The sequence below is a fragment of the Lissotriton vulgaris genome, chromosome 8, assembly GCF_964263255.1.
Source record: "Lissotriton vulgaris chromosome 8, aLisVul1.2, whole genome shotgun sequence".
Taxonomy (NCBI): Eukaryota; Metazoa; Chordata; class Amphibia; order Caudata; family Salamandridae; genus Lissotriton; species Lissotriton vulgaris.
Window position 1 is genome coordinate 1254374774 of NC_141696.1, and position 72089 is coordinate 1254446862.

Sequence of the window (72089 nt, forward strand, 5' to 3'; positions counted from 1 at the left end):
TCAGACACTCTGCCATCTGCTGTTGTCCACAGCATGCATCAGGGGCCCAGGTGACACCAGCACACAACACAGGGCTCCACTCCATCCCGGCTCACAGGTTCAGGTGCCCGTTCGCCTTCTAGGCCGCACAGAGCGGCCGCCAATCGGTCGACACCAAGCACCTCCAGTACACGTGCCCACAGGCAGCTCTACCTCGGCCCACCACATTCTCTGCTGCTGTTACTGCATCTCAGGGCAAAGACTACCTGCCATCTTGGCAGTGTGGTCCGATGGCCGGCCTGCAATGCATGGAGCCAGCAATAACCCACCTCGACACTACAGCAGGGTATTGGTGTATGATAGCGCTGCCCCTGATGTCTGTGCTTTAGGCTGGGCACTTGTTGGCTGCAGGATTGTAAAAATATGGGCCGGATTACAGGCCCGGGAGCAGGAGCTCCTTGACTACATGTACGCCATGTTCGGGTGTAGGCCACACCCCCGCCTCTATGAAGGAAAGCTTTTACAAGTCATGTGTAGTGCAAATAATAATAACCACAACAACATTATCAGAAAACTCTGAAGATAAAGGCATAAACAGTGACATCTTTTCTTCAGGGACAGTGCTCCTGTGATGAACATGTTACATATGGATTGCAGTTCATAACCCATGGGCTCAAAAGACCACAGGTGATATTTTTTGGTACTTTTGCACCGTCGCTCACCATTGACTGCTTTGTGGCGTGTTCTGATATACCTTCCCTGAGAGAGTAGCCCCCTTCTAATAATTAACAGTGACACATGGGAATCTCATTGTAATGGCACAGTATTAGCCACAACATTTCCACTAAATTAGCAGAAAATGTGTATCCCTCCACAGACTGCCACCATCACCTGCCACCACCACCAGGCCACCATCCCTGTGAATGCTAGTCATTCCAAATGGGGTCACAAATTGCACTTGCCTCATGAATATTGATGAGGTATGCAATTTGCGACCCTATTGGGAATCGGATACAGTGCCTCAGACACTGTTGTACATTGCATTTTGCGAGTCACAAAATGCAAGGGTAGGACATCTGACCTGTGTCAGATAACGCAGTTAATCTGTACCTGGAAAGCAATTCACATCAGAGGTTCTATAAACTCCTAGGCTGGATCCCTCAGTGGGGGTTTCTATGCTCCCAGGACTTTGGCCTTAGTCCGTTCATAATCCAGGGCATATATGGAAGGTGGAGGATCACACAGATGGAGATATTTGCATCTCTTCAAAACTCCCAAACTTCCTCTATTCCTCTCCAGACATCACTAACAGCGGGCAGCAGGCAAAGACAATATAACCGGCCCCATACCACATAGACTGCTATAAGCTGCCTGTCCCCTATTCCTCTAAAACCTAAAGTCTTGGCAAGACTGCAGGTGGAGTCAGTGGAGATGCTCTTAGCCCTACCTTTTTCGATAAGGAGACCTTCCTTTATCCTCCTAAGACATCTACAGGTGAACAGGAGAGATTCGGCCATTATATCCTTCTTCCCTGGTGCATCCCTTTCTTCCCCTAGAAAACCTGGCTCAATTAAGGGACTGATTTAGATATTGGTGGTGACGGGTTGCTCCGTCACAACGGTGACCGATATCCCATCCACCAAAATATAAATCCCATTATATTCTATTGGATTTATATTTCGGTGGACGGAATATCCGTCATTATTGTGACAGAGTAACCCGTCTGCCAAGATCTAAATTAGGCCCACAAGACTGGAAATTGAAAGGGGGAGCTTCCTGAGTGACATATTTCTCTTTCTGTGTCAAGTTCCCAACAGGAATCTAGAAAGAAGTCTACTAATAAGGCCTGTGAACACTATTTGGGCTCATTTAAGGCATGGTGCAGGGATGGACGTTTTTCATCTATTGCAACTGCCGATCCAGGGTCGTGTACCGAAGGTCTTGGGAACAGGATAATCAGTCGGGCTAGTATGCTGGGGGCCCAGTGGAAGGTCCGACCACTGCTACGGCATCGAGGACCCAGCGGTTTCCCTTGACTATGTTGCAGCTTAAGAACTCACTGGGTCACTGCCATCGACTTTTCTACTTTTGTCCTGCCCGCCATTTTGCTGCTGTTCTCGGCCACTTTTCTCTGGACTCTGACCCGCCATCTTGTCCATTCCCTTGTCCTTTACCCTTTACCCTCTTTTCCCCCTTGATGATCCTCTGAATTACTTTTTCTTCATACCCATGTATCTCTCCCACCCTCCCTTGGTGCTGTGACTGGGTCCCCCTCTGACCCCCTTAATGAAACTCTGCTCTCCTGGGTTTTTTTGGGGGTTTTTTTTTGTTCTTGGCCTGAGAAATTCTACCATTTGTTTACACATGTATATAGAGAAAACTCTAACCACTAGTATATGTAGTAGACCTGTACTCTCTACAATTCCTATGTGACTCTTAGAGTATATCCATTCTTAGCCCTTTCCTTTGTATATAGAGATTACCCTAATCACTAGTATATGCAGTAGACCTTTGTAGTCTCTACCATTCCTATGTGACTCTTAGAGTATATCCATTCGTATCCCTTCCCTATGTATATGGAGATAACTCTAATCACTAGTATATGTAGTAAGCCTGTACTCTCTACCATTACTATGTGACTCTTAGAGTATATCCATTTGCAGCCCTTCCCTTTGTATATAGAGATAACTCTAATCACTAGTATGTGCAGTAGATCTTTGTACTCTCTACCAATACTATGTGACTCTTAGAGTTTATCCCTTTTCTGTATCTCTTCCTTGTGTGACTCTACAACTTGTACAATTGCAATGTTTTCAGCTGTATCCCTTCCTTCTGTGACTTTACTACTTGTACATTTGCAATTTTTTTCTGTTTGTATCTTTTATGTAACTCATGTAATCCTAAGTCCTTATGTATCGCAACTGGTTCTTATGTAAAGCGTAAACAAAGAATCAAAAAGGGGGAGTGAAGAGGTAGTGCTAAAAAGCACTTAGGTGGGCACACCCTCCTCCAGTTAATGGTATAAATAAAAACAAGGTCCACCTCATGTAAAGTGCTCTGACACCTTCGGGTAATGTTCGCGCTATATAAAATCGCATTAAATAAATAAATAAATAAAATAAACTTCAAATATTCCTCAATTCTTGGAGGAGGCTGTTGAGGTTACAGTGGTCTGACATCCGGGTATATTGTTTGCCCTGGAATTACCTTTCTGCTGTAGAACCTTTAATTAAAAAAATAATCAGAAGTTTTGAATTTTTGAGACCTAGAGTTTGTAACCCCTTTCTATCTTGAGATTTACCTCTTGGTTCTTCCCTTTGCATAGGACTCCATTTGAGCCTACATGTAGGACATTTCCTCTCAAGGTCTGTTTTTTAGTTGCCAGTACCACATCTAGACCGTTAGGTGAACTGGGTGCATCGTGCCATCATACTTGAAGGAGTTTGAGGATCTCATTGTTCTCCCCTAGACCCAAAATCCCTTCCTACGGTCTACACTGACTTTCATTGCAGTTAGGAGATCTTTTCCCTTTTGTATAGTCAGACAACAATTCACTGTTGTATGAAAGAAAATAGAAGGACAATAACAATATTTTCACCTATATACACTCTGACTGTGGTCTTTGAGCCTTCTTTCCTTTCGGCAGCCCCTGGCCACTCCTGGGTACAGCCAAGCATGCGCGTCCGGCGCTCCCAGATCCCCCCTCGATAAGACTCGGCAGTAATTGTGGGAGAGGAGGTTCCGGGTGGTTAGGAGAGTCCTCTTGACCCCTGGGGTCACCGCCTTCCAACATTGGTCTAAGTTCTGAGTTGTATCTTAGTTACACTCAACAGCATCCACAGGATAACAGTATTGCTTTTAAGTGAGAAAACGAATCAAAGGAAGGTAAAAAGGCAAAGCAGAGCAGGGGGTTTTTATATTTGAGAAAATCTTTACTGAAAACAGATATTGGGAGATAAATATACAAATTAATGATAGCAACAAATCATGAACAAAGAATGAGAACAACTTATCTGTAGTTCATGATTAAAAACATCAGCTCCAAATTGCTAAACAAAACATAACCCAAAATGATCAATTAAATGTGGTTACGAATGTGTGTTATGAAACAACATTAGTGGAGTTGATGAAATGTCGACGTTTCGGTCTCGGTTGCTGAAGTCAAGAAGACCATCATCAGGACAAGGATGATTCAATTGCTGAAGAACAGACTCCCTATTTAAAACAATGAATCAATATCAAATAAAATTATTTTTTGAATAACATATCTAAAAAGCTCTGCAGTTATTAAATTACATTAAATGTTTGCATGGACAAAACACCTTCCAAGTATGTCCCGCATGTTGTATTACTCAAGAAATAATTGTTTTTTTAAAAAGATCATAATTAGAAAAAACCGAATGACTTGAAAGAAAAATTGATTTGCTTAATAATTAAAATTCGGCGATTGTTTCTTTACCATTATCTCAGTGATAAATTCAAATCAGCCTCTGTATTAGAAAAACTTTTGGAAATTCTTTGTGATGATTCAAAAGATGCTTCTAGGAGAACATTCAAAGCGATACACTTTCCATTGGTATGATTGAATTGTCATCATGAATAACCTGTTAGACGTTCACAAGTACAGGACTGGTGGTCAATTTTAAGGTAAACCCACAATGGCATTATAATTATTAAGCAAATCAATTTTTCTTTCATAACTATAAAGCTGCTCTGAATGATGCATTTAAAGTGTATATAATTCAATTTTCCCATCTTTGGTTATGATGATGTTACTACATTTCCGAAAAGTCATTCGGTTTTTTCTAATTATGATCTGTGGATGCTGTTGAGTGTAACTAAGATACAACTCAGAACTTAGACTAAATGATCTAAAAACAAATCCCTTGTAGCACCTCTTCGTGTAGAATTGTACTTTGCCCAAGCCTACAAGGGTTTATTGGGTTTCCCCTGCTTTAAACTGTATTCCAACATTGGTGGCAGCGACGCGATACGAACCTACGTCTGAAAGATCGTACCACTGACACACTACCTGAACCTACACGCAGCAAACGCACAAGAAAAGAGCAACAATGACGACTAGAGAATCTGGTGTAAAGACAACCTTCGACAAGGACCTCCTGGAAGATTACACACATAGAGAGCTGAAGCAGTTCTGCAAAGAACTGAGTATCCCGAGTACCGGACTAAGTACTAAGGAAGATTTCCAGCAAGCGCTGACCGCTTGGGTAGAGTCCGGAGCATCCCCCGATCTCCCGATCAAAGACGAGGGAGGGAGGCCACCGACCGAACCCGGTACACCGACCGGTGAGAGAGTCCAGCAACCGTCCCGGAGCCCAGCAACCGGGAGAGAGCGGTCATCGGAGGAGATGGCCGATCGAGAACGTGACCAAAGCCATGAGCTCGAACTGGCACGCCTCAAATTAGAGGGTGAACTCAAACTCGCAGAAAAAAAGTTGGCGGTGGAACAGTTGCGGCTCCAGGGAGAGCTAGAGGAGAAGAAGCTCCAGAGGGAGCATGAAGAATGGAAACTTCAGCTCGAGCACGAGCGCAGCCTCAAATAACTCGAATTGAAAGCCAGAAAAGAAGCAACCGGATCACCGGGCCTTGGGGAGCAGGTGGTCCCCAAAGAAACGAAGGTACATATCCCCAATGACGTTGTAAAGGAATTTTACAAAGGAGATGACATCCAGCAATGGTTCAAAGCATACGAGGTGGCCATGTCCGCCCACCGGGTCCCGGAGAAGGACTGTGGGGCCGGCCTATGGAGCCGCTTCCTCAGCGAGGGGTGAGACACCCTGCAGGATCTACCGACGGCACACATGAACGCCTACCCACACATGAAAGATGCTCTCTTATTCCGCTACGGCCTAACGCCAGAAATGTATCGCCAGCGGTTTAGGGAGTGCAAGAAGATTCCTGGCACCACATGGGTGGACTATGTGAACTACTACACCCGGGTCTTAGATGGGTGGATCAAGGGCAGCAATGTGACCACCTTCGAGGGCCTAGTCGACCTAGTGGCTTACGAGCACCTGTCCGCAAATTGCTTTGTGGAACTAAGACAGCATCTCCTGGACAGCAAGCTCGCCAACCCACGGAAACTGGCTGTGGAAGTGGATCGATGGGTGGCCACCCGAGTCCAGAAGGGGCCCGGGGGAGACCCCCTACGGAACGACCAAGGATCTTCCCGCCAACGTGGTGGGGGAGGTCGGGCAAGCAGCAAAGTTCCCAGTCAGGGCCTCAGCGTAGTCCCCCCAGAAACCAGACCCCGCGCTCTCCTCCCGCGACGAGAGCCGCCCCGAGTGCAGGTCCCCCGGGGCTCCGCCCCAGCTCCACGTGCTTCAAGTGTCAGCAACCCGGGCACTATGCCGGTGACCCCCGATGTCCCCTGACCCCGAAATCCACTCCCACTGGGCCCGCCACTAGACAGATATCCTCAGTAGCCTTAGAAGAGGAAGAGATAGAAGAACAGGGGGAGTGGGAGCCCGCAGCCATGGTCCTAGCCTCCCTGGGGAATAGTGAGATGACCCCCGGAGATTATCTGCCCAACAACACCGAGAAGTACCGCCAAACAGTGAAGGTTAACAGGCGCAGCATAGGAGCCCTTCGGGATACAGGAGCCAGCATCACGTCTGTTAGGTACACGCTAGTTCCTGAGTCCATGATCATCCCCTACACCTCCTGTCGGGTGATAGCAGCCGATAATTCTGTCCGCACCTGCAGGATAGCCCAGGTCCCGTTTGAGTGGGAGGGGGTCTCGGGCGATCTGCGGGTCGCAGTTCGCACGGACATGCCTGTAGACTGCCTCCTGGGGAATGACTTAGAGAGTTCTCAGTGGAAAGAGGTAGAGAGAAGGACCCATTTAGCCATGTTAGGACTGCCCCAATGGGCCTGTGTGAGCACCCGGGCCATGACCGCCAGAAGGCCCAACCCCGAGAACGAAGAGCCTGAGTTCCCCAGTTCAGCCCCTGATGTCCCCAAGGGCGGCGAGCACCCTACGGTCCTCGATCAGCCCTCCTTCGAAGAGAACGCATCCGACGAAGGTCCCCTCGGACCAGCTGTCGAACCAGTCCCGACCCTAGCAGATCTCCCCGAGTTGGCCCAGTGGCGCCAAGAGGGAGGACCGTCCCGAGAGGAGTTCTGCCAAGAGCATACCTCCTGCCCTGCCCTGGAGGGGCTCCACCGACAGGCCGCAGCCCAGGCCGCTGGAGACCAGTCCGGCTCCCATTACCTTTACTGGGAAAACAGCCTACTGTACAGTGAACAGAAGACAGCGGAACTAGGATCAGCCCGTGTGCACGTGATACCCCTACGTTTCCGCAGACTCCTCCTCAACCTGGCCCACGATGTGCCCCTGGCAGGGCTTCTGGGCCAAGATAAGACCTTCCAACGACTAGTGACCCATTTCTACTGGCCCCACATGCGGGCTGATGTGGAACACCACTGCAAGTCCTGCCCCACGTGTCAGGCTAGCGGCAAAAGCGGAGGCAAGCGCAAGGCTCCCCTCCAGCCCTTTCCGGTTGTCAGTACCCCCTTTGAGAGGGTGGGGATCGACATCGTCGGACCCCTGGACCCCCGGACCTCCTTAGGCCACCGGTTCATCCTGGTTCTGGTCGATCACGCCACCTGATACCCCGAAGCCATCCCCCTCCGGACCGTGACGGCCCCAGTCATGGGCCGGGCCCTCATGGGGATCTTCTCCCAGGTGGGTTTTCCCCGAGAAGTGGTGAGCGACCGAGGCACGAACTTCATATCCAGGTACATGAAGTCCCTCTGGCAACAGTGTGGGGTGTCCTACCGGTTCACCACCCCCTACCATCCCCAGGGCAACGGCCTGGTTGAGCTGTTCAACCGCACCCTGAAGGGTATGATCATGGGTCTTGAGGAGCCCTTGCGACGCAAGTGGGACGTCCTCCTACCCTGCCTCCTGTTCGCCTACTGAGAGGTACCCCAGAAATCCTTGGGGTTTAGCCCTTTCGAGCTTCTCTATGGGCACCCCGTCCGGGGTCCACTCAGCCTGGTCAAGGAAGGCTGGGAGGCAGCCCCCCCGAGCACACCCCCGACGTATTCTCCTACGTCCTGGCCCTCCGGAACCAGACGCGGAAGTTTCGCGAACTGGCCGAGGCCAACCTGGAAGCCAGCCAAGAGGAGATGAAACGCTGGTACGACCAGAATGCCACTCTGGTCGAGTTTCAACCAGGCCAACAGGTTTGGGTCATGTCCCCAGTGGAACCTTGTGCCTTGCAGGACAAGTGGACTGGACCCTTTAAGGTGATAGAGCGCAAGAGCCAGGTCACCTACCTCGTTGATACAAAATCAGCCCGAAACGCCCTGAAAGTGTTACACGTAAACCGGCTCAAACCCCATTTTGTGCGGTCTGAGTTGGGGTTACTCCTTGCCACCGACGACGGAGAGGAAGAGGAAACGGACCCTCTACCCGATCTCCTGTGTACAAAGGATCAAGATGGCTTCGTAGAGGGAGTGAGTCTCTCCTCCTCCCTCACCCCCTTACAGCGAGAGGAATGTCGCCACCTGCTGGGAAAATTCTCAGACCTCTTCTCCCTCACGCCCGGCGTCACCAGTTGGTGCATCCACGACGTGGACACCGGGGACAGCCCTCCGGTACGGCACAGAGCCTACCGAGTCCGAGCCTGCATCAAGGCTGAGGTCGACAAAATGTTGGACCTAGGAGTGGTGGAAGCCTCCGACAGCCCATGGGCTAGCCCCGTGGTCATGGTTCCAAAGGCCGCCGCCCCCGGCACCGTTCCTGAGCTGAGGTTCTGCGTCGACTACCGCGGACTCAACGCAGTCACCCGAACCGACACACACCCCATCCCCCGAGCCGACGAACTGATTGACCGCCTCGGGTCGGCTCAGTACCTCAGTACCTTCGATGTCACCAGTGGCTACTGGCAGATCGGCCTCACGGAGAGGGCCCAAGAAAGGTCTGCTTTCTCCACTCCGGATGGCCATTTCCACTTCCGAGTCATGCCCTTCGGCATGAAAAACGCCCCCGCCACCTTCCAGCGACTGGTCAATCAGGTCCTGGCTGGGTTGGAAAGTTTCAGTGCAGCCTACCTAGACGACATTGCGGTGTTCAGTGCTCACTGGCCCGAGCACCTGCACCACCTCTGGGAGGTGTTGGAAGCCCTGCGTCGAGCCGGGCTCACCATTAAAGCTAGTAAATGCCAAATAGGGCAAAGCTCAGTGGTATACTTAGGGCACCAGGTCGGCAGCGGCCTCGTGGCCCCCCTCCAACCCAAGATAGATGCAATCAATGCCTGGGAGACCCCCACGACCCAGATCGAGGTGAGGGCTTTCCTAGGGCTCACAGGGTACTACCGCAGATTCATCAAGGGGTACGGGAGTATTGTAGGCCCCCTCACCGAGTTGACAGCCAAGGCCAACCCCAAGAAGGTTATCTGGACCCCCGCCTGTCAGAAGGCCTTCAAAGAATTGAAACAGGCCATGTGCACCGCTCCAGTCCTACAGGCCCCTGACTACTCCAGAGAGTTCGTGGTTCAGACCGACGCCTCCGAGCATGGCATCGGGGCCGTGCTCTCCCAAGTGGATGACAAGGGGATGGATCATCCGGTAGCCTTCATCAGCCGAAGGCTACTTCCCCGAGAGCAGAGATGGAGCACCATCGAGCGAGAGGCCTTCGCAGTAGTCTGGGCCTTGAAGAAACTGAGGCCCTACCTGTTCGGGACCCACTTCCAGGTACAGACCGACCACCGTCCTCTCCGGTGGCTCATGCAAATGAGAGGAGAGAACACTAAACTGCTACGCTGGTCCATCTCCCTCCAAGGGATGGATTTTACTGTGGAACACAAGCCTGGTGCCGACCACGCCAACGCCAACGGCCTGTCCCGTTTCTTCCGCCTCAGCGAAGAGAACCCCCAAGAGGATGGGTAGTTCTCCTCGTCTTTCAGCTGGAGAGGACGCATGTTGGACCCGGCCTCGTGGCGTGGTCCTCGCTGATCTCCACAGCTCCAGATCTATGGGTGGAACTGATTCCCGTCCACCCAGAACTGTACATGACACTCCTACCCCGGACCTGAGACGATCCCCAGACCGCGTGCCTGCACCCATGCACGCGGCCATCAGACTCCATGTTTTGCCACCCCGGCCGGCCGGCCGGCCGCCTTCTTTCCTTTCGGCAGCCTCTGGCCACTCCTGGCTACAGCCAAGCATGCGCGTCCGGCGCTCCCAGATCCGCCCGGGGGGTGAACGACTCCCCAAGTACCCGAAACCAAGACCTCCATCACACCTCCGGCCCCCTTCCGAGGAACTGGTTTCCCTCACACCTCTGAACTATCCCTGGGGGCTGGTTTCGATCGCACCTTGGGCCTCCTAGCGAGCTGGCTCGAGGCCTTGATGGGCGTCTGGGATTCCCGGGACGCATGGTCCAAAGCACCAAAGAACCAACCGCCCAGACAATCGGGCGCCTGGCCCTCGTACCTCCGGCCCCCTGCCTCTGAGGGTCCGGACATCAAAGAGCTCCAGTACTATAAGACAGCCTGCCTTCCATCTAGTCGGCAGTTGTATCTTGGACAAGAAAGCCCTGCTGATCTGATCGCGGCTGACTTTGAGGAGAACAGACTCTGACCCGCTGAGCCCTGCTGACGTCGTCGCGGCTCATCCTCGAACCTACGGAACGGAACCTTCGGGGCCCTGCTGATGCTGTTGCGGCTCCCTCTCGAAGAGTAAGACTTGAACCATCGGAGCCCTGCTGACGCTGTCGCGGCCCCCTCTCGGAACACGAGACCTGAACCATCGGAGCCCTGCTGACACTGTCGCGGCTCCATCTGCTTACGAGTACGATGGAGTACTCCTGACCAAGCACTGCTAACCTCGTTGCGGCTTGAAGAACACTCTGGTCCGGCTGGGCCATCGACGCTACCCTCACTATCATCCTGAACCAGAAGTGAGTAGGACAGCAAGTCCCATCGCCAGCCCCCGTACCCTCCAGTTCAAGGATTGAGAACTGTGCGCAGGGTGCGTTGCGTGGCCGCTGGCCCCCTAAGACTGTCCCGCTTCCCCGATCCCTCGTTACGAGACTTTCGCGATCTCTCGATCGCTGTGTATTGCTCCTTACTTTTAATCTTGATAAAGTCTTTCTTGATAAAGAATCACGGTGTAGTGTCCGTTCATAAGTGTGGTGTGTCGACAGTGTGTCCTCCCCGGCGGGGACTCCCCCCTCGATAAGACTCGGCAGTAATTGTGGGAGAGGAGGTTCCGGGTGGTTAGGATAGTCCTCTTGAACCCTGGGGTCACCGCCTTCCAACAGTAGGGAACAGGAAGTGTTGATGGGATGGCTGAGCTCTGCGGGCAGAATCTCCACCTAAGTAGTAGAAATGCACAGCTTGGAGAATGGTGGAAAGGATGATGTGAATTGGCACACTCAATCCCAGAGTGAGTACTGGGATGAGTAAGGAAGAATCTGAGTAATGAAGATTGCCAGTAAGGAATTCAAGCATTTGTGCAAGTTGAATTTAAACAGACCACTATATTTTTGTATTGGGTACACTTTGACCTCTGTTGGTTCTCGCAATTATCAGCAGATTTGTACGCTTTTGACACGATTCCACAAAAACGCTTTTTCAATGATTTTGATCCTATTTGGTGAACAAATGGTGTTCCAAACACAGATGTTCTGCTGATTTTATTTTAAAAAGTTGCAATTACCACATAGATCTCATTTTCAAAAAGTAAAATAAAAGTTGGGAGATCATGTATATTTTTTTCGCTAATCAACATAGTGAAATACCATCTTGTATTCTTAGTTCTAAATAAAGGCTTTCTTGGCAGCGTTTTTATAGGGGGATAAAATGTATTTTTAACAGAAACACTGTGTACAGGGATTACACAAAGACAGTGTTAGTAAAATGCATATTGGGCCTTATTATGAGGTCCCCATTTGGTTACGCTTTAACTCTGCCCCAAAAGTTACCAATACCAGAGCTATCTGTAACACTGAGGGGTTTGAGCTAATTGAGATTAAAAGAAGAACCCTGGAAGACTAATTAATAATGAGGAATCACTAATTCTGGAATCAGTTATGCTGGTGTTTACTCATTTTTCAACAGAGTTTCACTTTTCAGCAGCCACATCTCAGGGTGAAAAGGAAGGGTTCCCAGAAATTATAACAGACCATATAATTCCAACAGGCCCAGTAACACGTCATGGTCACTTAACAGTTTGGAAAAGTGTGCTTTATATGGAGACTTCAACTAGAGAAGTGTGCTCTTTTCAGATTTCACTGGGGATGCAGTGCACTGGGGAAGGCAGAGGAGGTCAGAGTGATACTTGGATGTGAGGAGTGTGGGTTGGTTACAAAGAGACTGTGATTATCCGACCTGAATGTGCATGAACTACAGTTCCATGCACAGGTTTAAAACTGGGAAATGATTTAGACTAGTGGAAGGGCTAACCCATCCCAAATATGATGGATATCCTGTCCGCCTTATTATGAGCGCATTATATTATATTGTGATGGTTGTGGAGTGGGACTTGCCATTCCTTTCAGAACCCTCTCTCAGATGACGGGTGTGGTTAGAAGGTGTAGTGTAGTGTGAGTTTGCAATTATGGAACACTTGTGGCTCCTGATGGACTCCGTAGAATTGTGATGTAAGCATTAGAGTGGAGTGGAGTGAATACAGGCTTAGAAGGTTGAGTTCGCAGTTAAACGCAGGGGAATAAAAATGTGTTATAAGCTCTGTGTATGGCTAAGTCATTGGCGGGTACCCGGGCTGGAGAGGACACTACAACTGGTGACAAGATAGGGGATAAGTAACGAATGGAGCAACAGTGCCCTCCCAGAAAGTTTGCTGTGATCCAGGAAGATGCTCATGTATGCCATATGTGCATCCATCGAAGTGCGAAATCGACTTTAGGTGCAGGTGGAGTCAACGCGCAGCCCCAGGTCAAGTAAAGCATTTGAAGATAACAGAAGCTTCATTGAAAAGTCAAAACATTATTGGTTGAGAACCTGGTGGGACGGGTGCAAAGAAAGGTACTGCGCTACCATGCAACTCAAAGCCATACATCATAAGGAAGCCATTATAAACAATGGGGTATTCCCAAATGGTCCTTGGACCTGGGTATCATTTATTATAAAGAAACAATGGTCCTGGACCAATTATTCAAGGAAGAGTTAATTTAACAGACTTATCAACTTATTTGGGCTTACATTAATCAGCTCACAGACGTCTGTAAATCGTGAAAATAATTTAAACAAACAGATGTGCAGAAAAACCACTAAGTATTATTATAATATATGTATTTAATCATTTAAAAAAACAATCATTAGAAGGTCAAGAAGGTAGGAGAATGTTCTAGGGAACGTGTAAGAAAGAGTGCGCAAGTGTATATATAGGTGTCAAGAAAGCTCAAAGTGTGTAGAAAAGTATAGGGCTTATATTTACAAGACTGTACAAAACTGATATCGAATAAACAGTTAGATGCAACCTGGCCACATGCAAATTATTCATTTGAATTATATTTTCTAAAGTTGTAAGGAGAGTTTCCTTAAGGCTGTAAATAGGGGTAATGGGGAAGGGGAATTGGTCTAGGTGCGGTGGGGGTAGCGTCAACGTTTCGATCTGGCTTATTGGCAACCGAGGGACTTTAATACCTCAGCCATGCAGATCTTCCTAGGGACAAGGGGATAGGTGAAGTGACCCTCAGCAATCTTGCAATACTCAATTGGAGTCCAAAACCTGGTTACACCAATGCCCATAAAGTGGCAAGGGCCAACTAAGGACAAATCCCCATATTTTAAATCTAAACACAAATGAATTAACATTTCTTCCTGCTTGCAATGGGAATGGGGCTCTGCGCCCCACCTACCTTGAGGACATAAAGACTGTTGGGGTTCTATTGCTGGAGGATAGGCTCAACACCAGGGTGGTCCACCCACACAACATGTTTTTTCTACACAACAAAATATATCCCTGGTGTCAAGTGGGCTTTCTGTCTCCCGGGAGGAGGGGGAGGGGGCGCAAAGGGGCAGATTGGTGGTGAACACCTGCATCTCCCCTCAGATGGGAGGCAGAAAAACTAATGAGGCTTGGGGCGGGGTAGCACAGACTCCCACTCAGGGGGACCCCTTTCCCAAAAAAAAAACTTTAATCAAAAAAATCCTTTTGCCTAGTGGGCCTTCTACAGGGACATATTGGGGATAAACACACCCATCAACCCCTAGGGGGGGCGGAAAGTCTTGTGGGACCCTAGGTGGGGGATAGCACTGGCCCATGGCCATGGCGCCAACTCCCCCACCAAAAACAATTATACTCTAAAAAACACTTTGGTTGAGTGGGCTTTCTGGCCCCTGGTTGGAAGATTGGGGGTAAACAACCCATTCAGCTCCCTAGGAGGGCAGAAAGCCTTATGGGGCACGATGGGAATTAAGGCCTATGTTTAGAGGGCTTCTCTGCCCCTCCCCCAAAAAATATTATACTCTAATAAAATGCTGGTGTATAGTAGGCATTCTGACCCCTAGTTTGGGAAAATTGGGAGTAAACACCCCCATTAACACTCTTGGGGGGCAATAAGACTTATGGTGCCTGGTGTGAGTGGCACTGGCTGATGTCCAAATGGGCATTCCCCGATACAAATATGGTGGGCTACATTTCCCATGTCTAATGGGCTTTCTGTCTCCCCCCAGTGGAACAGATTAGGGTTGAATTCTCCAATACAACCCTTGGGGCGTAGAAAGTCTACAGGGCACTGGGCACTGGGGCGGGGAGCCCGGGCCAATGGAGAGGGTGCCACCCCACCAAAATTCTATTCCTGGTGTCTAGTGGGTGAATCTCTGCAAGGGGATTGCCTTCTGTGGAGACCCCCAAGCAGGGATCCACTATGGACGGCCATCATTAGAAAGGGGAGATTTTCCTCTTTCCACTGACAACTTCCCCATGCAAATCGGTCCTCAGGGAACTGAGATATGCTGCTGAGCACTGATCTAGTGTAAGTGAAATGAGACGATCAGATCATTTCAGTTTCATTTGCAGGGATATTATGTCAGCGTGCCCTGCGCATTGATCGCCATTTCCTCCAACAAAAAGAAAGACTTGGGCAGCTGGTTAAACTTTTCCTTAGTAGTCTGAACACTCTGGTACAACCACCGATGGGTCCTCTACAGCCCTCTCCCATGACAGCCAATGTCCAACAGACGCACTGGGGAGGGAGCGCGGGCATCGGCCGATGCATGCAGCTAAACGTTTAAGCAACGTTGATATTTAATTGTAATCAATGATGTCGCCAAATATGTAATATGTGAGGTCATAAGCAGCGTATTATTGAGATGCGATTTACTAAATGATTTCCAACACCTAGCTATAATGCCACTTTAGCCATTATTTTTTTGTCAGTGAATATATATTTGTGTGTGTGTATATATATATATATGTATATATATATGTGTCATGCAAATAGAAAAACAAATGCAATATTAAATCATATTGACATTTTGAGGATTCAACCTGGTAATCCTGTATAATGTAGGATGCCACACACATTCAAATATGTGTTTGACTCGTCATAAATAACGACCTAAATGTGGTTGTATACCACATAGGCCAGATGTATGATGATATTCATGCATCCTTTGCATTAGAATCGAGACATGTACCATCAGAGGGATTGGGATAAAGATGTATGAAATAATAAACTGTACCCATCAGTGGTGTTTATATAGAGGCTGCCCTGGCATTGCTTACAACGGGTTATGATTCTAACATTTGCACACTTTGCACAAATGGGATTGAAATGTTTCCCGTCAAGGCTATTTGCACATTTTTTACCTGGATTTATCTCACGATAACTATGGTACCAAGAAATTTACATCCAAATTGAGTATAGGCTCATGATAGGGGCCTAATGCATTGATTTACGTATTTCAAGTATAAAGAGTGTAACGTATAAAATATATATCGTTGTTTGCACACTTGGTATTTTTGCACATATTTATTATGAATTTCATGTACAATGATTGAAATGTGAATAGCACATGCATTGTTTGCACACCTGCTGTTTTTGCACATATTTATTTTGAGTAGCACAATATTTGGCCAACTATTGAACAGGACAAAATACTTCCAAATATGTGATGGGCTGTTATTTATAACATTACGATACTTAACTCACCGTCGTAGTATGTCTCCCATTTCTACTGTAAGATCTGTCACGTGGTGGAGTTCAAATTAAGCACTGTCACTTTAAAAACTGCGATCTGCCAATGTCGCATTGTCATGTGAACAAGGCTCGGAGGAGCAGAATTGTAATGGTGGCATTTAACAACAAATGAAGAAAATTGCACCTACCTGCTGTTCCGTGTCCGCGTTTGCTGTTGAAGCGGTGGGGAGAGAATTGCCACTGCCCAGCTGAGGATTTAGAAATATATATCTGTGTGTGTGTGTATACTTGTTTTGGGGACTTTCTTACAGATATACAGTTGTATCCATATTTTACAGGGAACTGTAAAATATGGGAAATACTTCATGGTTCCCTGTGAAATACGGATTTCATTATCATAATTACAGACCCCGAATAAACCCACAAATCTTTAACATTGACTGGGTTCCTAGGATAAGGCAACATAGAGAACCAAACCATGTGACATGGTTTATTAGGTATGTGGGAAAAAGTGCAAATTATGTGACACATTCTCTAGTAGTATTAATATTTCCCATGTTTGTTAGAAGCAATATTGTTGTGCAAGGTTTGCAACTTGTCCAGCAACTAATGTGACAAATGGAGCAAATTGAATATTACGTGGTAAATGCTGCAGCCACAGAATTGCATAAATCATCTGGATTTCAGCATTAGTCCATTGTTTTAACAACAATTTACTAATGAATGGTGAGCCTAAATATTCTTGTAGCAATTGGTGCCTAAGTGGTAGTTGCAATTTAAAGAAACAGAGTTTTCAAGTTAAATACCCCAAAAAGCATGTTATAAAAAACACAAAATAGGTAACGGGTAACATGGTCTTATAATGCCGTATATGAGTTCTGTTGACATTTACAAAACACTCTGCCTTTGGCCTCTTGGGTTGTGATGTCACTAGAACACCTTGGTGGCAATATTGGACAACATTCGACTGTTATGTTATATATATATATATATATATATATATATCAACGTATTTTCATTTTTAATAAAGGTTATACGGTAAATAGTTAAATACCAATGCCATGAATGCAGTGTTTTCGTTGCTAACGGTAAAAAGAACCGAAAAAAGAATCGTGAACAGTTTACTCCTCTTTCATAAAATATTTTTTTTTAATAAAGTTGATATGAATATTTAAATACCAATGTCATTAATGCAGTGTTTTGGCTGCTAACTGAAACGGATTGTGAAACGAATTGTTAACAGTATGATCCACCTTCATCAAAAGCTAAAACAGTTTACAGAAAATATTTCCACAGTACTTTGATTAGGACAGACATTTAAAAATGCCAAATTCTGCCGCATTCAAGACCCGCTTACAGCCTGGCACCGCAGGGATATGTTGACTTCGGTGCTGTCGGGATGGTATATCTGTTTCCAAGAACATTTTAAATGAGGGCTTTCCTTGGTGCTTTAAAATGTACGCCCGTTTAAAAGACTGAAGAATAAAGGCAGACCCAGGGTCCAAATAGCAGAAGATACTCTGACCTGCGTGAAACTGGTACACGCGGTTTCATAACGTTCCTTTAGTTGATGAGAAGGCCGACATTTTTTTTTTATAAATATGGCTTTGAGCAATTGCTAGTAATGTGTATGTTGTCTCTGATTGGCTGATACCTTGGTCCAATTAGATTTTTTAAAGCTCATTGGCTGACAGGATGCGAACTGTGAGGCCACCGAGTGCCCCTGTGGACTCTTAGCGTACGCGTGCACGGACACAGGGCTCCGAATCCGAATATATTTACGTGCACAGAAACGCCAACAACAATGTGCACCTAACAAATGTAAGATTTGGAGCGCAAACGGAAAACTCTTACTGCGAATATACAGTAAGAAACAGCTCGAATATTCATTTGTTGTTAATGGTTAAATAACCCGCGTTTTCAATTTCTCAAACTGACATTTCTTCTGGAGCCGAAATAAATGTGTGTGTGTCTGAGTATGTGAATGGAAGAGCGTGTGTGCGTATGTGTGAACGTGGGGTTATGTGCGCGTGGCTGTAGCGAGTCTTTGTGTAGGGCTGTGTTTCTGTGTGTGTACTCTGCGCGAATGTGCATGTTTCTGTATGTGCGTGTACCTGTGCGTGTGTCTGGTCCTTTGTGTGCCTATCTGTATATGTGCTTTCTCGTTTATGTGTGCGTGATTCTGCGTGCATGTGTGTGTGTGTGAAGAAATCATTATACAGGGCTGTCTTCTCTAAAATCGTATTTTTTTTTAGGGTGCCTGTCTACGTTGGAGTCTGTTTTCCTTGCGCCTTTTATTCTGCCTGTGTTTCCTCCATAATAAATGCACATGCTAGTTTCATAATGAAATTCTCGTTGTTATGAATCTCCTGCTAACTAACAAGTAAATACCCCCAATCATGTAGATGATCTGGACATGTAAAATACTGGGCGCGAGGCAAATGTGTGCACGAGGAACACACAGCTTTTCATAAACAGCCTGCCCTGCAGAACAATTATCTCGGATGTGCTCAAAACTTGGGTGAGCCTGTGCATTACGAGGCTGGACGTCAGACCACTGTAAAATACTTTACTCAGGAAACGCGTTTGGAAAGGTCAGCCTTGCACAGGCCAGTCACAGAAGCAAACATGAACACATAAACAATAAAAGCCCTACAGTAATACAAGCAGGTTTAGGTACCTCAGGTTGCACGCTGCCTGGTTAGAGTTGCTAAAGCTGGCCTGTATGTGCTGTGCATTCTGGTACTTGTAGTCCGGCATTTGCACTGTGACAATTTAGCAAAACTCCAGGTACCAGAATAAAAATAAGGCCCTCTATCACAACATCTACTGAAAACTGACGTGGAAAACGTGAGCTCCCTGCTTGGTTTTGTAACTGACAACACAAAATATAGGCGCTGGGCGCAATAACCCCTTAAAAGTGTCCTGGAGAGGTGCGGGGATCGTCGCCCCCAAGGGTTCGTTTATTGCAGTCCTCTATGCCCAGCGGTCTGGGCATGGTATGTCCTTGCATAAGCCGCTCCCAGGAGCTCACCGTTTCTCAGGCAGCCTGCTAGGGCCCCCTGATGGGGAGCGGGGAGCCAGGCTGGAGGAGAGCAGCAGGTCCCCGGGGGCCTCCCCCGCCCCGTGCAGCTCTTCCTTGCCCAGCAGGTCCCCCGAGGAGACCAGCGAGTCCTGCTCGGGGTCGGCGCCGCGGCCCCGCTTCTTGTCCTCCTCCTTCTTCCACTTCATGCGGCGGTTCTGGAACCAGATCTTGATGTGGCGCTCGGTGAGGTTGAGCATGACCGCCAGCTCGACCCTCCGCGGCCGTGAGATGTACTTGTTGAAGAGGAACTCCTTCTCCAGCTCCAGGAGCTGCGCCCGCGTGTAGGCCGTCCGCGTCCGCTTGTTCTCCTCCTGCTCCAGCAGGTACGAGCCACCTGTGGGGAGAGAAGCAGAGGTTAGAACGGGCATGAGAGAGGTACTCCACTTCTTCTGCAGGGGGCGCCAAAACACACAGAGACGAGCCGTTACTGGAGCGGATCAGGTTCAGACTTCACATTCGAATAGCTGTGCAAAGTATTCGAATAGTGGGCAATCATTTACGGAATAATCAAGTATTCGGCAAATGGTTGGCCAATTTACGGTTTACAAACTTAAAGCAAACATCTACTTGTTGGTAGTTTGTTATTTCCGGGCTTTTGTAAGTACAATCCTATGCATAGAAGAAACATGCTTTCATTGCTATTCATAAAAAAGCTACATAAATAAATAAAATAATATCACAGTTATTTTAAAAAAAACTTTTTTGGGTTGGAGATACAGCTTCGTCGAATACTTGCGAAAATATTTAGTGAATACTTGAAAAAGGTATGCTCCAAACTATATGCTTGCTCTGCGAATACTTGCGCAACTATTGGCGAACACTTGAAGAAGTTCTATTTGACGAACACTTCGAATGATGTTTTTAATCATATATTCGGTAAACTATTAGAGAATACTTTACTACTTGTCAAATATTTGCCAAACATTTGATGAACTATTTGATTAGCTCTTCTCAAACGTGAACCATTTATGATAATAAATATAAACATTTTCTAAAAGTCTTAATCTTTTACAGCGGATCAGTTACGTTTACCGGAAGGGGCGGTTTAGCTTTTGTTCAGCACACTTCGTAAGGGGCTTCTGAGAGGGTAGCACTGTCAAATGATACTGACACGTGTATTCAGTCACATATCAGAGTTAAGTATTTGACGCTTCCGAACCCAGCTCCAATGAGACATAGTTCCGTTACAGAGAACGTTCTTGTTGTAGCAGAGCATTTCGAACATGGTTTGCTGTACACACCTTGATTTGACAATAGCGATTTTTGGGACTTGATTGCAAAAATCAGAATGCGATGGAGAGAGCGAACATTTAGGATTCAACTCAGCATAACCATATCCAGTAGATGAGTTACATATGCATCCTACACATTTGAAGTACAGGAGCTACACGGAAGCGGGATTAAGTTCCGAGCCGGGAGGACTAGAGCTCAGCTCAGGTATCCGATTTATGAAGGTCACACTAACGTTGCTGGACTCCAGCCTCTAAGAGGCAGGAGGACGCCAGGACAGCTTGGATAATTGGAATTACTGGACCCTTTGTACGGATGGAGCAGGGGTCTTGAGGTCAGCCCAAAGATCTCTTAGGTTCTACACCCTCAACTTCAAACAATTCATCATACGCGTCTCTTTTCCCTGTTAAACTTTTCTTTGTACTTGTACATTAACGTGCTTCGGTTGTGTCTTCTGGCTAGTTCGGATGGCACGCATGAAGCTATTATTACGTTTTGGGAATGGGATGTGATTGGATCTATACTTAACACGTGTAGAATTAAACCCAATGGATCAAAATGACATTAAATCAAAGCACGGATGGTTTATAACTGATTACTTATTTTACCGGTGCTGTTTAGATGTCTACATTCTTGAACCAATGTTTTTAAAAGGCTGGATGCGTTTCCATGTTTGCCTCAACATTTCTCTTCTTATTTCTTAATTATTGTAAACGTAGAAACATGGCCAGCTTTCTTGCTTAGTAGATATTAATTTAAATTGAAGCAAGAAAGATGTTGCTGGACAGTGCTTCGAAGGTCCGCTGATCACTTAACACCGGTGCCATTTTAACTGTCCAGAAGGAAACGCAGAGCTCCGAGGTGGGCACTCGACGATCCCGGGTTCCATGGAAGGATAGCACCTTCTTGTGGCTGTGACCGACCATAGACAGACGTCATAAGTGTACTAGTTTGAAGACCACGAATTACGAAGCATAGTTTTTCGCCTATATACTGAATTTTAGGACCACATTAAACCTCCCCTCAGTTTTTTCACCACAAATGAAACTTTCATGGATTTCATGAAATATACATGCATTTGAGACACACAATGGTCTTTTTCTTTAAACATGTGTAATCTATCTATCTATCTATCTATCTATCTATCTATCTATCTATCTATCTATCTATCTATCTATCTATCTATCTATCTATCTATCTATCTATCTATCTATCTATCTATCTATCTATCTATCTATCCAGCAACTTAGGAGAATTTGAAAAAATGGTCTATGCTGCACTGTTTTTTCATGTGTATTGGGTTTCAACAAATATATTGAACCGTAAACCGCACACATCGATTTAAATCATTGTAATGACATACTATTACATTATGGACCTGTTTACAAGTAGTGCAGAGTAGTATCTGGAAGAATACGAAATGTCCGAGTGCTGACTTGCATTGATAACTCCACTGGTGTTTCCGTTAACAAACCCCGCCCTCCCACCCCCCAGAATGGACGTGGAATGTGTATAGAAATACTCCCGAAATCAGGGTATCACGTACTGGAATGGGTCTGGTAGTTCCAGAACCCATACATTACTCCCCGTTCCAGGCCTGGCAACATTTAAGTATGCGCGACTATCATGATAACTTGATATTTAACCTTTGTCCGATTGTAATACATTCATGGATTACAGATGTGAAAACTAAAACGTTGGAAAAAATTTTATTCACAAAATTCCCATAATACTCTACAATGGGTGGTATCCCTGGGTGGGCAGATATGGGCATGTCGGAGTCACATAAACATCATGGCTTTTGTTCTCCTTTTAGGTTGGTGGGAAAAAAGATCTCTAACATCCATCCAATTTTAAAGTTATATGGGAAAAGGTGTTTAATTTACTTCAGAAGTAAATGGTACATTGTTTTTCAGCATCATGTGAAATTTGAAACAAAATATTGGCACCTTGCTTGGAGAAACTAGCACCGCATTGGAGTCAGAGGTACGGAGAAAACTCTGCGACCTATGGGTAGGGCAACAATTGGTATCTATACAGGTTCTATAGATCCAGAAAAAAACCTAAACTTTGAGGAGAATTGAAATTGACAGGGTTAATGAGGGCTGCACCACAAAACCTCAAAACATGAACTTCACCTGTAAGGTACTACTTTACTAATAGGTCCTGTGCCATTTGCTCTCCCTCAACCTTTACTCACCCCACCTCCCATCACATTTGAAGGTGTAAATGTCCTACTACTTACCAGTAATCTTCATTACCCCTGGTCCCATTTTCCTCGTACCCTTCATTAATAACAAGTGAGATAATCCTATCTCACGACAAAAAAAAGAATGAAGGAATGCTGGTACTATCCTTCCCTTCCCAGCATTCCTCCTGAACCACAAGCCCCCCCAGATGAGGGCCGGTTAGTCTGGGAGGGAGGGAGCGTAGTACTGAAGGGGATGAGGACAACGGGACCAGTAGTAATGATGATTACCAGTAAGTCATAGGACATTACACCCAGGTCCCTTCTGTCCTCGTCCACTTCATTAATAACAAGTGAGAATACCCAAACAGAAACTGGCCATCATCACACAACAAACCAACAGGACACAGAACCAGCAGCAAACCCAGTGATTTACTGAAAAAAGCACAGAAAGGAGGAAATCAGGAGCATACTGCCTGAAGAAATCCCAAACCAAAATTAACATTATCACCCGAACATTCTGAATGCAGTAATGCCTCACAATGTATTAGAAGAAGCCCAGGTCGCAGCCCGACAGAGCTCAGCCAGGGACACACCCAAACCTCAGATCAAGAGGCCGCCATCCCCCTAGTAGAATGCCCCTGAGCCCCAGCTAAAGGAGGAGAGCCAGAAAGTCAGTAGGCCCACATGATAACCTGCTTTAACCAGCGACCAATGGACGAAAAAGAAGCCCGGTACCCATGTGAAGAAACACTAAAAGACACAACACGGGAGTCTGACTCCCAAAAAGGACCGGTGCGGTCCAAATAGATCCGCAAAGCCCCACAAATGCAAAGCTTATCCCAAGGAAGATCATCCAGCGCCACCTGCCCTAAGCTTAAAGCAGGCAGCATCAGCTCCTGGGAGCAGTGGAACTGAGAAGGAACCTTCGGAACAAGGGAAGAATCCAACCGCAGAACCACTCCATCGTCAGAAAAGGATAAAAAAGGCTCCTGCGCCATCAAGGCCCCCAGTTCACCACGGTGCCTAGCCAATGGAATGTGCACCTATAAGACACCCTTGAAAGTCACAAATTTCATATCCACATCTGACAAAGGCTCAAAGCGAGAAACCACCAAAGCATGCAACACTAAAGGGAGGTCCCAAAGAGGAAAAGAAGGTCTCACAACAGGACAGGATAAGGAAAAACTGAGAAGCAACTGAGCAACCAAATAGTTCACATCAGACAAATTCCCCCAAGGTGAACGGAAAGTTCAGACAGCAGCCTACTGAGCACGCAAAGTGGAGACAGCCAAACCCTTCTCAACCCCCTTCCCAAGAGAAACTCAAGGACAACAGGCAGGGGACAAATCAGACGAGACAACTCTAGAGCTAGACACCAAAGCTGGAAATTACCCCAAAGATGACCATAGGACTTGAGAGTAGAAGGTCTCCTGGACTGCTGAATGGCCACTACTAAATGCTCGGGTAGACCCCCACTCCTCCACCCCTGCCTCTCAACTTCCAGACCGACAGAAGAAGCCACTGAATGGACAACATCAGAGAGGACCGCAGTGGAGACGGGAGAACGGGAAAAACCAAGGACCTTGACCAGCCAACAACCCAAGAGTTGGAAACCATGATCACTGAGGCCAAAATGGTACCACCACCTCACAATCCTCCAGAACAGATGAGATAAAACCTGGGGATCAAGGCAAGTGGAGGAAAGGCATACAGCAGGTGAGAAGGCCACAGGAGAATCAAGTCATCCTCCCTCCAAGCCCCCTCCTGATGGACCCGGGAACAGAAGTGGGGAAGCTGAGCATTGTGCCGGGAAGGAAAGAGGTTGAGAAAGTAAGACCAAACCTCATGCACACCAGACAAAATGCCACTGGAGTCAGAGACAACTTCTGGGAGGCGGGGAAATACAGACTGAGGGCATCCGGCCCCCCATTGTCCACCCCTCGGATATGAACAGTCGACAGAAACAACAGGTGCTCTTCTCCCCAACAAACACCACTGCATTTAGGGAACGGGACCACATACCCCTTTGATGATTGATGATTGAGGTAGGCCACCATTACCATGTTGTCCGAATGAACCACCACATTGTGATCCAACAACTGATTCTGGAAACCCATGACAGCCCTGAACACAGCAGACAACTCTCTCCAATTCGAAGACTGCCTCACTTCCAGAAAGAACCAATGACCCTGAAGGGATGCTGACCCCAATGTAGCCCCCCACCCCATCGCACTAGCATCAGTAGTAAGGACAACTGGGGGAGAGGGCTGCAGAGGCAGACCCATGGCGAGATTGACCAACACCGTCCACTAGCTTAAGGCAGGGAGGACAGACAGATGCACCGGAGCCAGGAGGGACAAATAGCTGGACAAAGGATCCCAACGAGACAACAGGTGTGACCAAAGAGGCTGCAGATGAAACTGGCCCAAGGAACAGTGAACACCGTCGCTGCCATAAGACCCAGAAGCTGCAAACAGAGACAAACTAGGAAGGAACACCCCTCCAGAAATTGACGAGCCAGGTAACACAAGGTCACTGATCAAGACACAGGGAGGAAAACTCGATTCAAATTAGTCCGGAAACGAGCCCCTATGAATTGTAAGTCTTGAGACGGGACCAGCTGACATTTGGGGAGATTCCGCAGACACCCATGGGCCCTCAAAGCCAAACACACCAACTCCTGATCCCTCAACAACAGATTTCGGGAGGGCGCATGGATCAGCCAATCGTCCAGGTAAGTATAAGTCAGGACCCCCAAAAGATGAAACAAAAACACCAAAGATGCCACAACCTTGGCGAATACTCTCAGGCTGAAGAGCAGAACCAGAAACGCCCCCGTAGACAAAATCGCAGGAACCTGCGAGAACAAAAGTGAACAGAGACATGATAATATGGGTCTTGAAGATCCAAGGTGCACATGAAATGACCTGGTAGAACTAGAGGAATCACTCGCTGGAGGGTCTCCCTTTTGAAAGGCAGATGCAACACTAATTTGCTAGCAACAAAACTCACTAAATTAACCCGTGCTTAAGGTTCTGGTAGCTTGGCACAAACGCGGTCAGATTCAACTTAAAGGAAATGTTTAAAGTATTTATGCAGCACACAACCAGTAATAATGTGAAAACAAAACACAAGAAAAATCCCACACCAATTTAGAAAAATTGAATAAATTCAAAGACATTATTTGCAAAAAAATGACAAAAAATCCAATCAGTGGAACTGGAGTTATGACATTTTAAGGTTTTCAGTAAACAGTAGAGCCTACAAGATCAAAGCACCAACTGCCAATATTTAGTCATACAAGACTGGGTCAAAGTAGAATAATATGGCTGACCGTGGAAGAGCTTGGGTCGGCTACAAGAAGTAGATTGAGCCTCTTCGGCGCTTTTCTTAGAAGGTATAGTTCAACGGGGCAATGCTGCAGGGGGTGTCCAAGGAGCGAGCATCTTTGTCTGGGAACGGGTTGACAAAGTTGCGGTGAAGATTTCTATATTCGGACTTAGTTACTTTCATACATTGGAAGTTGAAAATCTCAAGGAGGCTCTAGCTGATGAGAGTTCCAGCAGGGCAGATACCCCTTTGGCGAAGGACCACTGAACAGAAGTTGCTGCTGTGGAGAAAAACACAGTGAGAGCTACAGCAAAGTCAGGCCATCCAGCGATGCACCTCATGTGGATCGACAAGCAGAATGGCCTCGGTCTTCCCTCAGTTCGCGAGGATTTTTTAGCCAAACATTTTTTACATGCCAAGTTTTTGATTTTGGCTATCTGGGCACCTTTAGCTGCTAAGGGTTTAGGACTGGAGGAGCTCCACTTTTTTTGGGGGGGGGTTAAGACTTACTCAGGTTGGGTCCAGGTGCAGGTTCAAGATGGTGGGAGACTGTTATGTCCCTATGGCTCTGAACATAAGGCCTGTAAACTAGCCCTTGTAGTTTCTCTGGTAGTCTTAGTTTCAGGTGGAGAAGTATGACTCAATAGCATGGCAGGCCTCTGAGGGTTCAAGGCAGGCTCCAGGCAGCCAAACAGTCTTGTGGAGTACAGAGAAAGCCACAGCAGCAGGCAGTCCTCTGAGAGTCCCTCCGCAAGTCCAGAAAATGAACGGAAGAGTGAGTCTGTTGCCCTATTTTAATCCCTGGTGCTTTCTTTGAAGTAGATGTTTCTAGAGTTTCACTTTGAAGTGCTTGCAGTTTCCTGACTCCACTGCCCTGACTCTAAACTGGCTAGAGGAACATGCATTTGTGACAAGCACTTTGCGTGAAGGCAGAGTACAGCCAATTCAGTTGCGTGTCAGTGCCCAGCTCCACCCGAGCCTGCCAGCAAATGGCACACCTAATATAATCACTCTATTTTGTGACTGTCCGGGAGGAATTCAAAAATTCTAACTGCCAGCTACCTGCAGCCGTGATCCAGGACAAGTTGCAGGCACCAAATCGGAAAGGGCAGAAAATTTCAACTTTCTAAAAGTGGCAGTTTCAAAATTATAATTTAATATCCCACTTTGTCATTAAAGCGGATTTTTAATTACAATTTCATACATACCAAACATGTAACGTGTATCTACTCCCAATCAAAAGTTAGCACTGATTAAATGTAATAAGGCAACCAAATGTTATCCTATTGGACAGGTAGGGCTCACAGTAGTGAAAAATGAATTTAGGAGTTTTTTATTACCAGAACATGTCAAACTTAAAATTACATATCCATCTTTTAATTACAATGCACTAGGGGCATCTGTTAGCTGCCCTAGCGCGGGCCTGCAGTTGAACCCTACCACATTGCCCTTTGGTGTGTTATTTATTATTTTACACTCTACACATGGGCAAGGTAGGGGTTCAGACACTGGAAATCCACCACTTCCATATTTCAACAATGTGGGGGTTTGGATGTAATCGGCATACTCCCATCATTGTTCAAGCTGGGGGAAGGGTGTACATTCTTTCCAACCTTGTGTAAGGTGACAGGGTGCAAAATACCCCTCGCCTGGGGTGGGAGTTAAAGGCACCAAGGCAGCACTGAGCTGCCACGTTATGTTTTTTAGTTAATCTTCCAGTGCACTTTGCCAAGGAGAGTGGAGGGGAGCAAATGTGAACCACACTTTGGGCAAGGCAAGGAGGTGTGTGTGAATACCTCTCTATTTGTACATTGTGCAGGTTGGATGTGGACCCTTTCTGCAGAGTTACCCCAGATGATTTTTGCCTCTTTGATGAAACCTATTGTTGCTGGCTATAGAACTCTATGGAGTTTACCTCCAGGGTTAACGTGATTGTGCTCTTTATTCCAACATAATGAAACTGGTATACACCTGATTGGTTTATTTAATTTGCCTATAAGTCCTTAATGTATGGTATCAAGGGGTTTCTAGGGCCTGTTTGTTAAATGTCACAAGTGTACTGCAGCACCCATTGTGCCATCCACAGCGGTGCAAATATAAACATAAATCTAGGACTGCCAACTGTAGCTTGGCTATGCAGGTTTTAAACTACAAATTCTACCTGTAAAATAACCCCTTTTGACAGCCTTAAAACCACCTCTTAAGTATGTATAAGTCACCCCTAAGTGAGCCCTACTGACCATTAAGGCAGGGTGCATAGTATTTAAAAGAAGGACATGTAAGAGTTTAATGTTAACCACATCGCTGCTATGCATTTTCCCCCACTGTGCTGACTTTTCATTTACTCCATGCTTCATGACGAGCTCAGCTCGTCATCAGCACAGCTCCACTGTGCCTCATGACGAGCTGAGCTCGCCATGAGCATGGAAGGGGTTAAACATGTGCTTACAGAGAAAATACGTTCAAACATTGCAGTGTTGGCTATACTATAGGGATGCACTACCATTCTATTTTATGTTTGTTAAATGGTATTTCCACATAGGAAACAGTTCCAAATATAATTTTGGGACTTTTTGAAATATTTATTCAAGCGCAATTCACTGATGAAGTTGGATTTGTAATAAATATGTTGAAAAGATGTCCTGGCTGAAGTCCCTGGAAATTAATCTGTATTTTGTTCTCCCCTTCTACCAGCTAGTAATAAACATTTCAGTGGGCATGAATGATTCTTAAACTTGCACCCAGGATGACAAAGGCCTTAGGTGTGGGGAGATGTTGTTGTACCATTGACCCTATGTCCTGTGGGCTGGGCCAAAGGACTTCATTATCTTCAAGGAGGCCTAACCTGTCACAAGCTCAACTCTTGTAGATCACATCAACCACAGCACTAACAGCAGCAAGGAAATCTTCACTATCATCAACGATTTCACTGTGCCTCATGCCACATCTAGCCACATCGCCTCCTCACAAGAACTTTGCAATAAGCTCTTAGAATTCTTTTGCAACAAACTCACCTCCCAGTACAGCAACTTCGACCCTCAACTGGACCCTGTCACCATTTCAGCTCAGCTTCCCATCATGGCCAAATAACTAATCCTGACCTCATGGCCTGCCATCACCACCATTGAAATTGTGGCTATCATAAAGACCAACCACTTGGGGGCTCCATCTCACACAACAGGCCTTTACAAAATGACTCTTACCAATCAGGAAAGCACTAACACACATCCTCAATGCCTCCACCAACTCATCCACCAAAAATCCATCCCCGACCCAACTCTGCTTTTTAACTACAGACCCATCTCCTTCCTACAATACTCAGCAAAGATCTTAGCGAAACTAATCAACTAATGCCCCCTCAACCACTTCACCAACCACCAGCTCCTTGACGCTATGCAGTCCTCATTCAGGCCCAACAGAAGCAGCACTTATTGTCACCACCGGCGACATCCACATGATCCTTGACAGAGGAGATATTGTTGCCCTCATTCTCCTGGACGCCTATGGAGCTTTTGACACAGTTTCACACCTCATCCGCCTCTGGTACCTGCATGAGATTGGCATCCATAAACCCACTCCCGTCTGGATGGGCTCCTTCTTTACAGTTAGAATGCAAGCTGTCAGTCTGGTACCTTACTCCTCAGAAGCCCACAAACTCACCTACAGAGTGCTACAAGTTGCAGCGCTCAGTTCCACCCTGTTAAACGCACACACGATCTCACTGGCCAAATCATCTGTCCACACAACATAAACATCCTTTCCCAGGCCAATGACATGCAACTCATCATATAACTCTCAGACAAAACCCCAAACACAAGAAACAAGTTCACCGAGTGCATGACAGAAATCGCTAACTGGATGAACGCCAATTATCTCAAGCTCAACACCTACAAGACAGGAGTAGTGATCTTTGGCAAGAACACCTTCCCACTAAACTCCAACTGATGGCCAGCGGAATTTCGAGCCCACACCGAGAACCCATGCCAGGAACCTCAGAATAAGTATCAACAGCAGATTGGGCAGGACTGTACAAGTCAACGCTGTTACTTCATCCTGCTTCCACACCCTGAAGATGCTAAGGAAGATCTTCAATTGGCTCCCAAAAAACTGTCACTCACACCATAGCCACCAGCAAGTTGGACTATGAGAGCACCCTTTATGTCAGGATCATCAGGCAATTCACTAGAAGACTGCAACCATCCAGAACTCAGCAGCCAGACTCATCCTCAACCTCCCATACAGAACTCACATCACACCACACCTCAGGGATCCCCACTGGCTCCCAATATACAAATGTGCACAATTCAAACTCCTCAGACACACATTCAAGGCACTGCACAACTCATGCCCCACCTACCTGAACACTCACATCTCCTTCCACCAACACCATAGATGCTACTGCTCCTCAGGACTGCTACTAGCACACATACCACGAATACACAGAGCCAGGCCAGGAGGATGGGCATTTGCTTACATCACTCTTAAAGCATGGAACGGCCTCCTATTCCACAACAGAGCCTCCTCCTCTCTTCTTGAATTCCACAAGAAGCTGAAGACCTGGCTTTTCAATTAACCAACCTACCATAGGCTTGGCTAGGAATACACACCGGCTCTGTGCCAGGATACGCTTGCGGGTGATAGTGGGCTGTAAAATTACACGTAACAAGCAGATGTAGCACACACCCATATCTACACCATTCTATCGTGCCCCAGCCAGACAGGCCACTCTCACAGGAGGGTTCTTGTTGACATCAGTGTCAGATCCTACTGGGCTGTCAAGACCTGCTTGACAGATCTGCTAGGTTTTTTGATATGACATTTGGGCACACTTTAAAGGGGGGTAATAGAGGGTCAAAACAATGTGTGTGTACCTACTGTCTGGTTGCTGAAATCTCAGCTTTGTCTCACTTCTGTCTCTGAGGTTGTTGTGGGTACAAGGACTGCTGAAAACAAGATATCATTGTTAGATGTGGGAGGACAGTAGGATTACCATTGTATACTCCTCACTCAAACCCCAGCCCTCAGAGTCCACGTTTAGTATGGTTGATGACTTAAACCATCTATAAAATGCAAAAAGTGGGTAGGGTTGGCACTGGAAACCTTACCTCATTGGGCTTGTGCCAGACATAAATGTGCAATCTCTAGTCACCCACCCGAGAACACTCCTGGACTTGTAGAACATAAAAAGGGGACTGAAACTGCTGTCTGAGAAATGAGACCTGAGAAGAGCCCTGAAGTACTGGACCTGATCTCCCTCTTGTACCCAGGACAAATAAGTGTATTCCAAAGGTCAAATGGCTGACCTCCTGTTCAAGCTACAGAGATACAATAAGCTATAAGAGGCCTTTTTCTGCAACTGCACAACTGATCAGTGGCACTGGACCTAGATTGCACTCTGCCTGCCACCCTGTGAGTGTCTAAGTACCTCCCCTGAGATCCTGGAGAGCTTTAGAAGTGTACTCCTCTCGTGGATTGGAACTTAAAGAAATAAAGTTAAAAGGTAAAATCTTTGAACAGGAACAACATGTTTGTTGTATCCAACCCACGCTTCATTGAAGACAGTGGCAAATTTGCCACTCTGTTCTGGACTACTGCAACCACTGATTAACATTGCCACTTTGTGCTTCTTTGCTCTAGTTCTACTTATAAAATTTACAATTTCGTATCTCTGGTTCCCCTTATCAGATTTTTGTCATTTTTATGTCATTTTGTTTATTAAATGTTATTCTATTGTTCTAAATTTGTTTTGGGATTTCCATTGTTTTGCATTTCTATGTTATTACTGTTTTAATTCTGCATAAATACTTTACACATTACCTCTAAGGTAAGCCGGAGTGTTATGTGCCAGGCTACCAGGGAGTTGAGCTCAGGTTTATTTAGTGGCTTTAGTGGTTCACCCTGACAAGGATTGTGGTTATTACTCGAGGTGGGTATTATACCCCTCAACTAATACCTCAATTTCTTAGTTTTTGGGACAAAGGGGGTTGAAAGTCAGGAATGATGCTAGGCCAGGCTCCTAGGTAAGGCTAAGAGGTCAGGAAAATTGAAACACCTCTACCCTTGGATAAGGCGGGAAGATTTCTGGGTTTCTTAGGAAATGGAGAAAAGCCAACTTGTCTTCCCTACCACTTGGCAAGGCCGGTGGGTGCTTATTTATTTACACCCTGGTCTTCCCAGGCCATTGGTGTGCTACATTCCACCGCCAGTCCTGGCGATGGGAGGTGAGTACAAAAGAAAATGGCTCTTATTGTTTGAGCCCCAACTATTAAAACGGGCTGGGGAGCGATATGAATTATTGGGTGGTCCAAGGCCTGCTCACTTATACTTTGTGCTGCATAGGTTCTCCCACTGTGCTGCGTTGTTGTTCCGCATTTTTGGTACATCTTCCAATGTTTGTGACAGTGAATGTCTAGCACCTGTGCATCCAAATGAAGCTTGCACATTCAAAATGTTCACATTTCTCCAAAATTGCTGAAACAAACTCACAGACTAAGGCACTGAATGTGAGAATGATCATTTTACCATAAAACTTTGGTGGACCTTAGTACAGCAGTTTTGGAGTTATCAATAGAGAACATTTCCTATGGTAAAACCCAAGCGGTTCGCCCAGCCATAGACATTGACAGCAATATAAAATGCCTCTCTATATCGTAAGCAAGAAGGCTGGGCACCCACCAGGAAGTGAATCAACCACGTTGGAAAGCATTCCACTCCCCGATTACATCAAAGAAACTAAATCCTGGAGTTACTCCCAAATTTGAACTTGGAAGGACTCGCTCCATCTAATCATATGTACAAAACATTTGCCTTTACCATTGACTCTAGCCTGTTTTATAACGAACGAAATCAAAAAAACGAACAAAGAGTTGTATCAACTCTTACTACATTCAAAGTTAAACCACACAGTCCCAAAACAGGACTCAGAGCAACTGTTCAAGTCCTGGTGGAGATATCCAGCTCTGAGGTGTTCCAGATTCCATCCAGCCACGCCCAGGAGTGTTCTCCATGCCACTGTATGTTTTATCAGAGTACGGATCTGAACAGAGATCTGGACTACATCTCTGTTGTGCCCTGTACATAGAGGCACAGATAGCCTTGTAGTATTTTCAAGTCTTCTTTATTGGTCCCATGTCCAGTTAACATCTTTCTTAGTCCAGTCAGCTCTGGTCACGTACCAGCCCCACCAGGAGCAGCCTGCCTAGCTGCTCAGCCCATCTCTAACTGTCACCACTCGTCCACACAGGCACCCAGGCATTTTACACATCACAGCCACACCAACATTAAGTAACCAACTCACACTCTGGCTGAGCAACTAGGAGGACCTAGGCCTGGTTTACATGAAAATACAATACTGAGGATATAACATTATCCCTTTCCTTTAAATAAAAAACAAAAATAACAAAACTTAAAGAGAAGAACTATGCACAATAAAGCAGTAGTGTTCTAAACTCATGGAAGCAACATATAGCAAAACATCACAAGAGAGTGAAAAATAAAAAACAAGCAAGGATGGATAAAATACAACCTACATAAGTATCATAATCCCCCATCCACCCCCTTGAAAAATTAATAAACCAACATTCTGTAACCAACTCACACTCTGGCTGAGCAGCTAGGATGATCTAGTTTACATGTAAATACAATACTGAGGATATAACAATCTCCCTCCCTGATCGATCGACCTACCAGCCCGCAACATCTTTTTGGAATCCCTTGAACAAATATTGCGGCTCCCAAGCTGCCTATAAACTAAAGATCTCCTGGAGGCAACAGAACACAAGAACCTAGGATACTAGAGGACAGTGCAATGAAAAAAAGAAACACTGAGATGAGCATTAGTCAAAGGCGTACTTAGACTACAGATCAACATCCATTGGCATGTCAAGCCCACCCTTAACTCCTAGAAGTTAGTAATGAACTTAATAAAAGTTATCCAAAGAACATTGGGGCATATTATCAAGAATGGCGTTAAAAATTATCGCCGGTTTAGCAGCAGAAAACTGCTGCTAAAGCGGCGATAATGGGCTTGATAATATGCCCTTGAGAATTCCAATAGAAGTCCATGTTCTGGTGTGAATATGGGCTTCTATTGGAATTCTCCAAGGCATATTATCAAGCCCATTATCGCTTCTTAAGCGTCTGTCGCTAAACCGGCGATAATTTTAACACAGTTCTTGATAATATGCCCCTTTTAACTTAACATCGAAAGTGGTTTCCGCATACATGGCCAATTTCTTTTTCATTGTTATGTAATGCGAATTTGCCAGGAGGCCATCACAATATAACCAGTTGTAGGTGATGGAAGATTAAGAGATTTGCTCACAATCACAAGAATTGAACAGAGACAGGGATTTAAATGTGCTTCTTCTCCAGGTGCAAAGTTGACAACTCTAGGCCCGAGGCCACACTTCCTACCAGACAGCTGCATGATGAGAATAACCTATCAAACTCTGCTCACACACTTGTATCTTTGCTTACAATGTTGAGCGGGGGCATTTTGTGCACTGGCTTGGTTTTGCTCCAAAAATACCGACAAACACACGCATCCATATTTAGAGACTGCATGTATAGATACAGTACGCCATCAGTTGATGTTTCAGGGGTACATAAAGGCCAAAGTCGAAAGCCTTCATGCTACCACTGGATCCAGTAGAAACCACTTGTAACTGGTCACCTCGAATGTCTGTATAACTGGTCAGCTTGAATTTTCAGGAGGGAGGTCACAAACTGGCTTCTGGAGCTGTAATACTACATTAACGCCTAGCTATAAATGTACACCATACATGCTCCGGTTGGAACGAGGGTCAAGGATGCCCCATCTATCCAAAAAGTTAGGAGAACTCACCACCTGACCCAAGGGGTAGGAAGTAATGGCTGCCGGGCGCACAGCAGTGTGTATGGAAGAAGATGAGGGGAGGTGGAGTGCAGGGGTAGATAGCGCGCGAGCCGGAAAAGCAACATTGACGCCTGTGCTCTCTCGCAAATCGAAAGCGGACTCGAATAACATCGGGAAAATGCTACCTACGTACATTAAATCTGAGAAATCTAACTATTGAAATGCCGCTATGGTATATGTCGTGTTGCTCCTCTGGGAGAATCAATAGGCATTTCTATTTTTAAATAGAAGACAATTGTAGTTGAGAGAGTTGTTAAGTGCTCAAAAAGAGGAATGTGGAAAAAGATACGGGCGTAAATTACATCCTAGTGACAACACGCCAGATGCACAAACGAAAGATGTCACAGATCTGAGTAAAAAGATGGGAATTAAAGAAGTGTCTAGAACCTGCCCCGTCCTGAGGGTTTTATAAATGTATCCGACGAGGACTGGCGAGGTGACGACGTCTGAGCGAGAACATTCACGGCTGTAAAAACAAAAGCAATTGCACATTTAAATATTGAAGGAAAAGTGCGAGGAACACAAGGACGCAAAAGCTCTACCGTTCTGTCGTTAGTTTATATATCAAGTAGACCTGACATCGCTAAATATTCAGCAACATTTTCCAATGCATATGTATTTTCTCCAACGTGCGTGCACTATAAGCAAATCTAAATTTAATATACGGACTTCCGAATCTAGTGGAACCAGGGCCCTTTTGGATGCACGCGATTTCGGCTAATCTCTGTCTAGTACCTTACACAGCTGTTCCTTCGATTTGATTCTTTTTATGTTACTTTATAATATCGATTGTGTTGATTGTATGACGATGCTCCTTTAACGAAGTTATTTTTTTTAATTAAAAACATATGGAAAAAGTATTGGTAAAATCAAAAATCGACTTTTCTTAAAGTGCTTCCTCGCAAAAACTGTATTTTACATTTTCACGGGTCATTCTGTTGAATTTATCATTCGCCAAAGTCACATGGAAATCTGAAATATTGAGATTCATGCAACACACGCACGCGAGGGCCGCTAACGGGGGTGTATTAGATTACAGACACAACATAAACAAAGCACACCTTCATGACTGTACTACCCCACGTAAGGCCAAGGGTATAGTGCACTGCGGTTGCAGCAGCGCGGGAAAACATCGGAAATCTGACCCTGCATGTTTTGGACGATCTCGCATGGATTAAGAATTATGTTTTGGGAATGCACAAAAGTTTCAAGTAGTGAGTTTGAAAACCATCAGCAGTCTCTAGTTTCCAGAAGTACGCCTGAGTAACATCTGAACTATGCAAACTTCCACATTATGCAAAACTGTGCAACAGAAAATGTCATCGAATTTGTGCAGTGGCACGTTATATATTTTTTTTTGCCACGCATGATATATTTTTCCAGTGGCAAAACCTACTAAACAACACGATAAACCACTTTTGCTGTTGTTATATTCCAGTTCCAACCCTGAAAGGGATTTACCTCTGCTCTTGGCAGGGGTAAAATCTTATCATTTCCAGGGTGAAAATAGTTCGGAAAAAAGTTTGCTAGTATTCAAAACTCAAGTGATTCCAAAGTTTCCAGGTAGTCTCTGCAAATCTGCATATATTTACTCCTGAAAAGTACTACATATTGGTAGGCAAATTTAAAACGAGCAGATTTAGTGCCTAATGTAAAAAAATAAAATAATGCAAGAACTCCAAGATTTTAATATTTTCTTAGAAGCTCGCTTCTTGTGCTGCTACATACTGGAGTTGCGAACACCAATATTCCTTGCCATACCTCTGCCTTCCAACACCCACACCTCCTGTCTCTTTGTGTCACTCCTGTGAGATTTTTTGTCTCTGTTTGTTTTTTTCGTATGTCACAATTTTCCTACCGTTTGTTTCCTTCCTTTTCAGCATTTCTCGTTGTTAGCCTAAGTTTGGGTGAGAAAAAGCCCATTTCCACAAGCATGGATGCCAGTGGCCTCCTCCAGCAATCCCCCATCTCCAGAGCACCCATCTGGCGTAAGTACACATATTTCCGTGTGCATGGCCAACTTTGGTGATATCCTTGCATCCGTTAACCGGGCCATATGAATGTGTATGTTCAACTCAGGTGTATTTTAAAATCAGGCCCGTAGCCTCAGACAGAAGTCTTTAGTTTACAGCTCAGTACCAGGTGAAGAGGACAGTTTGGAGATTGAAATATTTAAGTCCACAAATTCCACGTGGTTCTTTGTCAGCAATAACAAACACCGATCAGTTGCAGAGCTTTGGCAAGATCTGCATTAACATAGCAGGGAAAGAAAAATGTAAATAACACACATTTTCTTTGCAAAGGGTATTTGGAAAATCATGGTACATTTGCTAGATGGGTGAGATTCTGCCCTTACTCTCGGAGTCAGTTTTTGTTTCTCCAATGTTAGTTTATAAAATCCACAATCAAGCATATATAACTTACAGGAATCCTTGCATCTTAGCTCAGGGTACACCATCACACCCATGCAAACACTGATGCTACCTTCTCTGATGATAAATTAAAGAGACAGCATTGCAAAGGGCAACTTGTGGAAAAAAAATTGGCCATCTGTAAATGGTTCCTACTGCATTCAGATGTCGATTGTGTATGTTCAGATATTGGGCTGCATTCTGCCCCTGGAAGAAGAAGGGAATGTTTACTGACTAAACTATATATATATGATGCAATGCATCCAAATAAAATAAAAGATAAGTAAATCCATGATCTTTGCTGTCATCCTAAAAATACCAGCCTTGGAAGATTCGTATTGTTACGGATGGTCGTAATCAACATACATCTTACCCAAATGGGCCATGACCAAACCAACATCCTTGACACGCCGGTCACTAAACGATAAGTGTCATTCTCAGAGATCAAGAATTTCTTGTCACAGATAGTGATTCCCCACTCGCAAATGCTAATCCACTTACTAGAAAACATGCAGATAATCATGCGGGGACCTGAAAGCCGTGACATGAATCACATTTAAAATTCAGATATAGCTAATAAGGCAATCAAGTAGTGAATGGACCTATCCCTGGTGACCATGAAAAGCAGAGGGTTGACATTTCATTTGCTCAGGTTAGTACTTGGGCCCAAAAAGGTACAGTAAAGTTTCTGCTTCGTTGAGGAAACAACCCAAGCTAACAAGCTATTCAGAATCTTCTGGAAGATTACAGAACTAGAGTCTGCCAAACACAGACCCTTTTTGATCTTCCAAGCCTTGTGAAGATCTCCTCAACTTCATCAACATCAAGAGTTATATAAATGGTGATATAATTCAAGCAACTCGTAAAGAGTCTCACTTTCATTCAATTATCATTTCAATATTGTAAGCCTTCCATAAAACTATAAACCGATGACACTACTGCAAAGCCTTAGACCTGCAGACAAGACCAAAGAACCAAACAAGCTGATGAAAGCTGGAGTATTGTCATACCTCCAGGACTGCATAGAAGTCTTGCTCTGGACATCCTGGAAGTGCTGAATAAATGTGTAAACAGTCAGCTCCAAAAGGCGTTAGAAAATTTCTTTGACAGCCCCTTGCTGAAGAAACCTATAGCAGATCAGATGAGCCCAAAAAAACGGTGTCACAAACATGAACGATGCACCCTTAACAAGCAAGATCTCAACAAGTGCTGTAAAACGATGGTGCAAAACTTTGTAGAATCTCATTCAATCCTCATCGACTGTCAATCGGGGTATAGACCAATAAGAAGGAATTACTGCACCTTCACTATCCACCTTTACGTCCCTTAACTTAAGCCATCAGAAGTCCTGAGCCTGCTCTATCAGTGGATAATAATATTGAATTTGGATCACTCAGATACAGAAATAGACAAAAGTCAGATGTACAGCTCTCAATAGCGTCATCATTTCTTACTTGCGGAATCCAGCAAATCTGAAGCAGTACCACTACCTCGAAGGTCAATATTGTCACATCCAACATCGTTCCTCTATTTTTGATTCAATCCAGATCTGTGACTGGGAGTGAGCGTCAAAAAAGTTTCAGTGCTCCGTCCATCATCTCCTTGTGTTTGCTTTGATCTCCCTACGTTGGCATAAGACGTGGGTCCCTTGATCACTTTGACACCAGATTTATGCTAGCCTGGCTGATGAGGGGTGTTACCCCGAAACCAGTCCCAGGATGCTTGTTTCCGGTCAAGGGAAGACCTGGCTTGGCAGTTCGGGCTGGACTTTTTCCATAAGGAACAGGGTCTAGACTGATTTGCATATGGCTGGGTCTGAACTGGGGTGGCGGAGTGAGCTAAAGAACGATGATGGATTCAACCCAGATCTGTAACTGGGGTTGAAAGTCTGAAAAGTTTCAGCTCTCTGTCCATCATTTCCTAGTGTTTCCTTCATCTTTTTTTCTTCACTGCTTTTCATTATGTGCGCAGGCGCATTGGCACAGGTGATAACACAGCTGTACTTTGACAAATATTTGGAAGACATACATAACCACATCAGTTTGGAAAACACCTCAGCTCCATTGCGTTGGAGATAATCTGAGTCCCATTGTGCTTAGGGCTTTAACCCGTTGACTGCAGCAGAAAATCCACTGCGGTGTGGGTGATTTATGACTGGGCGTTGTTCAGAGGGCCCCTGGCTGTCCTCTGCACATGTCCACCGTGACGTCGGACGGCCTGCGGCCTTCCGACGCACGCAGAGGGTTAATCCAAAAGTTGCAGAAAGTCGCTCTCTATGAAATACACATTTAGGGGCCCTTACCATCAAGGGCACGCTCATACAAATACAGGGCTGAAAAAACTGCGAACACTGAAACTTATACAAGCATGAACTCAACTATGCTTGATTGTGCATATAGACATCTCTAAAAGTAGCTGTTCAAATGGCTTCATATTACACAAGACTACCTTTATCAGGTACCTATTTATCTATTTACATTTAATTTTGATGCAGGTGTAGAGAGTCTAGGACTTTTTTCTTCATTTTTTGCATTTTGACACTACATCCAGCATAGGTGTTCAACTGAATGTGGATTTTACTACAGTAAAGGCTCCCTGTCTGCCAGATACTAAGAGGCAATACTATGTTTCTACCAGCCGCGGCTCGTGGAGGGAGTTGCAGTGGGTCAGAAAGATGGGGCGGGGGAGGGGCAGGGTGGGGGGGGTGCTAATAACCGGAATATGGATAATTGGAGGTAAGTAAACAATTTAATTTTTAAAACAAATTTCGTAGCGCGGGCTTCATCGCATTTTGCGATGCAGGGCGTGCTACGAAATTTGTTTTATTGATCAAATTGTTTACTTACCTCCAATTATCCATATTCCGGTTATTAGCACCCCCCCAACCTGCCCCTCCCCCGCCCCTCCTTTCTGCCCCACCGCAACTCCCTCCACGCTTTCAATCGAGACATGAGAAGCTGCAGACTGGGATGCAGTGATGCCCTTTACCCGCTTAAATAAGGGCAGCTGGATGAGTGCATTCCTTACCTGTGGGTACCTTGGAGCTTTCATTTACACGCGGCAGCCCAGCCGCGAAGGTATGCACCCCCCCCCGCTCAAAAACCACAGGGGGTCATGGGCCGGAAGTCGCCGAGCCTACTGTGAAGCAGCAGCCAGGGATCAATGGACATCTGCATCCCGGGGCCCATCCAGGGCTGTGAAATGGCAGAACACGCACCCATACAGGGAAGAGACACGGACTATAAGTCCCACAAAGCAGTGCGAGTGGGAGTGTCAAAGCGTCAACTCAAATCGAGCCTCTGAAGACGAGCGTAGGCTCAGAAACGCGTCAGGCTTTCAATCGAGACATGAGAAGCTGCAGACTGGGATGCAGTGATGTCCTTTACCCGCTTAAATAAGGGCAGCTGGATGAGTGCATTCCTTACCTGTGCGTACCTTGGAGCTTTCACACATATATATATATATATATATATATATATATATATATATATTTACACACACACACACACACGCATATATATATATATATATATATATATATATATATATATATATATATATATATACATATATATGTGATATGCATGTATAATTGTTTTTTTAAATAAATTAATACATTCAATTTAAAAATGAAAAAACTTTAGAACTGATTTATAAAAATATAGATTTTAATTGATTTTAATTGAATTAAAATCATTACTTTTAAGCAAGTTTATTTAACAAAATAAATAGTATAATGTTAGTGTAGGTGGGTTTTTTGTTGTGAAATTGTTGTCTAAAACTTATTTATAAATTAAAAGAAAATTTTTAAATGATTTAATTAAAAGTAATACATATGTATATAAGGTATTGTGTTGTAACTTTTTATGTTATTAGTTCTAGGTTAATAGCAGTTATTTTAAAAGAATTTACTTTTATTTTTAATATTAAAAATATTCTCTTTTTTTTAAATAGCCAGCTTTGACTATTTCTCTTATATTTGGCTATATAAAGAACTTCGCTCCAGTGGTAGGGATCACCACCAAGAGTGGGGAAGCTATTAATAATAATTTATGTTGTGAAATTGGTTGTAAGTGGCTCCACCCTCTCATTTGAAGGCGTCAAAGCTCTTAAATCTATTCCTAGATTTAAATCTCCACTCAGAAATGAAGGGGAGCAAAAAAATGGAGATTTACAACTATGGGTGGGAGTAGTAGATCTATTCATGTAAATTTACCGTTGCAAATCGGTCCAATACTCTTTGTCAGTTACTAAAGAAAAGACATCCAGTTACTTTAGATCTAAAATCATACTACCCAATTATACTGCTATCTAAAGAAATCAGATGTTCTCACATCAGCCTTGAATAAAAATCATTGACTCTTGGTGGCGAAGACTTAGGGGTCGATTATGATGGCAGACAGACTGGGCTCCATCCGCCACAGTGTTGTAAACCGGGACCATCCGCCGTGCATGCGGTGGTCCCGCCTACCGGATTATGATGGGACAACCACAGCGGTGGGCAAGCTTTGCAGCTTTAACATTGCGGGGGTAGCTGCTGACAGCAGCACTGCTGCGATGTCAAAAAGAGCATGTTGTGCATTTCACTGCACTAAATGGCAGGCACTACACTGTGCCTGCCATTTGGTGCAGTAAAATGTAGGGGGTACCATGGGTACCCCAGGGGGTACCATAGGTACCCCCCAGTACACCTACACCACTCCCCAACACAAGTGGGGCCCGCAACGAGCCCCCAAAACCAAACTATGCATGCCTTTCAACGGCGGTTGCACCGCCGCGGAAAGGCTAGCTGGAGACCACATCCTAATTTGGCCGAAGGTGCTTGCTAGGCACCACCACCATTTTATGGATGCAGAACGCTCCGCTGAGCAATCATAACGATTGCTTCTGGCGGACAGGCTTTGCCTCCACCGCGGCCGTGGTCTGGATTCCACCACCATAGTAATATGGTGGTGGGAGAATTGTGGTCCGCAGGGCCGGCGGACCTCACCGCCGGGCCGGCGGTGGCGATCATTCCGCTATCGTAATGAGCCCCTTAGATTTTAATCTCCACGACTAACAATTGAGTCCTTGAAGTACACAGCCCAGGCTATTGATTTCAAGTTGATCACCAAGGTACACCACCACAGCAAAACTTAAGAACAGACTACTGCCAGAGTAGTCAATACAACTGTGTGCAAATGAAGTAAAACATTGTGGAAGTGCCCCAAATGAGGAGGGCACTCACTTTGAACACGTTTCGGCACTCTCTGGGGTTCCTCCTAAGCTTCATGACCTTCAAGGAGGGCTTCAATCCATTGCTCCCCTTCTATGAGAACAAAATCCACAACATTTTTGACATTATCATACCCCTCCTTTAATTCTGTTTCTCCTTCTGTACTTCAGCATTCCGCTTTACACTAACGACCCTTCTTAAACCCTCTTTGTTAGAGGAAAATCCTAGTTGCAAGTGGAGCTGTGACCGCTATCCTTCCTAAAGCAAGCACTTCTGGGACCCTCCCACACACATAATTGAGGATTGACAAGTCTCTTATCGAACATGCAGATCCCTGTTCCACCTGGAAGTGATGCTAGTAACTAATCCATGGGACATGAGCCTTTGGCCTGATGTTTCCGCTCAACATTACCATTGCAAGGCGGCCAAAAGGTGACATGTGATCCCTCTACAAAACAAAATGAATGCATCAGGAATTCAATGGCAAATTCCCAGGGTATTTGTGTGGCCCAGATACTTGTCGCAACTGTGTAGGGCACTGGTGGTCAGGTCTGGAATCATGGCCGTGCCTGTGTGGTGCTTCCTGTGTGGAATACATGCATCTCACTCTCTTGAGTAAGCTAGTGCCACAGTATGAACTTGGGAACTGACGCACCTGCACAAATTGAGTTTTAGCCAATGTGACACAGTGCCAAGGGATCCGGGAACAAGTAAAGCAGATGTCCTGGTTCAAAGCTAGACAGAGCAATACTGGGGGCTCTGGACTTCAAGCCTGTGAATGCAATGCGCATTGGTTTATGTATAAGGACGCTCAATGCATAACAAACCAGGAGTGTCAAAAGGAGAAAATCCCTTTCTAAAATTCACTCTTATTTACTAAAATTGAGAATAGTGGATCAAGGGCGATTCCCCAAATTAAACTCCATAGAGAGTGGGCGACCACACTGTTCACATTTTACATCATATAAGTTGAATTCGCTCTTCTAACAGGCTACTTTATGTAGCAAACTCCTTTACTGTGCACCTATGAGGCCCTAGCTGCCGCTCAATAGACACTAGTATGTCAATATCATCAAGAGGGGGCAGTGTGAACATTCCCCAGCTAAATGAATCCATTATTCAACGTGTGTGTACTGCAGCCGACTGTGGTCTCTATCTGCTCCTGGGTGTTTTTTGCACACTGTAAAAGGTTAAAGGGCAGAGGATATCGCATGTGCAACATTGCTAGAATATACAATTCCAACCGTCTGTTTGAACAGAATGATTAATAAAATATTTGCATTCCAGGTGTGACAAAAAAAGGTGCCCAGGGAGCAAGCGATAACATTGTGCGGTGAGATACCGAACACTTGTGCGCCAACCGAACTCAGAGTGCAGATGTGGCCTCTTCCGGCGGCGGCCAGCGCCTGGCTTCCGGTGTACCCAAGCTTATCCGCATCCGGCAAGGATTTCACTGACAAACAAAGCTAAAGGACAGCCTGCTGCAGACAGCCAGGCTGACACTTACAAAGCTACATTTACGGGTAGGAATGCCACTTCAGTGACTCATTTTCAAACTTGAGACAAGGGTTCGAATACCGGCTTCCTCGCTTGTTTAAATTATGTGACTGTAGGAAATGTTTGTTCATGCACTGAGCTTTAAATACATTATTTACCAGAAATTGGAAACACATAGTTAAGGCCAAATATAGCGTCTGGACAAAATAAAATTTTACATAGAGATATCATAATTTTAATGTGCATGTCAACTTCAAGAATTTTGAGCCATGATGTAGATAGAATGCAAAACATATATGTGACACCTATATTGGAAATGGGCTACAAGAGAGAGTGAATAAAAGAGTGCCTCTGGTGGATTGGTGCAGTTCGCCTGGGATGCCCCAACCTAGCACACGTGAGCTTGCCAGAGAGTCTGTTGTGAATCCTGGGGTGTTACTCTGAGCCTCCGAAAAGCTTAGATTCTCTCGCATCTCTTGCCTTATTCCTGTCTGGGTCCGGCTATAGCCCTCCGAAGAGGTCTAGTGAGAACGAAACACGTGTCACGAACTGATACTTCAGTAATACAGGAGGTTCGGACAGTTTACCAGCCTAAAAGCAGTTACTCTTTGCCTGGAAAGATAAACGAAAAGGTAAATGTTCAAATCATTCGAAGCATAAAAACAACTTATTGAATGCGTGTGTAAACGTAATATTAACAGTAATTTATGGCACGATGAATAGCTACACCGGAAAATCTGATATCGATCACACCAGCATTAAGGTCGATGCGGTATATATTTCTGAGTTAGACCTCAGTGCCAACAGAAGCTGTGTTTTGTAAGACATATTATTATAAAACGGGAGTCCACTGAGTTTAAGAATGCCAGAAATGTGTTCTAAAGCTGTTTTATCTCAGTCTCAACACACCGATTGCACGCGAATCTCCAATATATGAATTGCACCTTATTGGTATGTTCACACTTGGGGCCATTGTGTCAGCTGCCCTCCCAATATACACAAAACCAGTGGCAGATCGACAACCGACACACTGTGTGTGGAATGGTAGTAGTGAGATTTGAAAAGTGTAATGTAAAACAAAAACACCCTTTAAAGCCAGTTCTAAGCATGGACGATGCCGGGGGACTAATCTATCTTTGCTGAGCTCTGTTTTCAAGAAAATGTTGCTGAGAGGAAGTGAACCATAGGTAAAATATTATTTGAGATTTGTTGACATGACACGTTGTTTACACAGAAATTGGAATGTTCTAATTGAGAACAACGTTGAGTATTGCTTCTTAGTGTCTGACAGGCAGGGAGCCTTCGCTCTAGTGGAATCCGCATCCAGGTGAACACGCTATGAGGAATGTAGTGCCAAAATAAAAACAAAACAAAGAACACAAACCTAGACGCTTGACACAAGCACCAAACTCAAATTTACTTAGAAAATCAGACACCAGAGGACGTGGTCTTGAGTGAAGCCATTTTTGGCTGTTTTTAGAGATGTCTCCGTGCACAAATATGATGATTTTTGTCCAAACCGTGTATAGGTTTGAGTGTTAGTATTTTCGGGCTTGTATTTGTGGGAGCGCGCCCGTGTTGGCAAGGCCATATGAATATGTATTTTATACACGGCGACTTTCTGCAACTTGTGGACTTTCGGAATAAAGCCCTAAGCACAATGGGACTTGTGTGAATTAAAGCCCACGGGCCCCGATTGCTTAACCCTGTCCACATGCCCTGTCTGAAAGTCATCGGCATAACATGGGGAGTAGTTAAGTGTACGTGTGCACGCCTGTGCTTGGAAGAGAGAGAAGTGAAAAAAAGATGACGAAGTCACTAGACAATCTTTTTTGCGAATTAAGGGGGTCTCACTGAGCGTTAGTTACGCAAGATAGTAAAGGCCGTCGAACGAACCACGAACTTATGCGTGCGACATTCGCAGTCCAATGACTCACTTTCATGTCGACTCGGCACCCTGACATAGACCAAACTCAACGTTTTCTGAAGGGCTAAGGCGAGTCACAGACGTGTACACCCAGATATTCTACGAAGGGCTCGAACACAAGCCCAGCGCGAGGCTCCTTTCTCCACAGCCCTGCACAGTCGCGTCATCATCTTCACCTGGTCCCGGTCACGCGGCCACCGCTCACACACAAGGGCCGCGCGCTCCTCTCCGGTCTGGCAGTGCTAAAGTAGTCCCGTCCTCCTAAACAAGTTACTCGTGCAAACTGAAAACACTATCACTCCACAGAATGGCAAAGAAGTCTGTGCATAGTATAGCAAACCCACCGTCACTGCGGACATGTGCCATGCTGCCCCGAGGGATCTCTGTATTGTTGTTATCGTCACCACGATTATTATTAGCTTTCACTTTTTCTTTACAGCATCTGTAGACTACAACGCAACAACCTAGGTCGCCTCTAGGGATGATAATAATAAGAATTATTATTATGAACTTTCTCCTAGTATTGTTACAAAAATATAAATACCAACTGTGTAATTATGGTTAAGATGCAATGTACATTTAAAACTGCTTTTGCATATCTATCTATCTATCTATCTATCTATCTATCTATCTATCTATCTATCTATCTATCTATCTATCTATCTATCTATCTATCTATCTATCTATCTATCGAACCTATCGTTCTATCAATAAAGATATAGTCAGACAGATACCTAGATATGCTCTAGTTGTACCTACGTTTCTTTCTCTATAGATATATAGATACTCTGCGATTCTAGTTTGACAATTTAATAAATAGTTGTATCTATATATCTCTAGCTGTAGATAGACATAGACTCTGCCAGTTCACCTGATCATTGAATAATTCGTTGTATCCTTGTATATTTATCTCTTTCGATGTACACAGATCCGTGGCTATGTAGATATGCGATATTATTTTCCCTGACAATAGAATCATTAGTTGAATTTGTCGGTCGCGTTGTCTATAGAAACGCAGATATACTCTAGTATTTCCTGTGACAATTGAATAAAGAGTTGTATATCTCCCTCTCCCCATTGGCACTTGATTTAGATATACGTTTTTTTTTCTCCTGGCAACTGAATACCCTGCCCCATCTAGAACGTCGAAGACAGGGTCCGGATCAGACCCTCAGTCACCGCCTCCAGGCACTGAGCCTCGCGGCCGCTTCTTACCCGTCCACTGGCTCTTCCAGGCGTGAGACTTGGTCGCCTTCATCCACGGGAAAGGTAGGCGCTGCTCCTGCGTGGCGTAGGGCGCCCCCTGCTGCAGGGGGTGCGGGTGGCACTGGTGGTGCAGCTGCGGCGGGCCCGGCTCTTCGGCGATGGGTGGCACCTCGTAGGGGGAGATGTCCGGGGGGCTGCCCGGGTCCAGCAGCGTGCCCAGCGTCCCGGGGAAGGCGGAGGAGTGCTGCGGCTGCAGGTGCTGCTGCGCGCGCGGGCCCATGTAGAGGCAGGCGGGCGGCGGCCCGGGGCTGTAGTCGGGCCCGCGCTGCTGGAAGGCGCAGGGCTCCTTGTAGAGGTGCGGGCCCGGGTAGTACTGCTCCTCGCTGCCGTTCATGTCGGGGCCGCTCGCCGCTCCCCGGGCTCTGCCGGGCACCTGTGACAGGTGTCTGACTTACCTGAGGGCAGGCCATGCTCGGCCCCCGCTAACACTCGCGATTGGGCAATCGAGATCCACGTGACCTCGCAGCGGCCAGTCATTGGGCGGGGCTTGGGGTGAGTGCGATAAGTGTGGCCATGCAGGTGAGGTGCCCCTGAGCCCACACAGGACCAGCTTGCAGTTCTTCACTGCCCCTGGATATATGTGAGGTGGCGACGAGAACAGGGGCAGAGGCTTGTGGAGAGGGGCCGAGGGAATTTAATCGGGACTGGAATATTGCTCGCCTCCAAACCCCAAGACCAACGGAGATTCGAGGGGTGCAATGCAGGCAGTGAGGAGTGGAGTTGGCATTAGGGGGTGGTGCCTGACTTCTCGAGTTACAGGTCTTCATTGAGGCAAAGTTAAGCGCAGAGAATCAGCTAGACTTCACACAAAGTCAAGTGACCACCCTGCTGTTTGATTGGGGAGGATTGATTGACAGGTAAAGACACGTCAATTGATTGTGAAGAAGCTGCTGAGTGCTGATTAATGCTGATTGGAAAACATATTAGCATAACGTCCGGTTCCGAGTACTTTCCCACCAAGATATCTATATATCGGTCTGTCAAACCCCCTTCCGCCTCCTACCAGATGAGAGGGCAGGCAGGGGAAATTTTAAGGCATGTCTCGTTTTCAGCCGGACAGTCCAAAAGAACCTCAAACTGAACCCAAACGAAGCATCTACCTCCAGCCAGGTTTGGACATTCACTGACTCGCCCAGCCCTATTGAGTATAGACCCTGCGCAGTCCATGCTTTGAGGCGCCCTGCCTCCTCCACAAAACACTCTACACACAAAAAGTCTTTCTGCCTCCATGCATTAGAACTGCCCTTCCGTTCGTCATAGCTCACTCTTCCCTGTAGCTCTGCCTCATTTTAAATCTACATAAATGAATAAAGAACCTTGGCAGGGAGGGAGGGAACTATGTGCCTGTGAATTAAAAGACTAAGGTTTCAGGTAATTTAGATCACCAGCAAGCAATATATTAATTGCCCCAAAATCTGTCCTCCTTCCCATAATCCTTAAAGAGTAAGATTTTTTCAACTTTTCTTTAATGACCAGAACATAATTCTAAAATATTCTGCTGTCCTGTTTGTGGGATCCAGACTACCAGGTGGTCATTTCCCTCGTCCGTAGTTGCTACTTTGATGCTACACATCTCATCGAGTCCCAGCGGGACCTGTTACTCAGGGATTAGGGTCATATGTGTTTTTTGGTCCACACATCTGAATCAGGGATGTAGGTTGCAAGATAATTTTTTTTTCTTCCTGACACTTCTTGATCATTTTAGGTGGGATATAGGACACCCACCTGAGTAGATTAGATTTTGTATTTAGGTCCTGATGAATTACCATTCATCCTTGATGGGACGAAGAATTCAAGAAACATGTTGACCAGGGATCACTGACATAATATCGACTACAAAAATATAGGCATTTAAAATATCGACTACAAAAATATCGAAGTCCTATCTACAAACAGGTAAGTACAAAAATATCGAATCAGAAATATCGTTTAAAAATATGTACTTTATAAAAATATCGATTTTATTAAAATTTATGTAAAATTAAAAAAATATTTAAAATAAATAACTAAAATATACTTAAAAATACTTAAATAGCCTTAAAATTAATAAATAATTAATTTAAGTAATAAAAAAAAATACAATTTGATTTGTTAAAATATATATATATATTAACATATTATTATTAAAAAAGATACAATATTATTACCGTAGCATAGCAAGAGTGTTAAAATTACTATTCCCACTCCAGTGAGTGCAACAGTAGGGAAAGTGTTGGATAGCGTAGGGGTAAAAATTACTATTCCCACTCCAGTGAGTGCATCAGTAGGGAAAGCGTTGGATAGCGCGAGGGTCAAAATTACTATTCCCACTCCAGTGAGTGCAACAGTAGGGAAAGCGTTGGATAGCGTAGGGGTAAAAATTACTATTCCCACTCCAGTGGGTGCAACAGTAGGGAAAGCATTGGATAGCGTAGGGGTAAAAATTACTATTCCAACTCCCCAGAGTGCAACAGTAGGGAAAGCGTTGGATAGCGTAGGAGTAAAAATTACTATTCCCACTCCAAAGAGTGCAACAGTAGGGAAAGCGTTGGATAGCGTAGGGGTTAAAATTACTATTCCCACTCCAAAGAGTGCAACAGTAGGGAAAGCATTGGATAGTGTAGGGGTAAAAATTACTATTCCCACTCCAGTGGGTGCAACAGTAGGGAAAGCGTTGGATAGCGTAGGGGTAAAAATTACTATTCCCACTCCAGTGAGTGCAACAGTAGGGAAAGCCTTGGATAGCGTAGAGGTAAAAAAGACTATTCCCACTCCAGGGGGTGCAACAGTAGAGAAAGCGTTGGATAGCGTAGGGGTAAAAATTACTATTCCCACTCCAGTGAGAGCAACAGTAGGGAAAGCGTTGGATGGCGTAGGGGTAAAAATTACTATTCCCACTCCAAAGAGTGCAACAGTAGGGAAAGCGTTGGATAGTGTAGGGGTTAAAATTACTATTCCCACTCCAAAGAGTGCAACAGTAGGGAAAGCGTTGGATAGCGTAGGAGTTAAAATTAGTATTCCCACTCCAAAGAGTGCAACAGTAGGGAAAGCGTTGGATAGCGTAGGGGTAAAAATTACTATTCCCACTCCAGAGAGTGCAACAGTAGGGAAAGTAAATACTTTATATATTATTAAAAAAATATAAATTAATATCTATAAAAAATTAATTAAAAGTAATTACCAATTTAATATAATATAATATTTAATCAATCAAAATTACAAATTAAAATTAATTATTACAATTAGTTACCTATTAATACAAATTACTTACAAATTAACAATTAATTAATTAACAATTCAAAATCAATTAACAAATAATTCAAGTTAAATACAATTAAATAAATTGAATTATTTAGTTAATTATAAATAAATTACTTCCCACCCTATTCCCCTATATAGATACACGCGCACTCCTGAGGCGGAAGCCGGGAGCTTTTAAAACTGCTAATTTGAAATTGTCACTTTTATAATCTTGCTGCTTTTAAAATCACTGCGCGCTAGCAAAGCGCCAGGGCACTCACCTTCACCAAGAGCACAGCGAGTAGCGGAACAAGCGCTGACTCGTAGCCCACGAATTCCCTGACAAAACGCCAACTGGGCGAGGACTGAGACCACGCCCCCTGAAGGCCACGCCCCCCTGTCGCAGTACTTAAGCGCTGATCACAAGCACCAAAGCCAGATACACGCGCTCTCCTGAGGCGGAAGCCGGGAGCTTTTAAAACTGCTAATTTGAAATTGTCACTTGTATAATCTTGCTGCTTTTAAAATCACCGCGCGCTAGCAAAGCGCCAGGGCACTCACCTTCACCAAGAGCACAGCGAGTAGCGGAACAAGCGCTGACTCGTAGCCCACGAATTCCCTGACAAAACGCCAACTCGGCGAGGACTGAGGCCACGCCCCCTGAAGGCCACGCCCCCCTGTCGCAGTACTTAAGCGCTGATCACAAGCGCCAAAGCCAGATACACGCGCACTCCTGAGGCGGAAGCCTGGAGCTTTTAAAACTGCTAATTTGAAATTGTCACTTGTATAATCTTGCTGCTTTTAAAATCACCGCGCGCTAGCAAAGCGCCAGGGCACTCACCTTCACCAAGAGCACAGCGAGTAGCGGAACAAGCGCTGACTCGTAGCCCACGAATTCCCTGACAAAACGCCAACTCGGCGAGGACTGAGGCCACGCCCCCTGAAGGCCACGCCCCCCTGTCGCAGTACTTAAGCGCTGATCACAAGCGCCAAAGCCAGATACACGCGCACTCCTGAGGCGGAAGCCTGGAGCTTTTAAAACTGCTAATTTGAAATTGTCACTTGTATAATCTTGCTGCTTTTAAAATCACCGCGCGCTAGCAAAGCGCCAGGGCACTCACCTTCACCAAGAGCACAGCGAGTAGCGGAACAAGCGCTGACTCGTAGCCCACGAATTCCCTGACAAAACACCAACTGGGCGAGGACTGAGGCCACGCCCCCTGAAGGCCACGCCCCCCTGTCGCAGTACTTAAGCGCTGATCACAAGCGCCAAAGCCAGATACACGCGCTCCCCTGAGGCGGAAGCCGGGAGCTTTTAAAACTGCTAATTTGAAATTGTCACTTGTATAATCTTGCTGCTTTTAAAATCACCGCGCGCTAGCAAAGCGCCAGGGCACTCACCTTCACCAAGAGCACAGCGAGTAGCGGAACAAGCGCTGACTCGTAGCCCACGAATTCCCTGACAAAGCGCCAACTCGGCGAGGACTGAGGCCACGCCCCCTGAAGGCCACGCCCCCCTGTCGCAGTACTTAAGCGCTGATCACAAGCGCCAAAGCCAGATACAAGCGCACTCCTAAGGCGGAAGCCGGGAGCTTTTAAAACTGCTAATTTGAAATTGTCACTTGTATAATCTTGCTGCTTTTAAAATCACTGCGTGCTAGCAAAGCGCCAGGGCACTCACCTTCACCAAGAGCACAGCGAGTAGGAGAACAAGCGCTGACTCGTAGCCCACGAATTCCCTGACAAAACGCCAACTGGGCGAGGACTGAGGCCACGCCCCCTGAAGGCCACGTCCCCCCCTGTCGCAGTACTTAAGCGCTGATCACAAGCGCCAAAGCCAGATACAGGCGCTCTCCTGAGGCGGAAGCCGGGAGCTTTTAAAACTGCTAATTTGAAATTGTCACTTGTATAATCTTGCTGCTTTTAAAATCACCGCGCGCTAGCAAAGCGCCAGGGCACTCACCTTCACCAAGAGCACAGCGAGTAGCGGAACAAGCGCTGACTCGTAGCCCACGAATTCCCTGACAAACCGCCAACTCGGCGAGGACTGAGGCCACGCCCCCTGAAGGCCACGCCCCCCTGTCGCAGTACTTAAGCGCTGATCACAAGCGCCAAAGCCAGATACACGCGCACTCCTGAGGCGGAAGCCGGGAGCTTTTAAAACTGCTAATTTGAAATTGTCACTTGTATAATCTTGCTGCTTTTAAAATCACCGCGTGCTAGCAAAGCGCCAGGGCACTCACCTTCACCAAGAGCACAGCGAGTAGCGGAACAAGCGCTGACTCGTAGCCCACGAATTCCCTGACAAAACGCCAACTCGGCGAGGACTGAGGCCACGCCCCCTGAAGGCCACGTCCCGTATCCTCCTACATCATGTGTTGCCACCGGAAGCGCAGCGGACGAGCGCAGCGGGAGCGCCGTTTGCGTGCCGAAGGCGTGCCTAAGGCAAGCCCGTCTGCGCCCGTCCGCGCTCGGTCGGGCTCAGGGCCAGAACCCATGCCGGAACCAGCTCCCACTAGGGTAATATACTCGCGTCGAGACCTCCTTAGTCTCAGACCCACCAACGACAGCACCTGCAATTTTGTTCATGACCTAGACGGACTATTTACTAGCTGTATACTCTGCCACCCAGCCCAGCTACAACTATCCATTCCACGCGTCTCCCACCCGGGCCTTAAACTTGCCTCACTGAACTGCAGGTCACTCCCTATGCATGCTCTGCTCATTAACCACCTAATAGAAGACCACGAACTGGACATTCTGTTCCTTACGGAAACGTGGCTCACCAACCACTCGGACTCGGACGTTGTCCTAGCCCTTCCCCCGGGCTTCAATATCCAGTCCCAACCGCATCCATCTGGCAGAGGAGGCGGACTGGCCATCCTCTACCGGGATCATTTTTCCTGTAGAACCAACGATGCCCACATCTTGGACTCTGAAAGCCTTCATTTCACCATCCAGCTAGCGCCGACTAGTACGCTGTCAGGCCTTCTAGTATATCGCCCCCCTGGCCATTTTGGCCCGTTTGCTAGCGCTCTCCTAGAATCAATAGCATCTTTGGCCCATTCCACCTCCAATTCCTCTATACTAGGAGACCTCAACATCCATTTCGACGACCCCCTTGACACAGGGGCAGCCGATTTGATCTCAGACCTGCGGCCTATGGCCTCCAACTTACCAACTCCAGAGCCACACACATTAAGGGTCATCTACTAGACCCTGTGTTCACCAATATCCATACCCTACAAGCCAAAGAGTCCCTCCCCCTCCCGTGGACGGACCATTTTTTGGTCCCTTTCCGCTTACCAGGGGCATTCAGGAAACCCCACAAGCCCGCCACCTATACCAGGGACAGAGCATGGTCCAGACTCTCTGCCGAGGACTGGGCCAAAGCCCTGGACTCTACAACCCCTAGTCCTTCGGATGACCCTGTCACCGCGGACAGAAAGTTCAGGGAGTGGATCTCCACCTCCCTCGACTCTATCCTCCCCATAAAAACCTGTGAGGATAAAAACGGGAAAATAGGATCAGCCCCATGGTACAGCCCGGAACTCAGAACTCTCCGCAAAGAGTGCAAAAAAGCGGTTCGACTATGGAGAAAGGACTGGCTTCATGCCAGCAAGGAAGCCTACCGTAGGTCGGTGAGATCCTATAAATCCACCCTGAAGCTCACTAAAGCCGCCTACTACGACACCAGAATAAAAAATTCCACCAACTCGGCGAGAGAATCCTACCTCATCGCCAAAGAACTTCTGAAAATACCGGCGCCCCCCTCTTCCAACATATCTCCGCTGGACAGAAGCGATGAACTGGCAACCTACTTTGACTCCAAAATCGCCCGTATCCTAGTCTCCCTCCCTCCTCCCAGTCTGCCTAACCACATGGACTATGACGCACCTACCAACCATACAGGAAACATACTGCACCTACAATTGACCGCCTTTAGGGCAGTATCATTGGACGAAGTAGGATCAGCCTTGGCCAAGATGAAAAGCGGCTCTCCCCTTGACCCCGCACCCATCAGATTCCTGAAAGCAGTTGTCCCTACCATCTTGCCCACCATCACGGAACTGATTAACATTTCGCTATCCCAAGGCTCTGTCCCTCCGAGTTGGAAGAGTGCTGTAGTCAAGGCTCTTCTTAAGAAGCCCCAACTGGACCCCTCCGACCTGGCCAATTATCGGCCAATCTCGCTTCTTCCTAGCATCAGCAAAATAGCTGAGAAACTGGTAAATGCCCAATTGTCCCAGTTTCTTGAATCAAACAACCTTCTGCGTCGGTCCCAAACTGGGTTCTGCCCGAGCCACGGCACAGACACCGCCCTCCTCGCTGTCATTGAGGAGGCAAGGTGCATTTTGGATTCAGGAGGGTCAGTGGCAGTGATCCTCCTGGACCTCAGTGCAGCCTTTGACACGGTGAACCACCGTGTCCTACTCCACCGGCTGGCCATGGCGGGACTCGCGGACACCACGCTCGCGTGGATAGAATCTTTCCTATCAGGTTGCTCTTTCCAGGTATGGGACGGCAATTCCCGCTCAGCCCCTCTCCCCCTCACTAGCGGAGTTCCCCATGGGTCGTCGCTAAGCCCTACTTTGTTTAACGCTTACATGGCCCCTCTTGAGGATGTTGTCACCCCTTTCGGAATCAAGATAGTGAGCTACGCGGATGACACGCAACTGGTCGTCTCACTCTCTCATCTTGACAACCACCCAGACAATCTGTTGAACTGCCTCCAGGAAATCCACCACTGGATGTGCGAGTCATCACTGAAGCTCAACGGATCGAAAACCGAAGTCATGCTCATGGGCAAGAAATGGACCACCATCCCCCCATCGGTCTGGGCAGACGTTTTCGGTGAGGTGCCCACCCCGAAACAAGAAATCAAGACCTTGGGAGTCTGGCTTGAACCGGAGCTGTCTATGAAGACCCAGGCAGCCAAAACAGCAGGCACCTGCTTCGGACTCATGTGTTCCATCCGCAAGATCCTCCCACTACTCCCGCCCCTATCAAGGAAACTCTTGATTCAAGGTTTGATCCTTGCTCGGCTAGACTATAGCAACACTGTCTATCTTGGAGCCCCTGAATCTACCCTGGCTAAACTCCAGCGAACTCAAAACGCGGCAGCCCGGCTCCTTATGGGCCTCCCCTCCAGAGCCTCTGCCAGACCGGCGCTCAAGCCCCTACACTGGCTTCCAGTGCTTCAGAGGGTAGAATTCAAGGCGTTGTGTACCGCCCACAAACTCCTCAATGGTCTTGGCCCTTCTATCCTGAGAGACATGGTCACCCCTTACAAGGCCCCTAGACTTCTGCGCTCGGACAACGAACGTTTGGCCAATGTCCCGAGATTCAGGAAGGCACGCACCGGCGGTAGACGGTTCGCAGTAAAAGCGTCCTCAGGATGTAAATGTAAATGTATAGGCATTTATATAGCGCACTACTTACCCGGAGGGTCCCAAGGCGCTTCGACCGCTGCGAAACCCTTCCTGGCTTCCCAGAGAGATGGTCCCTTAATGGGTATCTCCAGGGTGAGACCAGGCATCCCCGGCGGTCTGGTGGGGCCGTTAGTGAAGATGAGGCAAGCTAATGCCCAGAGTTGCCGAGTGTGATCACTGATCAGAGTGGGCACCGAGGCGAGAGAATTATCGAGTCCGCTGACCCTGGTCCAGAAACCTGCCGCGCCGGGAATCGAGGAACTCACTCCCCCGCTGCCTGCGGCTGGAACCCTGCCACCTTCTCTTCCGTAAAAAATTGAAAACTCTGCTTTTCCCCAAATAAGCTCCCCTTCCCCCCCTGGTCTCCACATGTATCATAAACGCTGGGATGCCTCCGGGTCACCAGGCGCTCTATAAATCGCTAAATAATAATAATAATAATATAAACCCACAACCCACTACAGAAAATAAATTAGTAAAATTAACATAATTAGCAATTAATCAATTAAGTAAAATTATTTGGCAATTTAAATTTAATTAATTACCCATAAAATTAATTAACAATTATTTCTAAATGAATACCAATAAATAATTTTACATATTTAATTAATTATAAATACATTACTTCCCACCCAATTCCCCTATAAACCCACAACCCACTACAGAAAATAAATAAGTAAAATTAACATAATTAGCAATTAATCAATTAATTAAAATTAATTCCCAATTAAAATTTAATTAATTACCAAATATAAATTAATTAACAATTAATTAAAAATGAATACCAATAAATACATTTACATATTTAATTAATTATAATTAAATTACTTCCCACCCTATTCCCCTATAAACCCACAACCCGCTACAGAATTAAATTACGCAAAAAAAAAATCATTAATTAAAATAAATTATAACATAAATACACACTTTTCACACATATACACTATCAAAAATTCGATATTATTAAAAATTCGATAATTTTAATAACCTATATTATATACTTCGATATTTTAACTTTCTATATTTTTAACATTCGATATTACATTACTTACCTCAAAAACGATATTTTTGATGTCTATATTCTGTCCATTCGATATTTTGTCCATTCTATATTTTAAACTCGATATTATGTCCATTCGATATTTTTTACTCTATATTTTGACTGTTTACCGTTGACCAGATTCTTATGAATTCAGGGAGACTCGTTAGCCTTAGGATATCTATAGTTTTTTACCCTTTAACAAAGGTCCCAGCAATAAAAAAGGTTGTTAGGGGAACCTTTACTTAATTTTAATTCGTCACTCATTAGACCGTTCTACCTGTCATGTACATTTCTCCTCACACTTACTTTTGGAAGACACTGGTCTGGTTATTCTAGCCCCTTAGGCAAGATGAACAATCTCCAGCATTGAAGCACCAGCTCAATGAGGAGCACAGCCCGATGGGGAAGCATGTCACTTTTTGGTGGGTGAGGCCTTGTGCTTTAAAGAACTGGACGCCTTTGATGACCTCAATAGGCAGGCCAGAGAACCTAAAGTGACAACCCGAACCTTCACTATGGAACTGCACAGCAAGTGGTTGATATATATACTCTAGTCAGGACGTGTGCTGGACTGGAATTCCTCTCTGTCCCCTCCATTTTTTGATATAGTATAGTTCAATAATCAACAGATTAAAACTGTAGAAATCTGAAATATAACATTGTTCATGTCAATAAAGAAAGAAATTAAAATGAGTTAGCTACAGTTTAAGAACCACCTTACTGCCTCAAGGACATATAAAGAAGCTACACAAACATGACAGGACATGCACTTATAATATACATTAAAAAAACAGTAAAACAGCTACATTTGCATGTAAAGTGGGGTTCAAAGACCATTCAGGGAGTTTGGGCTCAGAACTTAGTAACTGAGGTGGAAGCCCTTCCTCAAGAATTTTAGTTTGTCACCAGGGCTGGACTGGAAACCCAAAGCATCCCGGGCATTTTTGTCAAACCAGCCCCACACACCTCCACCGGAGTGGGGGGAGGGGGGTGGGGCTGTTGCTGAAAGACTGAAGCAGTGCTGCTTTTTTACTAGGGGGGCCGATATTGCTGAACTGCTGCTAAATCGGTCCCCTCCCGTCAGCCTCCCGGGGAAACATGCAATGCCCGCTATGGAGGGAAGAACCTTTCGGGTTTTTGAGGAAATCCTTTCATCTGAACCCACCACCTTGACAAGCGGAGTCCCTCAGGGCTCCTCGCTTAGTCCAACCCTTTTTAATGTGTATATGGCCCCTCTGGCAGCCATTGTAGCCCCCTCAGGAACCCGCATAGTGACCTATGCCGATGATACGCAATTAGTGGTCGCACTTAACCAAGCGGACAATAAAAGCAACAGTCTCCACACCTGCCTAGAAGACATCCTGAACTGGATGGACTCGTTCCAGCTTAAACTTAATGGTGGAAAAACGGAGATCATGTTACTGGGCAACCCCCTTAAATTCAACCCCAGCATTATGTTGGCAACCGGTATGAGTCCTCCCCCAGCTCCTAAGATTGAGATCAAGAGCCTGGGCATCTGGCTGGACCAGGACCTGAACTTCAGGACACAGGCCAGGAGGACAGCAGAGACCTGCTTCGGCCTGCTTAAAATGACCCGCAAAATCCTCCCTCTTCTCCCCCCTCTTGCAAAAAAGGTACTGATACAATCCCTCATACTCTCTAGGCTGGACTATGGGAATGCATTATACCTGGGCTCCCCCTCCTCAGTAGTCTCTAAACTTCAGTCAGTCCAGAATAGCGCAGCCAGACTTCTGACAGGATTATCCAATAGACAATCAGCAAAACCGGCAATACGCTCCCTCCACTGGCTCCCAGTGCAGGAACGCATTAGATTCAAGGCCCTCTGCATTGCTCAAAAAGCAATGCAAGGGAGAGGTCCCCCATTAATTCTGCCATCATGTGCCCCTATAAAGCAAACAGGAAACTTCGATGAACTGCGACTGGCTGAAGTCCCCAGAATAAAGAAGGCCAGAAGCGGAGGACGGCTGTTCTCCTATAACGCCGCCAAACTGTGGCACTCCTTACCACCTCACCTTCACACTAGTCCCAATCATCTGGCCTTCCGAAGACAACTCAAGAATTTTCTGTTTCCTTAGCTTTTCACCCCCTTATTGGTTCTTAGCGCTGGGACGCTCCCGGGTAGCCATGCGCTTAATACATGTTTTTAATAGTAATAATATTGTTAGTCCGGCCCTGTATGTCACAAAGAGATTGGAGAACTTAAAAGCCAGGAATGCTGGGAGAGTTGGTCAAATGATGCAGGGTTGTGGGGCTGTGAAACAGGCAAGATTGGTGATTGCTGTCACTGAAATCGAGGTTTAGCGTGAATACCTAAACTATTTGAATCCCTTTTTTCCCCAATAATGTGCCATAAGATGTTCTCCTACACACACAGCTCCATTCTCTATATGAGAATGACAAAGAGTCTGAAGCAATGAGAAATTGAATAATAAAACTGAGTGATCTGAAATATCCAAGAAGTAAGCGTTCAACCTTTTTCAAAATTTGTTCAACACTGTTGCATTGTCTCAGATGACATACATTTGTAGACTATATTGGTCACTATTTTCTCACAAGGCATTCCTATCTAAGTTGAATGATGGGGAAAAAGCTGCTAAATGTCCACACATAAATAATTCCACATTTCAATGGGGAGTTCTTGTCTGATACACTTGCAAAAGCCACCGATTACGTGTTTGGCGTGCACTCCCAAACCCGTGTGCGCACCGCCCACCATATTATGACTTTTTAAGTCACTGGCAGGCAGTTCTTTGGCGTTCCCAAAGCTGTGCCTAAGACTTAGGCACCACAATAGGAAGTCAAAGGCAGTACCTGCACGGCATGGACTGGTGCAGTCCATGCCGTGCAGGTACTGGGGTACATGCACACAGAGGGGCACACCATGTGCCCCCTGCATGCACTCCTTGGACCTGAGGCAACAGTGGGCCTTGTAAGGACCCCTTTGTTTCCTCTCTGTCATGATTTTCATGAAATAGGAACATATTCACTAGCAACTGCGAAAAGATGCATTATTGTACATATCATTACTCGTTTAGTAGCAAAACCACCATCACAAGAGATACAGTAGGCAATATAATGTACACATATTTAACTTACCACAGAAAATGTAGGGGCATGACTGTGGAATTCAGTTGAAAAAGTTAAGAGCTAATAGCTTAGTCTTTATCTTTGGTGATAAATTAAAATTAGCAAATCACAAAGCATTTTTTTGCCATGGAAACATAAACAATTTCAACAACAATGTGATGGATAGAATGCTTGAATTAATATCAGACACCAGAAATTGCTCAGGGCCACATCCCAATCCATCTTTTTTCACCACCATGCCACCTCAGTTTGGACCCAGCCATATGAAATTCAGTCTTGACCCTGCTGCTCATAGGAACAGTCAAGCCCGAAGTGATAAGATAGCTACTCTGCGAACCGGAATACAAGAAACCTAGGACTGATTTCGCCCTGATAAGGGTTCATCGGCCAGGAATAACTTGATTCTAGTGACACAGTGAGTACGGGACTCACAAATGGGCATACCTGTCCCACTTGGGGCGTCAACTGCAACAAGGTGATGGATGGAATGCTTGAATTAATCTCAACCATTTGCAATTGCCTGGGACCGCATCGTTTTTCACCCACCATGCCATCTCAGTTTGGAAACATAGTCAATCAAAATCAAGACAATGTATGCTTAATGTACGGAGTCATAATAATAAATTATTTACTCACGTATCAATAAAATGTCACTTAAAACCCTTATTTTAGGGCTGTACGGAAATTAGATACTGATAACTAATATCATGCAAAATAAATATACATCATACACCAGTGGCTCTTAACCTGTGGCTATCAGACCTTATGGGCTCTACAATACACATCTGGGGAATGGTGGGGTCTACAACTGTTTAGAAAAGAAACAATATTAGCAGATAAATAAAGTATATATAACTAAAACTGAAAAGCTAAAAACTGCACATTTTAAAACACCTTAAAATTATGCAGTAATTCAAAACTGGAGGCTAAAAATGAAGTTGATATACTTGTCTTGATTTTTGGGAGCAGCATACATATAGCAAACAGAATCCAGTATCAGCATTGGGGGCCTAAATTGGAACACTAATATGTCCTCACAAAAAGAGAGCATTCAATAGACGCAACATTAATAAAAATTATATGCTAGACTCTAGCATATTGCTTCATTTTTAGAAATAAATCAACGTTCTGAAAAGCTTTGACCATACCATTCATATTAACATTTCGAGTTTTGCATATGTTTTATATTAAATAAAATATGTCATAATTTTTGCATTAGTTTGATGTATATATTTTTGTATATCGTTTTAAAGTTCAAAACATAGGAAGTTCTTAGACATGGGCCCATGGCTTTTAGAAGTGATTCAGTGGTGGTCCATGGAAGTCAAAAGGTTAAGAATCGCTGCTGTATTCAATCAGATCATCTTTCACGAGGAAAACGGAAAAATATGGGTACAGGTATGGCTTATTTTAGCATTCCATTATTAGAATAAGGAAAGACGACCTCTCTAAATAGTTCACTTCTCCTCCTGAGCTAATTAGTTTTCAAGTCCATGAAAATCTTGATAAAATTTAACTGCCTGTTTCTCAAGAATACGACAAATAACGCCACCAACATGATTTCTGCTAAATCTTGCATGGCACTGTTCTATTTATCTGGTACATTCTAAATTACATTTCGTAGCTAGGTTATTACTGGGATAGCGTAAGCACAACTGCTACTTGGGTTTACTCTCACAGCTCCTTTCATTCTTTGATCTATTTCCTCTATACCTGTCAGACCTCTCTTTTCTAAGGAGGACTCGTGCTCATGCTCCCGAATGGCGATGAACTTTGATGTATACCAACTATTAAGTTATTTTATCACTTTTGTGATAAATTTGCCAAATATGCTAGAACACACAACTTAGATGATTTTCTGTCAATAAATCTGGGCAAGTAAAGTTTTAAACATTTGGCTGCAAACACATGTTTATTACTGGTCAGGTAATGGTTTGAAGGTTGAGCAAGTTACATCTTACAACTAGTATGAAGGTGTACTCTTCACTCCAACATTAATCTGGATTCCCCAGTTTTCAGTTGCTACCAAAATAATGCAACTCAATAACCTTGGGACCAAAACTGTCAAGTGTTTTGGTTTTCAGGTTCCCATCTGTGAGGATTTTCTTGTAAAATAAGTTCAACACATGTGTGACTGAGGGCTAAATTGGGAGGGTTGATGGCCCCTTTGATCTAATTGAATCTTATTAAATGTTCTGCACTAATTTTGGGTCTGATAGCTCACAGGACTAATGCATTCACTACAGGAAAATGTATATATGGCCCTATAGCAACAGTAATGTACATTTATTCACAGAATGCTTTCAAGAACTCATAGAAAGGAGATCCTTTAAAGAATGATCATTTTAATACATGATACATCATGCTATTATTTTTTCCATTTTTAATGCTGTGCTTCCTTAGTTAAATGCGGCTACTTCATGACATTAAAGTGGTTTTATTAAATGTTGAAGGATTAACATATCCTTACAAATAAGAACACATTAAAGATTAATTTGTAAACAATGAATTGTTTGAGGAAGACCCAGGTAAACAATAGGAATATTTTTGAACAGTTAAATACTGGATTGATAACGTGGTGTCATCCTCAGCTAAGTATCAATATCATGACAGAATTGTAAGCTATGCATATAGCATGATTAAGTTGAGTGACTCCACCCAAAAAATTCCTAGCTTGATATTAAGCGCCAAGATACTCCCTGGAGTGATAGGAGCGCTATAGAAATGTGCTTTACATTACATTACATATGCACCAAGTATAGAGGACCTTGTATTGCAGTAAGGTATTAGTGTTGTGACTATTCTCTCCAGTGTTACACAACAAAAAGACAGTGATGAATTACATCTAATTAAAAATGAATTACTAAATTAACTTTCCACACTTAAATATAGGGATCCTGAAGATTTTGCTTCCTTCAGATTATTTAAAAAATTGATATTGATTCATTATTGCAGTGCTCTATTCATGCAAAAAATAAGTTACCACTTTTCACATTTCACCATCAACATTTTTCCAAAATAATTATTTGTTAACTTAAAGAAACGTTTGAAGTATGTTTGCTAGGCGTAATATTGAAGCAACTAGGAAATGTTACTATCCCATTATTTCAACATTGATTTATTATGCTAATTGCTCTATTCATAGCCCTAGATGGAGTACAACAATTGAATCAAGGTGGAACGAAAACACAAAAGAATATGGAAATGTTTTAATTAATAACTAAGCAATAGTGAATAATGATCTTTAAATAATACATCTTAAGGATATAAAATATTTACACATTGGGATGCATGTAAAGTTGTATGGATTATTGCAGACAGAAACAAGGTATTTAATGTAAGAGATCTAACACCGCAGAAAATATTGTCCAGACAAGAACAATTATTCTTATCCTTTTAAGAAGCACATTTTATTCATCTTGAAAAAGAGTGATATAAAGATAATTTGATGATGTGTAAGAGGATGATTATCAAACCTCTAATACTAAATCTAAACAATATTTAGGGCCCATTATGATGGCATGCGGATCGCCATCTTCCCATTGGCGTTACGGTTGCAGGCGGACAAAGCCCTCCCGCCATCGTAATGGTGCCCTTAAGGTCAACTGAGCTAATAAATGATTTTTCAATTATTTGCATGTGAAAAAGGAACAATATTAAAAATTAAGTAATTTATAAAATCAATGGAGAAAGTGTGCGGTTTGCAAAGAAAATCACCAATGAACATTAAATATACTTTATCATAAATCCTACTGTAAGCTAGACTACATCCAGCATAATAGCAGATATTCTTTATTTCCCTCTGTAATTTGCCCAATCAAAAAAAGTCTTTAGACTTTTCCTTTTGTAGTCAAGACACATTACAGAAATAGCCTCGTTTAAATTTGTTAAGTTTTTGAGAATAGATAGTATCCCAGAAGATTTTAAATTATTTTATTTTGAAATTATTCCTCACTTATAACTTCTTTTTCATTAATGAAAATGATTGGGTGTAGTCTGAATCTTACAAATAAGCAGTCCTCACCATGAACACTAAAGCAGATTTGTTTCCATGTTTTGCTCAATATTTTAGAATAAGTCAAGATCCTAAAATATATTGGATAATCATCTTTCTGACGTGATAGAATTGGTTGCGCAAACCAAGATTAATCTGTTTTCCAAACAGGCAGATAGTCATGACATAACAATAGAAGTGTGTGTTATGTATTGTCTTTTGCTAATGGTAATCCCTACCCCTCTGAATGTCTCATATTAGGCACTGAGAGATAACAGTTCATAACATTTCTTGGACATTTTTATTCCTCACAATACAACTTTTATATTTGGACTCCTCCTTATGGAATATGATTCTAACACTTCACAATGCTCTTACTGGCAGAATAGACTTCTAATGCTTCACATCTGAATATTTTTGTTTATTTTATGAGTCTCAATACAATTGCATGTTATTGCTCCTCTTTTTTATATTAGCTCTTGAACTATGCATATGTTATGTTCAAAATTCCTCCGAAATTTAAAGGTGTAGAAATTAGAGGTACTGAAAGGAAGCTTTTTGCATACTCAGCATTTGTGCGGTTATTTCTTGACAACCGTATTATCACAATTTCCATCAATCCTATTCTTCTTCTTCTTCTCGTTCTTATTAGGGTTACAATTCTTATTATTATTATAAAAATGATAATAATAACAATTATTATTAGCATTATTTTTATCTCTTTGTAGGCACAAGTCTATGTTTGGGCAATTAATGGGTATTAGTCTGTATTAGAATATATCTAAGTTTCCCCCCTAGAATGTCTATTGTACCATACCATGAATAATGATGACATCTTTTGATGTCTATCTCAAAATAATGGTTTTTACACAACATTTGTTAATAATTTGAAAAGCACGGTTGACTTTAAGTGAGCACACATCATCACAAAAGACGAGGATAGAGTTGATATTTTCCCTTTTTTCCTATAAATATCAAGGAAGGATTGAAGCATTTAATGGAATTTGTGTGCCCCAGTGGCTATATTTATTGTTAGAGTTACCATCACAATTTCTCCATCTTTGTTTTAGAAAGATTGACTCCATAATAGTTGCATTTTAATGTTTGAAAGCAAGTGTACAATTTCAATTAACAACCTCAAATACATAAATAAACATGGGGGTTTGGACTTATTTGAGTTTCTACCTACCATACTCCCTTTCTAGTTCGAAAGATATCCATGTGTTCTCAAACATAAGATGTCAACAATGCACTCAATTACGTCTTAGGGGTCAATTCCAATCTCGCTCGGAAGGCCTACAAATCAGATTTGGCTTTAACCGATCCGATTCGTAGCCCTTTTTCCCAACTGATTCGTACACTGGTCCGAACGACCAAATACAATGCGAAGTTCGCGTATGCATCGAGTAAATCGTCTCTCAACCCGATCCTGTCCGTACAACTTGTACGCAGACGCTTCGTACAACTCTATGGACTCTGTTTCCGAGTGAGCAAGTATAATGCACTATTCAGACAGCCTTCTTGATTTGGTATGTCCGGATCGAAAATGCTGCCGGAATAATTCTTTTGGGGCCCGTAGCAGGCCCACCATCACCTGGAGCCCTCCGATTCAGACCCGTGGGGGTACCCATGGGCCCCTCTTACCGTGCATGCACAGTGTAGTGGGCACCATGGGGTGCCCGCCACAGGGCTTACGCCCTATTTGCTATGGGAGCCTGTGCACACGTCCAGTATACAGGCTCCCATAGAGTTCAATGGTAGTCCGAGCGAACCGAGTCCGTAAGCATAGGAATGCATCGGACTTGCTCGTTCGGACTCCAGTTGCACGGTTCGCTAGTAAAGCCTTACGGATCCGAGTCGTACGGAGGGCTTTACTAGTGAGATCGGAATTAGGCCCTTGTAGAAAAAAAAATATATAACATCTCTATTTCCTTTATCAGTAATTCATAACATATGTAATTTTTTTTATAATATTGTCAAAAATTAATAAGGCAACCAAGTTGGCAATGTTGTGCAATGAAGTGCCATTTTATAGTGATATAAAATTCATGAAAAATACAACATGTTGGTATTATCCAATGATCAGTCTTAACAGAGATATATGATTTTGGAATGGCTCAACCACATCAGTAACCTTCCATTTAAAAGATGTAGGTCAAGGAGGACAAGATGGCCGCAGCTGGACTGTAGCGAACAGTCGCATCCATTTCTTCTCCCTCCTAGGAAGATGCCAGAGCATTGAATAGGATGCTGTATACCCAGATGGCTTTGAAAACTGGATGCAAGCGGGACTAAGGAAGTACAGAGCAATCAAGCAGCAGTTATTCCGCTCAGGTCGGGCTTCGCTGTGCTAAAGCTTAGTCTGAACAGCAGTAGCGGTCGGCAGTAGGTGTTTCTATAGGGCGGTGACGTGGGCAGGAGGAGGGGCAGGGTGGGGGGAAATAATGTATGGATCACGGAGTTTTACAGGTAAGTAAACATTAAAATACATAAAACGAATTTCGTTGCGCACACTGCATCACCAAATGTGATGCAGTGTGCGCAACGAAATTCGTTTTATGTATTTTAATGTTTACTTACCTGTAAAACTCCGTGATCCATACATTATTTCCCCCCACCCTGCCCCTCCTCCTGCCCACGTCACCGCCCTATAGAAACACCTACTGCCGACCGCTACTGCTGAACAGCCTGATCACCATTCTTTCCCGATCAAAGCTGGCTTTTAAGATGCCCCCATGGCCCCACAAGCAAGAGAAGGAGAAGGAGCAGCCGGAGCCAATTGCAGCAAAAACCATGGCAGAAAGCACGACAAAGAAGGACCCACCGGCTTCAGGTCCGGTGCAGCGGTCCCTCGGAGCAGTGCGGAAAACGACAATCCTTGCTCCGAAGAAGAAAACGGAGCCGCGAGGGAAAACAGGAGAACGAGGCAGTACGGAGGAGGTACGGGCCGTATCGCTGCAGAACCCTGGGAAAGAGGGCAACAAGCAGAAAAGTAAGGATTTCACAATGAGGCAACCCACCCTGGCTGAAGCCTTTAACCCGAAGCCCGCAGAACAGCCGGACGTCAATCCGAATGGAAACAAACACGGGGCCGTCCTCGAGGACGCTGCGAGCGAAGTTTCTAGGCAACGCCCAGGCATGGATTCAAGCTCTGCGGTGGGAGATCCCGCGGCAAACCAGGAGAGCGGTGAGGCGACTTCTGCTTAAAAAAAAAGAGAACCCGATAGGAATGAGGTGGCGCTGAATACCGTCGAGGCAGGCAATGCTGACATGTTGAACGCTCTAATGCTGGAGGAGGCTGGATTGAATATCCCGCGCCAAACTGTGAGTACATGGGGAAGCAACATCAGCCTGGCAAACAAGAAAGACATGGCAGAAGATATTTTTCAGGAGGGCCTGGAAAGAGGGGGTGAAGGCTCACCTGAAGGGGACTGTTTTTTTTCGTTAAACAAAGACTCTGATTCTTTACAAACCAGTGAAGTGAGCTCTGGGGAAGGGACAGACACAGGGTCTAGCACCTCTGGCGATAAGAGCATCTGAAAAAAACGGAGATCCAAAATAAGGATGCACGGCCCAGGGTCCCCGGCAAGGACGGATAAAAGGTTAGTTTGGGATTACTCCGCCACCTCACAAGTATACCAGGATGAAAACAACTTACCACTTACACCCGCGGAGGCCCTTGTTAATTCTCCAGCTCAGCATGCGTCACTAGACTTACTATTTAACACCCTCAAACAGATGCAGGGGGAAGCAAGAGCAGATATTCGCAGAGCTAGACAGTCTACAAAGAAAATTCAGAATACACTAAGGAAAGTTAATAAACTCTATGATGAAGTGGCGGACAGAGTGACACAAGTTGAGGAGAGAACGGGAAAGCTGGAAGACGACGTGAGTAGCTTGTAGTCCTTCAAAACGGCACAGGAGAAACTGGCAGATGACATACTGTGGAAACTGGAGGATTTTGAAAAGAGCACATAGGTTCCCATTTACGATGATGAAAGAGCGGGGAGCAGGGGGGGGCTGGCCAGGGGAGCATGCCCAGGGCAATATTGGTAAATGTGGGGAACTACTTGTTCAGACGGTAAATCATTGACAAGGCTGGGCCAGACTCCAAACGATCGTTTAATGGCACCACCTTCTTTGCCAGACCGGATTTCTGCCACGTCACGGTGGAAAGAAGGTGGAAGCTTAGGCAGTTAATCACACCCTTCCAGGCCCTAGATTCAGATGCTTACCTTTTGTTCCCTGCCAGGCTCAAGATAATCACAAAGGGAAAAGTAAGGATGTTCTTTTCAGAAATTAAGGCACAGCAGTTTTTGGAAGAGTTAAAGGGCCAGAAGGGCGCTAAGTGTGTTAGTCCTGCTCACAATTAAGACAACTCACCGCTTTAGTCAGTTGTGTAAATAAGGTCTTTCATTTTTAAAATGGCGTGGGTAGGAGGGCATGAGGCACAAAGGGGGTAGTACAGCAGATATCACAGCGCTAGGGGGGAGAAGGATGCGACAGCTGCAATTCAAAAGCGACCACACATATGTCATGTGTGACCTATTTGCCTGTAAGGGGGCAGGGGGCCGGGGGGGGCAAGCTCAGGGTGGGGCAGGAGGGGCTGGCGGAGGCAAGGTGGGGGTTGCAAGGAGGGGTGAAAGGTATACACAAGGTTGGTTCACACAGGACAGCGCAGCACAGCATGTTACAGACTGGATACGCACTGGTATATAATCGGTTGATAAAACTGGCATCAGGAACGCAATGCGATATTTTTTAAATGAGTATTAGAATTGCCTCGATAAACGCTTGCGGCCTCAACAATGGGAATAAAAGGCAGAGAGTGGCTGCACTTCTAAGAACAATGAAGTTGGATATAGTATGCATGCACGAGACCCATATTGAAGGGACTAAAAGCTATCTCTTGGAACAACTGGGCTTTACAGTTTTAGCTTACACAAAACAGGGTACTAAAACTCGCGGGGTGGCCATACTAGCCAAAAGGGGAGTTACTATTGTTAAAAGGAAAAAGGAGGGTCTATGGGGGAGGTGGGCACTTCTTGAATGTTGTATCAAGAATGAGACATTTACACTGGTTTCTGTTTATGGGTCCATGATCCAGATATCTTTGACTTTCTGGACTCGGAGCTCCCCTTATGGCCAGAACCTATAGTCTGCTGTGGTGATTTCAACATCAACGGCCTGACTGGCTTAGGCACCGAGGACGGGCAGGTCTATACTGGCCGTAAGAGGCGGACCTGCCAAGCAATTCTCAATTTGGCACATCACAATTCATTAGCGGACTTATGGGCACGCTTGAATCCAGTAGGGACTGGAAGTACGTTTTACTCAGCACCCCATAAGATATCCGTTAGATATGATTACTTTTTGATCTCAAATTCTTTAGTCACAAGGGCAAGGATAGATAAACAACCCAGAATTATATCTGACCATAATCCTCTAATACTCACGCTTAAGCTGGGGAGAGTGGAGGTTAAAGAAAATAGCTGGACATTTGAGAGGGCTCTATTGAAAGACGAGGATTACGTTAAGCATATGCTCGAATGGCTCCACATATTTTGGGAGATCAATAGAGGGAGTGCCTCCCCGGGGGTCGTCTGGTATACCTGCAAGGCCGGTATTAGAGGGGAGCCATTAAGCTATACACTACACAGGAATAAGCAGGATAAGACTAGGATAGAAAGAAGTAATAAAAAACTAATAGAATTAGAGGAAGAGCTGAGCATGGCTATAGAAAGGAAGGTGCCCCTGGAGGATATCCTTTTAAGGATCACGTTAAGCAAAGCAGAGTCCTGTGAGTGTATCTCCAGAAAGGCGGCTGCTAACTACTTAGCAAAAGAGAAAACTGCTATGAACTTAGTGAGCGAATAGGGCATATTCTTGCGATCCGGACAAGGCAGAAATTGGCGGCTGTGGAAATCAAAGAGATCTCGGATGGCAAGGGAGGCGTGACTTCAGACCCACTGGAAATAAAGGAGGTTTTTAGTTGTTTTTATGCGAATCTCTATGATCAAAACCAGATTTCAGATATGACACTTATTAAGGAGTACCTTGAAGGTATTCCACACCCGATTATTTCTGAAGAGGAAAAAGGTGCACTGGACCTTCCTATAACTTTACAGGAAATAGTCACAGTCCTGGAAAATCTCCCCTCGTGGAAAGCAGCAGGCCCGGACCAGATCCCGGCCAAATTCTATAAAGTTTTTAGTAAGGGGCTAGGCAAGGATATCTATACCACACGGTTACAAGCACAACAAGTATATCAATTCCAAAATCCTGGGGGGGGCGATATAATAGTTATATTAAAAAAGGGTAAACCTCCACTGGATCCCGGCTCTTACAGACCCATCACACTCATGAATGCAGATGCAAAAATATTCTCTAAAGTATTAGCAACAAGGCTAGACAAGGTGATTGGGGGTCTGGTTAGTCCCACACAGCACGGCTTTATCCCCGGAAGGGGAACCACACAGCATATTAGACAGATGACAACATTATTTAATGCAACAGATGTCTCAGGGGACCCTGCCGCAGCCATATTGTTAGACGCAGAGAAGGCCTTCGACAGGGTCGCCTGGGACTACCTGTGGATGGCTATGAGGTGGTGCAGAATAGGGGAAGGGTATGTAGGGGCAGTGCAGGCCCTGAACAGAGATCCGTCGGCTAGAGTAAAAATTAATAAAGGCTTTGCCAATTTGCTGCAGATTAAGCGGGGGACCAGGCAGGGGTGCTCTTCCTCTCCATTCCTATTTGCCCTATATATGGATCCACTGCTACGTAGGCTAGAATATAATAATAAGATCCCACCCATCGTTATGCACGGAGAAGAGTATAAAACACTTGCGTACGCAGACGACGATGCCATCATCACGTCGTCCCAATCAGAGGCAGTCAAGGAGATTGAACTAGAGGCCAGGGGTTTTGGGGCAATATCAGGCTACGCGATCAATAGGGCTAAAACACAAATAGTTAAGAATATTGCCACACCCTGTAATGACGATAGGGTGGTCCCCTCTGCTGTATATTTAGGGATAAGAATCACATCTGACTTAAACACTCTGGTAGAGCAGAATATGGAGCCATTAATAAAGGAAGTAAAAGGGGACCTTGAAAGACTACATCATTTACATCTAACAATAGTAGGCCGCACAAATGTAATAAAAATGCTCATACTGCCAAAATTCCTCTACTTGTTTAGGGCAATACCACTGTTATTCGAATCTAAATGGTTTGACAGAATAGAACATATACTCAATAGGTTTATCTGGGCCCATGGCAAAACAAGGAGAGCATACCGCTATATCACTCTGCCTAGGGATAGAGGGGGCTGGGGGCCCCCAGATCTCAGAATGTACTACTGGACGGCATCACTCCAATATATGCAGGGGTTAATAGGCGGAGCAGGGACAAGAGCAGGGGACTCTGGAAGCAGATCTAGGTATACCAATCTATATACTATTTTGATGGGGAGTGAAGCAGGGAATGGCTTTCTAAGCTGCATTGATTTTAGCTACTACAAACGTACAAAGTTTAAGACACTACAAGCGGTGTACATGATCTGGGCAGCTTTCACCAAGAAGTTCGGCATTGGGAGGTTTAATAGATACACCGGTATGGTAGCAAATGTCTACCTGCCAGCTGTAATATTTAGGGACTCAGTGATGTCAGATTGGGGGATGTGTGGTATTCAGAAAGTAGGAGATCTCCTGGGCCCTGATGGACTGCTTCAGTTTTCGGAAATACAGTCTAAGTATGGTATCGATAGTAGGAGCTTTTTCAAATACCTACAGGTTAGGAGTTTTATTGCTAGCAAAAATGGCGGACCATTAGGGTTTGGCCACAATCGTATTTTAGATACTATTGAGGGCAGGGGGGATTGCACGACACGCCGGTTCTACTCAGAACTGATCGAAGCCAAACCAGACAACCTTGAGAAATTTGCCATAAAATGGACAGAGAAATTAGGCATTACTCAGGAGGGGTTTCAGGTTTCCCTGGCCTTGGGACGAACCATACTATGCTCGGCCTCCTTACACGCACAACATTACAAGACAATATGCTCTTTGTATCACACACCTGCAAGGATAGCACAGTGGGGGGCAACTCAGACACTACCTGTC

The 72089-nt window shown here is 45.0% G+C and overlaps 1 protein-coding gene across 1 annotated transcript; it reads right to left on the bottom strand.

Moving 5' to 3' along the window:
• Positions 1–17245: 17245 nt before the first annotated feature.
• Positions 17246–47555, bottom strand: PDX1 (pancreatic and duodenal homeobox 1). Its single transcript, XM_086933460.1, has 2 exons — positions 47118–47555; positions 17246–19539 (listed from the first exon to the last, which is right to left on the bottom strand). The coding sequence occupies exons 1-2, from the start codon at positions 47500–47502 to the stop codon at positions 19151–19153; spliced, it is 774 nt and encodes a 257-aa protein (XP_086789586.1). The 5' UTR covers positions 47503–47555; the 3' UTR covers positions 17246–19150.
• Between the last annotated feature and the right edge of the window lie 24534 nt (positions 47556–72089).

Excerpts from the sequence above, each read along its gene's own strand:
- PDX1 (XM_086933460.1), bottom strand. The coding sequence starts at position 47,502 with ATGAACGGCAGCGAGGAGCAGTACTACCCGGGCCCGCACCTCTACAAG. Across the intron at positions 19,540-47,117 it reads CTGGAAGAGCCAGTGGACGG|GTGGCTCGTACCTGCTGGAG; the intron begins GTAAGAAGCGGC and ends CTCTCCCCACAG.